At 31.9% G+C, this 72,089-nt stretch overlaps 1 protein-coding gene and 3 long non-coding RNA genes across 4 annotated transcripts in view; 1 reads left to right on the top strand and 3 right to left on the bottom strand.

The window, feature by feature from the left end:
- Nucleotides 1-26,344: 26,344 nt before the first annotated feature.
- Nucleotides 26,345-32,776, bottom strand: LOC137396915 (uncharacterized). Its single transcript, XR_010978656.1, has 3 exons — nt 32,543-32,776; nt 29,837-29,919; nt 26,345-26,976 (listed from the first exon to the last, which is right to left on the bottom strand). It is a non-coding gene; the product is annotated as an uncharacterized lncRNA (long non-coding RNA).
- Nucleotides 32,777-37,189: 4,413 nt separating this feature from the next.
- On the bottom strand, nt 37,190-39,843 carry LOC137396757 (uncharacterized). Its single transcript, XR_010978604.1, has 3 exons — nt 39,790-39,843; nt 39,164-39,249; nt 37,190-37,927 (listed from the first exon to the last, which is right to left on the bottom strand). It is a non-coding gene; the product is annotated as an uncharacterized lncRNA (long non-coding RNA).
- Nucleotides 39,844-53,260: 13,417 nt separating this feature from the next.
- On the bottom strand, nt 53,261-55,634 carry LOC137396583 (uncharacterized). The gene is made up of 3 exons (XR_010978581.1): nt 55,605-55,634; nt 54,667-54,735; nt 53,261-53,851 (listed from the first exon to the last, which is right to left on the bottom strand). It is a non-coding gene; the product is annotated as an uncharacterized lncRNA (long non-coding RNA).
- A 10,908-nt stretch (nt 55,635-66,542) lies between these two features.
- The window catches only part of LOC137396728 (neurofilament medium polypeptide-like), a 9,768-nt gene continuing 4,221 nt past the window's right edge, over nt 66,543-72,089 (top strand). Inside the window, exons 1-2 of the mRNA XM_068083037.1 lie at nt 66,543-66,714; nt 70,423-70,532. Of these exons, the coding sequence (XP_067939138.1) occupies nt 70,483-70,532 (50 nt within the window). The 5' untranslated portion in view covers nt 66,543-66,714; nt 70,423-70,482. The remainder of the gene's footprint in view (nt 66,715-70,422; nt 70,533-72,089) is intronic.

Raw genomic sequence — 72,089 nt, 5'->3', positions numbered from 1 at the left:
GCTCTCTCACCCTTGGGTCAAGGTCCAAGTGCATGTCTTCTTCAACCCGTGAGTCAACACATGATTGTGTATGCATGACAGTTGATATGCACTCCTCGTTGGTTGAGGTTACTTGGGTGAACTGTTCTCTAATTTCATCTACCTCAAGTTCCGATGTGAGGTGCCGCTTGATTATGTTACTCCTCTGAGCTACAAGTTACTTAGCGGTTAGTGGCAATTCAGGGCGCATGTTTATCCACAGCTGCCGCATCCTTCCCATATAGCCCCACTTTTGAGGTTCACTCGTAAAGTAGCACTGCATGAGGTCCATGTTATCAGTCCGAGTCCATTTCATCCGTTTTGAACCAGTAGCCCATTTTTCACTGCCTTGTCCTGGTTCAGCTACAGGCAGCGCGGACCTTGTTTGACCGGGCGACGTCTGAGCCGGCATGGCTTTGGTTATTGCACTCATCATAGAGGTTGTAGACGTTATACAAGCAAGGGTCTTGTCCAAGGACCACCAGAAAAGTGCAGTTGTTTGGGTTTGAACCGAGGACCTAATGATCACGGTCCCGATACCTTACCAACTGCGCTATCTGTCCTGTAGATATATATATATATATATATATATATATAAAACTATGTGTACTAAAAAAACTACAAGTTTAATTACAACATTTTATTACTTAAAGTTTCGTGCGGTAGGCTTGCACTCTTCAGATAAAATGTCAAAGAAAATATTCTACTAGCAGTAAAGCTGTAGAGCGCTTATACAGCTTTACTGCTAGTAGAATATTTTCTTTGACATTTTATCTGAAGAGTGCAAGCCTACCGCACAAAACTTTAAGTAATAAAATGTTTTAATTAAACTTGTAGTTTTTTTAGTACACATAGTTTTATATCAGCTCTGTTTTTACTCTAAACATTGAGCACTCTTTTTACTAATGTGCATCAATATAACTTTTATATATATATATATATATATAATGATCCTACAGCTTGGTCTTGTTGGATTATTCAATGAGCAACATGTGTTCACTTCAATTGGCAAGGCATACTGCATCAAAAATAAAAAATTTATAGTGCAATACATTTAAAACGCAAATATTATGGTTTAGTTGCCGTTTTAAAACTGCAGCACAGATCTCATCAGTATTGCCGCTTACAATTTTGGGAAAACTATTTTTTAAGTTATGCAAGACCAAAACACAATGATTATACATATAGCATTGATAGTTAGCCTATTGTCAAAATTATACTGTTCATTAGCGTCTCCGAGTGGAGTGAGCCTCGTGTCGCAACACTAGTTAGATTGATTACTGGCAATTTACTTACTGGCTCATCATTGCCTCGTTTACGTTTTGCCATCGTTGCCATTGCGGTATGCTTTGCCATCACTAAAAATAAGTTTTGGCAATTTATGATAGAATTTGAGAACTATTTTGTGGCTAGGCAAGCTTTATTGACTACACTGAAGTAGGATAAAAACTCAAAATGAATGAGTTTTGTGCTCATCATTCTGCAAGCTTTACACTATGAAAGAGGATTGAGCAATGCAAAATTCTTTACTGCATGCTCACATAGAGCTATATTAGTAATGCAATGTATGATTACGATTGTTTTGCAACTGAAAAAGAGAAGTTTCTTTCATCAAGATAGTGCTGTCCTAGACAGCACGGGCGCTATCATGAGAAACAATGCAACCAGACAAGGTAGCTAGGTGATCATCAGGTATAAACCATTCAAATATCACTCAATATCAATTGCGACTCTATTTCACATCAGCCTTGGTGACCTAGACTCCTAGAGACACAAAAACTATAGAAGTTTCGACTTGGTTCAGTATGATGCAAGTAGTATGGTTTCAATGCAGTGATTTACAATAAAACTTATTAACCGTCAAATCGTGAAAACTACAACTTATCATTAAAACAAACCTTTGGCTATCTGCATACTGGTATTACGGTACTGTAAAAAAATGTGATAGAATTATCATAATTCAGAGTTTACTAACTTTGCCCGCTGTAAATTCGGCTACGAACTATCGGCTCTTGCTGGCTGGCGGTTTGCCGACACTGAGAAACATACTGCTAAAGAACACAGAACTATTCCAACCATTTGATCAGATCTCCCGTTCAATCACAAACCAGGCAACGCTGACCAGGCAGAGACAGTGTCCTGACCATAGTGACCTGCCTATACTAAACCCAAGTCACACTTTGGCAACAAGCCAATTTATTATTTGAGTAAGAATTGGGGTCACAGATTACATAAACTGACACCGCTGGGCAATAAGTTATGCTTGGAAGTGTGATGCATGCGTGTAATTTTTTACACCTACCGCTTCCTGTTTTATGACGCTCTGGTTAAGTTACATCAACAATGACCAAACCGTGATTCACTGATGCTGGTCTAGCTTGAGCCATAGATTAACCACAGGCATGCTGACTTGGGCAATCAACTTTTTACACAGCCTGCTTCATTTAATTTGTTTGACAAAACTCCAAGCAGGTAATGTTTGAAAAAATAACTAGAGTAACTCGGTAGTCAAATACAGCCATGTCTGCAAGTCTTCAATGTTGTTGAGCTTTAAGCTCACTTTTCTCCATTTAAATACCTTTAAACTGCATATTAGCTTGTAAAAAATGATGTCAGGCACATTATAAACAATATTATGAAATTTAAATACAATTTCAAACAACTCAACTTATGATTAAACAAAACATATGAGCCGGCAAACACAACTGAACTAACACCTTCAGTTCATCCCTTCCTGAATTGTAACTGCCCTTCCTGAATTAGTAATGAAGTTCCGCACAGATGTATAGAACTGTTTGTTGTGGTATACTTCCCTGTTAATACTGTGAAACTCAAAGTTTTTAAAGTTTGAGTAACATATGACATCTAACTAATAAAATATAACGTGAAATATTAATAAAAATTACAGAAAACTAAAGACATGGATAAACAACATTAATCTCGAAAATAAAGCATACATATAGACAGACATCCTTTTTTCACCCCGTTTCAAGGAGAGAGTTAAGTGTACAATAAGTTTTTGTTCTAATCTAGTGATAAAGAAGTTTACACTCTCTAAGAATATAATATGAAATGAATAAGAAAACGGTTGGTAGAAATTTAAATAAAACTGGAGGAGATTGCAAATCGTATTGCAAATAGTGACAACATAAATGCAGCAGTGATTTCATTTAACTTTTCCTGTGTGGAGCAAACTAAAAACATATATTTTTATAAGTAGAAAGATGCTGAAGAGAAGTTAATGTTACTAACGTGAACAATTCAAACAGTTTGTGGTTGTCCATTTGAATATGAATCAGCAGCGATAAGGCATTGCACCTGATTGCAGACTGATTTGCACCTGTGGTTATAACGTTATATTGATGAATTGGCAGCTAGCTGATAATAAACAAGTTAGCCGGAAATAATGTTATAAAATTTCACAATTATTATTAAATTACATTACATGAATAATGCCTAACATGCTATTTAGCGGTGAAGAGACTTTTAATTTATTATTTGGAAACCTCAAAGGAAGAATTATCAATGTCACAAATGTTCAAACTTGAGATATAGCCAATTTAAAGTTTACAAACTTTTTTAGACAGAATCACAGCTTATATCATAGAAACCTTTCAACTAGTGGTCAATAAGGATGTTAATTGTGAATATGATCAACAAATTAGCGGTAGACATAGTTTGGTGTGGCACAACATGACCTTAATTAAACCGACTACATGGACATTGATCGATCTACTTTGGAAATCATTGACAACTCTACGCATTATGCTTTAGTAGGAGATAATGTTACAATGTTATAATATCCTGATTTTAAACGCTATATTGCAGTAAAATATGAGGCTTCTAGCATCTAAATTTCAACTAAACAAAAATGAACAAGTCACAATACTACAACGACAACTTTTTAGACAGTGTCTAAAGAAAACTGCAATATTTGGTTTTGCTTCACATTACACGCTTTTGCACACACTTCTTTTTTGGCTTATCAGTACTCTTGGAATATTTTCCTTCATTCCCACTGCATCTGTTCATTGTATCAAGTTATTAAACCTTTCACTGCCATCCATGTACAACTTTAGCTATAGGCCTACTGCCAGCCACTTTGCCGAAAATCACAGATTTTGCTTCATGAGATGAATACAATTTTTTCAACTTCAACCTCTATCTAGAACATTTTTAATATATGTTTTATTTTGCCAACATGTTAACAAATATTCCTATACAAAAAATTCAATGTATCTATACTTCGTGAATTGCTAATTCTTTTACAACGTCCCAGGCCCGTATTCCCTGGGGCAGCTAGTCGGCTGAGCCGCCCAAACTTTTCAATGATTTTCAGCGGCTAATTACTAAGAATTGCAGTCTAAGTGCATTCTCTTGAAATTTCCAACAACTAGCATCTAACGCTACAGCGCTAGTTGCTAGTAAATTATCGTAAATTAGTTCATTGCTCGCCTCATCACTCTCGCTTCATCACTCTTAGCTCATCGCTCCACTTCATCGCTAGTCTATCGCAACTAGCGACGAGGTGGAGAGGCTCACTAATCTAGTATTAGCTTTGTCTGTCACTAAAGCCTGGTTCCCATGTCGATTGCGAGACTCCGGTGGTAAAGTGTGCAGCAAAACGCTTGCGATGCTAGGCTCTGCGTCGCATGATTCAGTTTACTGCTTCACATCGTTAAACATGATCGCGTAATCGAATAAAATGTTCGCTCGCCATGCCATTTCTATAATGGTGACCTTTACCTGTACAGTGCATTTCGGGAATTTCTTGTCTGCGGCCATTTGCAAAATTTGAACAGCGCTAAACTATTGCGATGCTGCCGGCAACTACCGGCGGTCCTCGGCGGTCCTCGGTGGTACCCGACGGTACTCTGCGCGTGAGTTTCCATTTCACAGCTAATAGCCTGTGGTGCTTTATGCAGTGAGTGAGTGAGCCTTTTCTGCATCAAAGCAAATCAAAACCTTGATGAGGAGTACTATGGGGCAGGCTGTCTAAATAATTTTCTAATATTATACATATACTAGAAATTCCACTGTCATACAGCCCACGACCAAAGTGATATTGGAAAAAAGAAAGGGTACTGATGGTTGAGAAATGCAATATTAGCAGTCAAATAGGATAACTGCAATGGTAGCTGTAATGTACTGGGTGTTATTATATACAACAAATAGTAATAATGAAAGGAAAAGATTATATGTTTATATCTCTCCTCCTGCAAAAACAGAAATGCAATATTGGCCAATATTAGAAGTAAAATGCATTGATATTATTAGAATAACCAATATTATTTATATAGTAATAATAAAAAACCAATGCACAATTTTGTTTACATTTCCAAACGGCATAGCTAACAATATCACGAAGTTGTGATATTTATATAGATTTTTAGAAAATCTGTACTACGTAGTCATTGTCCTGTAGTCATCCAAACTTATAATTAATAATTGCAATAATCTCATTTGAACCGTTAGAAAAAATATCATCGTCATGCCTTTACTTACACTGCGTTAGATTTTTAGAAAGTCTGTACTACGTAGTCATTGTTCTGTAGTCATCCAAACTTATAGTTAATTATTGTAATAATCTCATAAGAAACGATAAAAAATATCATCGTCATTTGCTTGCCTTTACTTATACTGCGTTGGACATCAGTTAGAATGTGAAAGTATTTAAATGTGTTGGCAAATGAAAATGAAAAAATTGAAATCAGCAAAAATGAAACGATTTCTGTACTCCTATGTTAATGGCCAAAACCTTCGGCAATTCGACAATGCTATAGACTGGTGAAAAGTGCACGTTATCTTTTCGTGAAATGCGCAAGACATCGTCATACTTCATCGTTCTGTTATCTGTCCCTCGGCGTTTTAATTTCCGGTCTTAACTTTTATTAAACCAAGCTTTTCAAGTGTTTTGTGGCGATTTTCGTTGAAATTAATCTGTCTATTTGTGTATAATCCGATCAGATGGGTAAGTTTTAAGATATTATCGAAGGTTTACAAAGACTTGGTAACATATTTAAATAGGTTTAAATGTGCTTTGTATCGTTATTATACTTTAACGACTTTACATTCCGATGCTTAAATTTTTTGATGAAATTTCTTGACGAGGGTTCGTCTCATTTTTGATTAATAATTTTCGTAAGTTGTGTGCGCATGCATTTATCATAAAACTCCCACACTTCCGCTCCGCTCGTGTGGTCGTGGGATAAAGATGCTGAAAAAGATACAGAATCAGTTGTGAAAAATTTATGTGATGGACACATTGACAGAACAAGAGCTATTGCAATAAAAAAGTGATAGCTCTTGTTCTGTCAATGTCTCTTACAAAAATCTGTAGTGTCATGAGTTTTATACCGTTAGTTGAAAAAAGGAAAAGCTTTGCCCACCATGAACCATAAACAATATATTTATGTTGATTTTGATGCTTACAACTGATTGAACTTATGCATACTTTGAAGGTTTGTTATGCTTAAAAGGTCTAGTGCTTTGGGCGCTGCCTCAAACTCCGTTGGGGGGTGTACACTCCCCTCCCAAACCCCCAAGTGTTCATAACTAGCTGCCTGATATTTGCAGCCCCAACTTGCAACCAGAGAATACAGGCCTGCAATGTTCCTTCTCTTACCAAGCTATTACTTTCATAACCATCAAAGTCAGTGCTGCTATTTGAATTAATTCTGTAATGACACAAATATGAATCTGAATTGGCTAAAATGTCATCAACATAAGTAATTCTCTGTTGTCTAACTCGGGAGGTACTTACAGAACTTACCCAACAAAATGTTCGTTTTTAAGTTTACAAATCCCAAACAAGTCCTATGTTGCAATTGGCTGAAAGTAATCACGTGACTGGACGATGATCGTTATTGCTTTGTAGCCCTTGGACATTGATCAGTTTTTCAAAGGGCTAGTTTATTTCAAACAATGATATCTCTGGACTTTGATCAGTTTTGCTGAAAGTTTGTCACAGCGACTAAACTTTATGGCCAGAACTATTTGAGGGAAGATAGCCCTAAAATTTTAAGAAAATGTGACATTGATCATTCTTCTGTTGAGGTTTTCATTCATCATAAAAGAACACAACATTAAAAACAGAATTGATGGCAAAGTTCGCAAGAACTAAAATAAATTTAAGATGATAGCTGAACTGGTACAGTAAGCCACTGTTCAATCCGCTTTCAGTTTCGAGTTTTTTATGAGGCGTTTTTGATATGAATACTAAGATCCTTACCATTAATATATGGCAAACATCGGTAAGCATTTCGAATTTAATTTCTGAGCAATTTTTTCTAGGAATGCCAGGAAATTAATTAATGCGTAAATGGTTAACTACTGTATGCTTGTTATCCTTTTAGCTAACACCGTCATGCCATTTGGTCTAATACCATCAATCACTCGTTAAATCTTACTCATTTGCTCCATACTTTCATCACATTCCATCATCATTTACAATACAATCAGTTACTTGTTCAACCTCCTTGTGGTGTCTATTTTTTATTATAAAATGTTAAAGTAACATGAACAAGATTCAGTTTGGCATCAGCTAACAATGTATACAATCGAATCCAGAAGAAGAAGTTGATAGCCTTACTATCAACATTAACCCGATAATACCAGCCATTCTATTGAACAGATAAATAGATAAATATATATATAGATAAATATATATATATATTTATCTATATATATATAGATAAATATATATATATTTATCTATATATATATATATGTATATATATATATATATATATATATATATATATATATATATATATATATATATATATATATAGGGGAGGGTGAGGTGAGTTGAACCTATGTCCAAGTTGAACCACCCCAAGATTTGCCTTCTTCTGGATAGCTTTGATCTAATTTATCGGTCACATGGCTAGCGCAGCGTGATTACATCATTTACTCTGAATAGTCAGACAATACAGACTTGCAAGCTAAGCTAAAAATGTTCATGAGTCAATTTTACTGCCTAAAAGTGATTATGATGGCATAATAGATTTTTAGGTTGGAAGGCAGACATTCAACTTGGCTGCTGGAAATTTTTTACTGGTGGATGTCTATTGCATAGAAAACCGTTATTGGATATTGTTTTTTAATTGAACGCAAAATTTAGCTTTTATTTAATGAGTCATCCTTGTTCTTCCTATGGGGTAAGTTGAACCAGGGCTAATGGGGTAAGTTGAACATATGTTCAACTTACCCCATCAGGGATATTTTCAACTTACCACAGATATTTATTTGGGTATAGGCATGCATTTGCCCTATTTTTGATGCCTCGAAACTACCTATATACGACAAGCAAATCTTGGCAACACAAGCCAAGAAGTGATGGATCTTGCTCTACTTGCAGTTGCTGTGGGAACGTCAGTTAGGAAAGTGGCTTTAGCACATGGCATTGATCAAATTACCCTAACACTGTGCAAACTGTGATCAGCTATTCTAACACAAGGATAGCACACATGGTCTTCAGCAATAAGTTAGAGAAAGACTCGGCCTCTCACACATAGGAGCTGACCAGTTTTTTTACGGCTAAAAATTTAACTTTGGAATTGGCTTATGAATTTGCAATAAAGAATCAGCTAAAAGTACTACCAAGTATCACCAAGGGGAATATTACCTTGCCCGTCATGTCAGATAAAACATTGAACAGAAGAAGAAAAATGAGAAAGTTGGCTTTAATTACTGGCACACTTGTCAAAGAGGCTATTGAGATTGTAAAAAAAAGCAGTCACAGCCTAAGGTCTCTTATGTCAAAAGTTATAAAGAGTGTTAAGCATACTGTAGTTGAAAGTTTTGACACCAACTACGATGTGCCAGAACCTGTGCTATCCGAACACTCTAGTGACAATGCAATCACAGATGAGAAAGTTCAAGCCAATGACGTTCAAGTGGGAACTTTCTTTCTTGTTAAATACAAAAGAAAAAAAAACTGTTCCATGCTGCTCAGATTGAGGCCATATCTGGTCAAAATTATGCTATCGATTTCCTGAAGAGAGTTGGGCACTCCAATCGGTTTATCATGCCCACCACAAAAGATTCTGACACTATTAGAAGTGGCAGAATAGTAAAAGTTCTAAAACCTATTTCAAAGGGCATTACGGGTCCCAACGTTGGTGGTTTCGTCTTTCAAACTGACATTAAAAACAACAATATACGTTAAATTTAACTTATATTGTCATAATTGACTGCAAGATATATTATTCTTATTTAAAACTTTGTTTCTTATAATATTATTACCATATGTTCAACTTACCCCAATAGGTGGTTCAACTTGGAACAGGGTTGGGGGAAGATGAACCGACTAACAACCGTTTTTAAATAACAAACCGTAAACAAACTTTTATGGCTAATCACTTGTAAAGGTGATGCTATATAGCAAACAATCCTATGTTTATATTATTAGAGTTTAGGAAAGCAAATACCAATATGTAGTGAAAAATCTGCATTTTTGTGAAAATGGTGGCAACTTACCCCGCTCTCCCCTATATATATATATATATATATATATATATATATATATATATATATATATATATATATATATATATAAAATTGTTTCCTCACCCCGGATACCCCGTATGGGTGGTAAATTCTGCTCTAACTCGGGTCTCCTACCAGAGACCTGGGAGTTTGAGCACTCGTCTCAAGATCTTAGCTGTTCCCAATAGCGCATGTTTCTGCAACTCACCTGAGTTCATTGTTGTTGGTATTTGGGCAAGCCACATTTTATGCGCCGGTGTTATTGCGCCCAGTGCCCCAATCACTACTGGGATTACGGTTGTTCTTACATTCCAGCATTTTTCAATTTCTTCTCCAAGAGGGAGATATTTTTCTACCTTTTCTTTTTCTTTGCTGGCTATATTGTAGTCATTGGGTACTGCTATATCTATTATAGTAGCCCTCTTGTTCTCCTTGTCTACCACCACTATATCTGGTTGGTTTGCTAGGACATGCTTGTCAGTTTGGATGTAGAAGTCCCAGAGGATCTTAGCGCGGTCATTTTCATTGACCTTACCAGGAGCTTCCCACCAGTGTTGTGGTTTATTAAGGCCATACTCATCACATAGACTTCTATACACAATACCTGCAACATGATTATGCCGCTCAGCGTATGCGTTCCCTGCTAGCTGTCTGCATCCACTGATGATGTGTTGGATGGTCTCAGGTGCATCTTTGCACAGTCTGCATCTAGGATCGTCTCTAGTGTGATAGATTTCCGTTTGGAGTTGCCTTGTTGGGAGCACTTGCTCCTGGGCTGCCATGATTAGCGACTCTGTATTGGCCGTTAGGTTTCCTTTGTTCAGCCACATATATGTCTGGTGAAGATCGCCAACCTTAGATATTTGTTGGTGGTAAGCACCATGAAGAGGTTTCGTATGCCAGTCAATTTCCTCATCATCAGGGCGTAGGTCCGTTGTGAGAGCAGCCGATTGAAATTCAGCTAGCAAATTATTTGAGATGGCCATGGAGGCTGCATATGCTTTGATGCTTCGCTCCTCCTCTTTCACTGTCTGCTGTACACTTTTGAGTCCCCTACCACCATCTTTCCTATCAAGATACAATCTAATAGTATCAGATTTTGGGTGGAGTGCTCCATGCATGGTCAGCAGTTTACGAGTTGCTATATCTGTTTCTTTGATGGCTTCCTCAGTCCACTTTATTATGCCTGCTGGATATCTTATTACTGGCAGTGCGTAGGTATTTATTGCCATGATTTGGTTCTTGGCATTGAGCTGGCTCCGTAAGACCAGCCGAAGGCGTTTTTTGTATTCGGTAATGGCTTTGTGACGTACCTCGGCTTTGTGGTTGATGTTGCTTTGCATAATCCCCAAGTACTTGTACCCTTCTTCTATATTTTTGATAGTACCATTTGGCATTCTTAGGCCATATGTGAGCATAGAATGGCCTTTCTTAAGCATTAGCCTTCCACATTTCTCAATACCGAAGGTCATTCCGATGTCCTTGCTGTATACCTGAGTGAGGTGTATTAGCGAATCAATGTCCCTTTCTTTGTTAGCGTACAGCTTGATGTCATCCATGTAGAAGAGGTGGTTTATCTTGGTGCCACTCTTAAACTGGTACCCATATTGAGTCTCTTCCAGCATATTGCTTAGAGGGTTTAGGCATATGCAGAAGAGCAGCGGTGATAAGGAGTCACCTTGATAGATGCCTCGCTTAATTTGTACACTCGCCAGCTTTTTGCCATTAGCCTCCAGTTCCGTCTTCCATTTGGTCATTGACATCTTGATGAATGCCACAAGAGCAGGGTGAACATTGTACATACTGAGGCACTCAAGTATCCAACTATGGGGAATTGAGTCATAGGCCTTTCTGTAGTCAATCCAAGCCATGGCAAGATTGGTTTGCCTTCTCCTGCTGTCTTGACAGACCGTCCGATCCACCAGTAACTGATGTTTAGCTCCTCGGGTTTTGCGCCCAGTTCCTTTCTGAGCACTGGTCATATAGTGACTAATGTGCTCTTCCAGTTTGTCTGCAACTATTCCTGAGAGCAGTTTCCAAGTGGTGGGCAAGCACGTTATTGGTCGATAGTTTTTGGGAATCGGCCCCTGCTTTGGATCTTTTATCAGAAGCACAGTTCGTCCTTTGGTCAGCCATTCTGGATGGTCACCTTGTTCTATTAGGTACTCCATCTGCTTAGCCATTCTAGTGTGAAGTGATGTCAATTTCTTTAACCAGAAGGCTTGAATCATGTCATGGCCAGGTGCTGCCCAGTTCTTCATACGCTGCACTCTGCACTTGATGTCTTCTTTGCTGATGGTGAGTCTTTGCTGAGCCACAGTGTGTTGATGGTTCTCTTTAAGCCTCTTCAGCCAATTTGCAGTGGTGTTATGAGTGGTCTCTTTCTCCCAGATGTCCTTCCAGAACTTTGAAGTGCTAGATCGGGGAGGCTCAGACATTGGCCTCTGCAGTTCACCTTTGAACTGGGAATACACTCTAGATGGATTATTGATGAACAGTTTGTTCATTCTCTTGTTATCTCGCTCTTTGGTGTACCGCTTCAGTCGTGCCGAGAGTGCTACTAGCCGCTGTTTGGCAGATTCTAGAGCTTCTATTGTGGCTTCCCTTTTTGGACGCTCCAAACTGTGGTTAGATCTCTCACTGAGCCTACTAACTTTCTTGCGCAAGTCCTTGATCTTATTTTGTAGCCTCAGCTGCCAGGATGGAATGGCTTGAAGCCTTGTTGGCATTGGCTTAATATCCATCTCCTCCAAGATGACGGTTGCTGTACTGTAGATTAAGGCATTAGTCTCACTGATTGATCCAGTTGAGATCGACTCCAGTGCCATGTTAATGTCTTCTAACAGCTTCTTAGGTATGGCCTTGCTAATTCTTCGTAGTGGTACCCTGCTTCCATAATCATTAGCAGCTGACATCTTGTTGATGATATTTTCTGCAAGCTCTTTCACCCTTGGGTCAAGGTCCAAGTGCATGTCCTTTTCAGCCCGTGAGCCAACACATATATATGTATATATATATATATATATATATATACATATACATATATATATATATATATGTATATATATATATATATATATATTAGATAAAATATGTTATATAGATAATGTAATATGTTGTATATGTTATATAATATTAACTTATATAATTGTATTTATGTACATGGATATGTAGATACATATTTATAAATAAATATATATGTATATATAATCATGTATACATGTATATATATAAATGTATATATAAATATATTTATATATTAGCATATATATACCTATGTATATACATGTATGTGTATATACATGTATATATACCGTTCCAGGCAGTTATGTATAAAAAGACCTGGCAGTGCTGGCACTTTGTGACTAAGTTCTTGTTATTTTAGCTTCATTAAAAAGAATCTCTCCAGATCATTAGAAATTTTAAGCTCATTCAAGTCATGATGAGATTATATTACATCCCTAAATAGTAAACACACCTAGTGTATTATTCACCTGTTAACATGGTCGGCAACAAATCATTATACACTTGTTTTCGCTAGAAAAAAAATTTGGGTAGCGGTCAAAACCGGTTATACACAGTGTTCTTTTAATCGTGTTTACACAATTGACATGAAGTATGACAAAATTTTAATATTTATTTTTTTCATCTACATGAAAATGGCAGCTACGCAAACTGTTTTAATTTTTTCCCAGCAGTTTTGGTGGTTGTGGAGCAAGAATTTCATGAATTTTGATAGCTTCATTTTTAAAACACTTGAAAGTTTAAAAATTATTTGGTAATAATCACAAGACGTAATAATGGCACAGGCAGCCAGCAAAGAAAATCATCTAGATTTTTTAAAAAATACCACAGAAGTACAGATTTTCGCAAATAAATGCGGTGATCCAAACCGAAAGATCAAGCTAATAGCCCGAGAATGGAGACTGTATAGTCGAATTGTTCCAAACTCATTTGATATTGCAATTGAAGATGACTATACTAACCCAAGGTTACTTCTGGCTGGTGCTGAAACAATAAACCACGAAGTGAAGGCATATATTAACGATGCAATAATTATTGGAAGGGTAAACCAGGAAGTGCTTCATTTATCTAGAGGCAGATCTTTTCCCCTAAACGTTCAAAGAAATAGTGTCAGTACTGGGAGTCAAAACCAAGACTTTGTCAGACTCGAGATGCTACATAACAAGTGCAACGTAGAAGTTAAGGCTGGTTATCTTACTATTAATTTCAAAGATAGCACAACTTTTAAGGAAATTAAATGCTTAATCATAGCATTTTGCATCCAGGAAGTTTTTACGAAGCATATGACTTCTTTTTTTAGACACGGTCACAATTCGCAAGTAGTACAAAGATTCGTTGATGAAGAACGTAATTCTTTTTACAGATCGATGCCAACAAGGTGTGTTCCTCGACGAAAAGGTGATACCGGTCTAAAAAGTGGTAAAAGCTACGTTCTCAAGCAAATAGGAAATCGAACAGATAATCAAAGCTTCTACATACTCTTTGATGAAGAATCGTTTCAGCCAATGTTAGTATTTAGCACACTCCATGAAGCAGAGTCACTAGATTTTAAACTGTACGTGAGTGATGTCTCATTTAAAAACTTGTGCTTTTTTGTAATGAAACATACACTTGGCTTTGTACGTGTTTTCAAGAGACAGTTAGCTTTCTGCAATAACAATAGGCCTCGGAATCGTGAGACCTTTTGGGAACTTGATCTGAGGTGTGGGAAAAGAAGTTTTTTTAGTTATAATTGTGTTCAACCTAAATATGGCTTTTACTTAAACCGATTATCCGATGCTCATATTGATATGTTGAACCAGAAAAAAGACATTATGGAATTTGAAGGCTTTCCCTTGCTTGCATATTCATCTATTCATGAATTTCAATCAACCTTAACTATTAAGAATGACTGTCCAGAATATCTAAACTTCTTTATGATCCTACAACATTTTAAATCCTCAATAATTTATTCGAGTCAGACAGATAATTCAGTATCAAACCTTATAAAAGCCAAATGTAGCTGCTGTTTACCTACTGTAAAACAAGAAGTTCCTTTGCCAACGAATCTTCCTAATATGTTGATTGGGTTAGCTGACTCAGAGTTCCTTCTCATGTGGACCAAGTTATACGACAAGCGCACCGAAATACTTGTGTGTCCGATATACAATCAGAATAAAAGAAATATTCCTTTCCTTTTCTATATAAAAGTAAGTACCGATTCACCCTGGACTAAAGCGGTTTTACGAGATTCATTTGGAACATACATATTTCACTGTATCCGGGATGTTAACATCGACACACGAGAGTCATTTGCAGCTGTATACAATGGCAATGCCAAATACGGAATTGTAACAGACAATAAAATACTCGATGGAAACAATCAACAGATTTTTTCTAAAGTTGCCAGCGGATTAAACAACAACAGTGGTTCTTTTAAACATAGTCTTAGCACTGCCCTCTATTTTCGGCACTGCCATTCTGGACAAAAATTTTTTACTATTGACTTTGTGAACGGTAGAATCAGTGTACATCTTACACAACACAAACGGTTTTCAAGCGATAGTAACTACGCTTTGATGCTTGCTTCTTCTCTCTGGTATACGATGGACCATTTAAGACAATATGGACTGGCAAGTCTATCCACGCCATCATTATCAATATGCCCACAGGATTGTGATATCCCCGCCCCGCATTCTATTTGTAGTGTAACTGATGCTTTGTAATGATTCAAGCAAAAAACAACTAATTTGGATTTTTTCAACATTTTTAAGGAATTAAGAGAATGCAAAAAATAGAAAAAATTCAATCAATTTATTAATAAATGAAATTACAAAAAAAAACAATGAACTTTCAGATTCACAATCAGTTCTAACTGGTTAGAGCTGGTTACAACTAGTTAAGTGTACACTTATACAGACATTGTGTGTTTTAATAATACTGTTAGTCTATCAGTCTAGTATGTTTTTGGAGATAGCTGAGTGAGCTGATAGCTCACCAAGAATAAATATTTCCGTAAAGTTCCTGCGCCTGGTTAACTCGTGGATCTCATATCTGCTGTAAGACTACGGCAGCAATATTGCGCTGCAAAACACTCGTGGCGCCAGGCTTGATGGTTTATGTTCACTTATTACTGAGTAGCTGGTTATCACATGAAAATAGCTGCTCATAACGCTGCTCGCTTTGGAATTGCTGGCCTTCACTTGCACTTTGGCAGCGTTTTGCTTTTCTTGTAAAAGTTGGCCACAGCTGAACTCTTCCGTCGACCGCTGCCATAAGCCCTGCGATCTTGTCGCTGGTGCTTGCAGCGTATGAAGGAATCAAGTTTAATATTTCCTTAAGACGTACTTCGACAGTAGTATTTCAAGCTGATTATCTGATTTTTAAAGGTTAAAGGTTAAGTCTTGTACAGAACAATGTAGATTCCAACCTACAAGCAACGCAAAACAAACAGACTACCAAAGCTCATTATTATCTAGCCTAACAACAAGTAAAGGTTGATATGTTGTTTTCTCAGCAATTATCTATCGGTAGTGTGCGCCATTACCAAAGGCTTCTTTGAGGCAACTAGATTTGTTGACAAATTTACTTCTGCAGAAATTTCTCAATGTATATGTGCGGCATCGATGATGCAATTGGTCATTACACATAACGGTTGACAAATAATCGCTGAGAGAACTAAATCGTTGAGCATTCAGAGCTGCCAATGCAATGTGCACTGCATTGAAAAAAGGTGAATGTCCATAGTGGATTGCTCGATCTCTATATATTTTTTTCATGACAGATTCTTTGGGAGTAATATTTGATTGTTTCATCAATTTCATTAAATATTGCAAACTTTGTAATAATAACAATAATAATACTAATAATGATATTATTGATAATAATAATATATATTACACAGCCGTTTGCCATTTTACTTCTATTATTGCATTTCTTCTATTGCAGGAGAGAGATATAAACATACAGTCAAACATGGATAACTCGACTAGTTTTGTTTTGTCCGTTCCCGCAAAAAAGTTGCTTCAGATAACTCGACCTCAACTTTATTAACTCTGTTTTTTGCCCAACGGATACCGAGACGGTTGTTATCACTTAAGAATATAACCTTATTCTAAGCCATAGATATAAAATTCAACTTTTAGTAGTTCATAGGCTTTGTTATTACCATAATCGACACAACATTTAGTCAACGAATTTTCTAAAGGTTTGGTGAGATTTTATTTTTACCAAACATCCACTTAGCATTGGTTTTTTCGAGGGCAAGGAAAAGCGAGGTAACCTTTGCGTAAACTTCAAGAAAAATCGGCAGAGTTGATCTTGGTTAAAGCGCAAAAAAAAATATATGTTTTCTTCTTAGCATTTCAGCAGCAATCAAGTTTTACCAATTTTAATCTGAAAACGTCCTGGCAGTCACATCACATAAAACAACAAACTAATCTCAAGTGATAGGAAAATCTCTATACTTTCTGATAAGAAATGTTAAAACTTCACATTGGAAGCATTTAATTTGAAACATTCCACAGCCATTCATCCTTATGATTTATATTATAGTTTGTATGTGTACATGTATCTACTGATAAATACATGGACTTGTGAAAGTGCTCTGATAATTTGAACGCTCTGATAACTCGAACACTCTCACTCGGACCCGTCAAGTTTGAGTTATCAATGTTTGACTGTATAATATTTCCCTTTCATTTTTGCAGTTTGCTGTACATAATAACACCCAGTGAATTACAGGTACCGTTGCAGCAACCATTGCAGTTCTCCTATTGCGCTGCAGTGACATTTGACTGCTAATATTGCATTTCTCAACCATCAATACTCTTTCTATTTTGTCATTACCACTTTATTTGTGGGCTGTATGACAGGGGAATTTCTAGTATATTTATTATAATACATATTCAATATATATTATTAATATTAGTATATATATATATGATCACGGTTCCGATACCTTACCAACTGCGCTATCTGTCCTGTAGGAACCTATATATATACATATATATATATATATATATATATATATATATATATATATATATATATATATATATATATATATATATATATATATATATATATATATATATATATATATATATATATATATGAAACTGACAAGCATGTCCTAGCAAACCAACCAGATATAGTGGTGGTAGACTAGGAGAACAAAAGGGCTACTATAATAGATACAGCAGTACCCAATGACTACAATATAGCCAGCTATGAAAAAGAAAAGGTAGAGAAATATCTCCCTCTTGGAGAAGAAATTGAAAAATGCTGGAATGTAAGAACAACTGTAATCCCAGTAGTCATTGGGGCACTGGGCGTAATAACACCGGCGCATAAAATGTGGCTTGCCCAAATACCAACAGCAATCAACTCAGGTGAGTTGTTGCAAAAAAGTGCGCTATTGGGAACAGCTAAGATCTTGAGGCGAGTGCTCAAACTCCCAGGTCTCTGGTAGGAGACCTGAGTTAGAGCAGAATTTACCACCCATACGGGGTATTCGGGGTGAGGAAGCAATTTAATATATATATTTATATATATAAAGAAGATTGCTACTTATAACATAAGTATATATATATATATATATATATATATATATATATATATATATATATATATATATATATATAAATATATATATATATACTTTCAAACCAGTTGCAAACACTGCCAGTTTCATGTAGATAACACAAACTAAAGTTGAAAAATTTGTCATATGATTTTCTCAATTGTAAAATTCTTTTTAAAGAACACCGTGTTTTTGACGGCTTAAAATGTTTTAAGCAAGAACGACTGCATGAGGACTCGTTCTTGCTTGAAAGATGAGCTGCACTGATGAAGCTCCAATAACCAAAGCAGTACTGTCCGTAACATAAGTATATATATATATATATATATAAATATATATATATATATACTTATATGACAAATTTTTCAACTTTAGTTTGTGTTATCTACATGAAACTGGCTGTGTTTGCAACTGGTTTGAAAGTTTTTCACAGCACAGATTTTCACAGTGGTTTGTGTTTGTAAAGTAAAAATTTCATGATTTTATTGGCTTGATTTTTAGGACACCTGAAAAATATTTTTAAAATATTTGTCATTTATGACAAGACCTAATAATGGCGCAGGCAGCCAGCAAAGATAATCATCTAGATTTTTTTAGAAACCGCCACAAAAGTACAGATTTTTGCAAATAATCGCAATGATCAAAATCGAAAGCTCAAGCTAATAGCTCGAGAATGGAGGATGTATTGGCGAAATATTCCAAACTCATTTGATACTGCAATTGAAGATGACTATACTAACCCAAGGTTATTCCTAGCTGGTGCTGAAACAGGAAACCATGAAGTGAAGGCATATATTACGGACTCAATAATTATTGGAAGTGTAAACCAGGAAGTGGTTCATTTATCTAGCAGTAGATCTTTTCCCCTAAATATTCAAAGACATAGTGTACGTAGTGGCGGTCAATACCAAAACTTTTTTAGATTTGACATGTTAGAAAACGCGTGCAACGTAGAAATTAGGCCAGGCTATCTTACTATTAATTTCAAGGATGGCAGAACTTGCAAGAAAATTAAATGCTTAGTTATTGCATTTTGCATCCAACAAATTTTTACGGAACACTGGAAATTTTTTTTCAATTATGATCGCAGATTGCCAGTACAACAAGAAGTCGTTGATGAACAATGTAACTCCTATTACAGATCTCTAGCGACAATTTGTGTTCCTCGACGAAAAGGTGATATCGGTTTAAAAAGTGGTAAAACCTACATTCTAAACCAAATAGGCAATCCAAAAGATACTCACGCCAACTACATACTGTTTGATGAAGAACTGTTTCAACCAATGTTAATATTTGATGCAACTTTTGCAGCAGAGCTAGCAAGTTGGAAAGTGTTTGTGCATGATGTCTCATACCGAAGGTGGTGCCATTTGCAAATTAAGAGTACAGTCACCTGTGTAAATTTTTTCCAGAAAGGGATAGCTTTCTGCAATAACATTAGGTATCGCAATCGTGAAAACTCTTGGACCATTTATCTCAAAAGTGGAGAACAACATTTCTTCAGTTATGATTGTCATCAATCCAAGTAAGGATTTTACTCAAACCGACTATCCGATGCTCACCTTGATAGTTTGAACCAGAAAAAGGACATTATGGAATTTCAAAGCTATCCCTTGCTTGCATATGCATCTATTGATACATTTCAATCAACAATACCTATTAAAAAAAACTGCCCGGAGTATCTGAACTTTTTTATTATCCTACAACAATTTAAATCCACAATATTGTATATAAAGGAGACGGATAAGTCAGTATCAAAAATTTTGCCGGCCAAATGTGACTGTTGTTTACCTACTGTGAAACAAAAACTTCCCTTGCCGGAGAATCCTTGTACTAAATTGATTGAATTAGCTGACTTGGAGATTCTTATCATGGGGACCAAGTTATACGACAACCACAACGAAATACTTGTGTGTCCGATATACAGTCTTAGTAAGAAAGATATTATGTTCCTTTTTTATATAAAAATGAATGCCAATTTACACTGGGCGAAAGCCAACTTACGAGATTCATTTGGAAACTACATATTTCACTGTAAACGGGAAGTCAATGCCCACACGCAAGAGCCATTTGCAACTGTATATAATAGCAATGCTAAATGTGGGTCCATAGCAAACAATAAAATACTTGATGGAAACAATCAACAGATTTTTTCTAAAGTTGCTGGTGGATTAAATAACAACAGTGGTTCTTTCAAAAACCGTGTCACCAATGCTCCCCATTATCAGCACTGCAATTCGAAACAAAAAATTTTTGGTATGGACTTAATGGACGGTAGAATCTGTCTACACATTCCACCACAAAAACAGTTTGTAAGCAGTTATTATTACGCTTTGATGCTTGCGTCTTCTCTCTGGTATATGATGGAGCATTTAAAACAATATGGACTGGAGAGTCTGTGCACTCCATCGTTATCAATATGTCCGCAGAGATGTGATATCTCCTGCCCACATTCTGTTTGCAATGTAACTGATGCTTACTAAAAATTTAATAAAAACACTTAACTAAATTGGATTGTATTGAAAATTTGCATGCAATTAAGACAATGCAAAGAATTGATGAGAATCAATCAATAGAATAATAAATGAAAACTAAAAAACTGACTAAATGTAAAATTCACAACCAGCTCTAACCAGTTCTTACTGGTCAGAGCTGGTTACAACCAGTAAGCTGTACACTTATACAGACATCGTATGTTTTATTAACATTAGTAGTTTAGCAGTCCAGTATATTTTAGAGATTTTTGGGGGTGCTGGTAATTCCCCAAGAATAAACATTTCCGCAAAGTTCCTGCGCCTGGCTAATGCCTGGATCTCATATCAGCTGTGAGACTCCAGCAGCAGTCTTGCACAAGCTCGGTGGTTTATGTTAGTAAGTAGCTGGTTGCTGCATAAAAATAGCTGCTCATAACGCTCATCGCCTCAATGTTGCTGACCTTCACTTGTACAGTGTATTTTGGAAGCGTTTTGCCTGCCTTGCAAAAGTTGGACAGCGCTGAACTTTTGCTTTGTCAGCTACCATAAGCCCTGCAATCTTGTCTCTTGTACTTGAAGCCTATATAACAACTAAGTTTAAGTTTTGTTAAGACTTAGTATTAGAACTTAGAATTAGACAGTAGTATTTTAAGCTGAGGAGCTGAATTTTAAAAGCTTAAATTTTGTACAGAACAATATTTCATCCCAATCTTCAAACACCCCAAAACAAACAGACTACCAAAGTTCATTATTATCTAGGCTAACATTGAGTAACGAATGGTGCATTGCTTTCTCAGCAATTGCATTATTTGTTGATAGTCTGTACCATTACCACAGGCATCATCAAGGCAACAAATGTTCATGGACAAATCTTGCAGCTGCAAAACTTTCTCAATGTGTCTGTGTTGCCATTGGCAACACAGATGTCATTGGTCAGAGTACATTTGGTTGACAAATAAGCACTTAGAGAACAACTTCGTTGAGCATTCATGGCTGGCAATGCAATGGGCACTGCTTCGGAAAAGACTGCTTGGTCTATAATGAATTGCTCAATCTATTGTTTTTCGTGACAGATGCTGAGGAAGTAATGTTCTATTGTGTCTATGGTTTCATTGTGTCTATGGTCATTGGATAATGAGCACTCTATACAATGGTCCTTTTTAAATTAAAAGCCTGATTTAAGTCTCGCAATGTTGATCATTCACGTTGTGTTGATTGGGTGCTTTAGAATGCAACTAAAAGCAATTTTGCTCTGATGTTTGTAAATATATATAAAAATTCTAAAGGCTATTTGAAATCTTTTTTCACAAAACTTTCCTTTCAATAGATTGATTTGACATATTGCAAGACAAATGTTTATTTAGAAGATCGCATAAATATTTTTAATTTACTTACAAAATAAAATATTTCCTGTGTCAAGTAGAGGTAACCTGGTTTTGTTGTAAAATTTCATCTTTATCCAATGTACTAAATAAGTTCTCAGCATCTCACGGGTAATAAAAAGATTTTCGGGACAGAAAATCAACGTTTATTTACCAACTAAAATTTAAATAAATTGTTCATTTCTGTGAGTACTATAGGTTTATGCTGTATATACCTATATTTTTAGCAATTTGAGATGTCTAGGTAACTATATTTTTTCTGCACTTCAATTGTTGATATGATATATTATTTAATTATTGGAAAATTAAAAATTATAAAATTAGAATTTTATAATAGGTATGATATTATAGAATGCATTAAAAAGTTGGACATATTTTTGCAAATATTTTACAAGTTTGTAAACTATAGCTTTATTTCTTTTGCTGTTCCTCCAACTCTTTCAAAACATTAAAAACTATCACCTATATTTTATAAGGTGATAGTTTTTCTTTTTTCATCTTCTAACTTTTGTAAAACTTTTAAAATACTATCACCTTTATTTTTATAGAACTTTAATTTTACGAATTTTGATGAACGGCAAACAATTACTTTAAGTACAGCATCGAATTTAAGATGTTTAATTTATTTTTAAAACTTTAATTTCATAGTTTCGCTAAGTTATTTCCGATTTTAAAAAATCAGTTTGATTCAAGACATTTAAAGAAAAACTTCAAGAATTCTTAGTATTATTATGATTAATATTATTATTATTAATATTATTTGGTAAAACTCTTAGTATTATTTAGTATACTTTAAACATTTTGACCATATAGACTGGAATCTACAATACATGAGTCGTTTGTTGTATCTTCCCTTTACTAATTTTAAACTATAAAGCTTTGAGCAAAATTAAATTATTATTCTTATGCTTTCAAAAAAGCCTGCTCTTTGGTCACAGTCGTTATTACTTGTAGTGCTTTGATTGATTCATCTTAAAGTGCAGACAAGTAACAACATTTTGCTCAATCCTTTTCCTGCTTCAACAGCCACACATCTTATTTGACGCTTCTGACCCTTTTTGAGCAATTCATTTTTTTTATTCAAACCAGAAAGTAGTAGTTCTCTACAAGTTGCAACAAAAAACACTAACAACTAAAAATTAAAACAACCCTTGCATTACAAATAAAACAAAAACCAAAAGAAATAAACGCAATCAAAATGGTAGAATTTTTAAGACAACGAAATAATCATCACCAGCAGATGAACTCTCGTTAAAGCATATTTTTATAAAATAATAAAATCTGTTTTGATTTTCCAAGTCTTCTTAATCGACCATCAAGAAAACATAAAAATGTTAAATAAAGCATAAAACTTATCTTGTTGTATATTGTTTAAATTAAAAACTCATCATTGGTTTTGTTTTTAAAAATTGTTGTGCTAAACTTGTCTCGTTCTCCCTCATTTTTTAATAAAAGATTTGATGTAACAAACTTTTTTTTGAGAACATATCACTTAAATATGTTAGTTAAACAGCTTTTTTCAACAGCTTTAACTGTCAGCAAAGACGTTACTTTAATTTTCTCATTTTAATTCTAATTTTACTTTTAAATTTAGAAATAAACATTATTTTTAATTTTTTGCAAAATGGACTTTTTTGTTAGTAAACATTTTGTAATAGCACAGCACAGTTTTAGGTCAGCAAGCACTGTAACTAAACTGGTTTTGGTTTGTAGAACAATCTTAGAGTTATGCGCACTTGTTCTTGTTTATTTTTGTCAAAGGAAGCTTGTAATTTTAATTTCCTAATTTTAAAATTTAATTGTAATTTCAATGCTAAAAATATGATGTTAAGAATATTAATTATGTAATTTTCTGAAAATATTTTAGAGTTCAAACTTGCATGGATATATGTACATAAATAAAGTTATATATATACATAAATACAAATATTTATATAACGTATATGCATATTCATAAATACAAATATATATACGTATATATATATATATATATATATATATATATATATATATATACGTATATATATTTGTATATATATATATATACAAATATATATATATATTACAAATATAAATATTACATATAAATTAAATTACATACATTAAAATTAAATTACATAAAAATTACATATATAAATACAAATATATATATATACGTATATATATATACGTATATATATATACGTATATATATATATATATATATATATATATATATATATATATATATATATATATATATATATATACTCATGCTACAGACAGTACTGTTTCGGCTATTGAAGCCTCATCAGTGCAGCTCAGAGCTTAGGCAAGGGACACAAATCCCATTACCAATGAGAGTTGATTTCCTGCCATGAAACAACTAGGTTGCCTCACAGACTTTAAGAAAATCAATGCGCTGGCACCAGAGTGCTCAAATCACAAAAGTGATGAGCTTTGCACAAAGGCTAATAGTGCCGCACCTCTCACAGAGTGCTCAACCAAACCAAAGTAAGGGAGCATATACTCATGCTACAGACAGTACTGTTTCGGCTATTGAAGCCTCATCAGTGCAGCTCAGAACTTAGGCAAGGTGTATATAAATATATATATATATATATATATATATATATATATATATATATATATATATATATTTATATATATACATGTTTATATATATATGTATATAAACATATTTATATATATGTATATACATATACATACATATATATGTTTATGTATATATATATATTATATATATATATAAGTATGAAGGAAATTACCATAGAATAAGTATATCTATTATTATAGTATAAGATATTGGCATTAGATAGATATTACTATAGTATAACTGTATAAGTATTATATACATATATATATAAGTATGAAGGATGTTACTATGGAATAATTGTGCACATACTTATAGACCTGTGTATTTTTAATGCCTATAGGTTAAAATAGCACGCTCTTCGCAGTTCACCTAGCACGCTGATAGATAATGATTGCAAAAGATAGTACAGCACAATTTTTTTCTCATCAATTGTTTTAGAAGGATAGACACGGTTATCATTTTAGTACAGATTTAGCCTAGCTCGAGTTACTCAATTTCATTGGATAAAAAACTTGACTAATTATTTTAAAAAATTTGCTATGTAAAAATATTTTATTACTCTGTCAATGCTAGACATTCATCTAGTCATAAGTAAAAATGACCACCTTTTTAGAGGAGCTTTTCTGACATCTTTGATCATGGCATGTTGCCTGGGGATGACAGATGGCAAAAGCGACGCCATACTCAATTTTTAAGAGTTGTCAGCACATGATGTTTTTTCTTTGATGTCATTTTACATAGATTAATGTTTCTCTCAGTCATATAGTTGTGATATGCTTTTAGATAGGTAAAATTTCTAATGTTTAGTTTTAGGAACGCAGAAGCATTAGTCTTTCTTTTTTGATTATACATGTGGACACACTGTGCTATGGTTTCGATCCCTCTTTGTATTTCTTGTGTTTTGGTCTCAATTACCTGCATGCCTTTTTAATAGGTTGGAGTAGCTTTGATTTATACTTCAAACTTAACAAGAAACAATTCAAAATCAAGCAGCAAGTTTTAAAGATACTTTGACTTTACTGTGAGCACTAAATCAAGCATGATGCTGTAAGATTCTGAACAATGTCAATTCACTTTGTTAAAACAATCTTTAAATAGTGCAGACGTTCAGCTGACTCTTCACAAAAAGTAACAGGACACAAGCGCACCTTGAGCACTGTGATCACAATAATGGATATGAAGGAATCTCGTTAAACCAAAGTATGAGTGAAATTTGGATACTTCATGTAATTTGGCTTTTTACTTTTTATCTTGTGACTTCATTTTTTTTATTTTAAAAGCTAATCAATAACCATGACCATTATTATAAGGTTTTTTTCAATAAACCTAACTTTACACTTCATATATATATATATATGAAGTGTAAAACAAACATGTATAAAACAAACATGTGTTAAAAAATCTCTGTGCATTTACCGAAAAATTGCACCTCAAACTGCACCGAAGGAACTATCATACATGTATTAGCAATGTTTTCACAAACATTTCCCTACCCTGCATTTTGCAGCAAGTAAAATAAATCATTAATAATTAATATTAGTAATTGAAATATCAAGGACTTACTTTTTGCTGATCTTTAGAATCAGAGCCAATAGTATATCATGTATTGAGCAGACATTTTATAAAGAGGTGAAATTTATATTTATAAATTATAAAAATAAATTTATAATTTACATTTATGATTTATAAATTATAGATATAAATTATATAAAATTTTAAATAATTTATAAAATTAAATTTACAAAAAGATGAAATATATATACTACAACTGTTTTATTTAATTATTGCTGTTTTATTTGTAATTGACATTTAGCATTAATAGTAAATGTATAATAAATTATGACATCATACATAATAGTATGCCAAACAGTATTTCATTTCTGTATATATTTTAACTTTCTTGTAACACTATGTACAAATCATTATATTGTTTGTCATAACAATAAATGTTCTAAAGGTCAATCATAAATTATTTGATTTGGATTGCATGTTTGAAATAACCACAAAAGTTCACCAATACAGCGTTATGACCTATTATGTATTTAAATAAAAATGCATTTAGTTTTTCCCATCATTTAGGCAATACACATTCACTGCATTCACATTTACCAAGCTTGCACAGCCCAATTTGACATCCTGCTTGTATCCAGCACGCTATCATACATTGAAGGTCCTTTTGGCAGCTTTCCTTGCATACGCATTGTTTACCTGTAGATGTCAGTCTGCATGTGCCAAATGAATGTCCTTGCGCTTTGCATGCAGAGCTGCAGAAGCTATCACTTGTGCAACTCGGGCAGTCTAAACACTGACATCTATTCCCCTTACAGGAGCCATCACCGCAATGTTGAGTTGCTGAGCATTGCTGTTGACAGGCACTGTCTAGACAAACACTTGTAGTCGCTTTTTGTTCTTGAGCAGTCAAAAAACCTAAAAAAATGTCGAACATATTTTGTGACCTCTGCCCAATAAATCTTTCCTATAACAAGAGCTGCCTCTGTTTGCTCAAAGCCACCCTCAGGACATTAAAAAAAATATTGCTCCTGCAGCGTTTGAACTCGTGTATCTTACTTTTGCAACCCGAGTGCGTGACCTAAAGAGCCAGCTTAGCACACTGCAGCAATGCAGAATAATTGTACACATTGTTATTACACATGATGATGATACTTCGTGGCGCAAAGGACTACTAGAATACTACCCTACAGGATAAATTCATTCGCGGAGTTATATTTCGCGAAAATTGTCTTTTCATGCATATTCGCGGATGAATTTATTCGCGATTGAAAACTGCCGCTCTCTAGGAAAAGCTAACTCTATTGTGCCTAGTAATAGTTATTACAACGCATGCGCACACCGAGTATTCCGGTTTATATTTAGCTTACAACTGCGAGGCGATCGCGCTATTCTACGGTAAACAATTTTTGCTGCGTCCAGAGGTTTTCACGAATATTCATCGCTTTGAAGGCCTCTGATAAGCCAACAACTTGTGGTAAGTAATGAGTTTTTACATTTACTAAGTTAGTTGAATTTTACTTTGGTTCTTCTTCGGTAAAACGCAATACTACCATATTTTTTCCATCCCTACTGCTTCATTATTTGTTTTAGTGTGTGAGAGAGATTTTTCATCATACACCGAAGAACAATGATTGCAAGGGTGATAGAAGTCATTCTTAGAAGATCACCAATCATTCAGGGAGGTCTAGAAATTCAGGTTGAAGTGACCGCAGCTACTTACAAGAAGAATATATCTGTTTTTAAAAAAGGAACAAAAACGCCTTTACGAGCACAAATCTTTGGCCAACCGGCAGAACTTTGCAATAGTAAGCCACGAGGAGAGTTCTGATGATAACTTCCTTACCAGCCATGTAGTAGCGAGAGAATCGCCTTCAACACCTACCCAAGAAAGTGACAGCGACAGATCTGCTATTAGTAAAATAACTAGTCAGAAAGCACCTTTACACGCTAGTATTCACATATCAAGAGTACGTTTAATTTTATTGCTAGACAACCGCCATATGGACTAAACTGTTTATATTTACTCCATTCATTGTTTGTAAAATTTTATTTGTATTTGAAATATTTTATTTGTACACTCAAGTTTGTAATAAATTATAATATATCTATACATGAAATAAAATATATAATTTAATCATGTTTGCTACAGCAATATCAAGGAGTTGTTGTCGATGAAGGGGTCTAGGTTGACTGGTTGCCTCTCTGCCAATATTCCTGTCTTGATGAATATTACTACTTGTCTCTAGTTTTCGTAATCGGAGTAGGTTGTTTCATTCTCAATCTGCAGTAAACACAAAAAAAAGAAAAGATATTAACGAGTGCTGAGGAAGTACAAAAACAATAGCTGAAGTATTTGATGAAAGCGATCAGTTTTTAAACAAAAGAATTAACTAATGCAGTTGATTATGGAAAAACGTATCTGCATTGCAAATCGATTACATACCATAATGTCCAGATCAGAATCATGATCGTCCTTGACTTTGGTATTAGAGATTGATGAAGTTGATTCTAATGTAGAAAGACTAGGAGAGCTTTTTTGCTATGCTGAAGCCATGCCGAATAACTTTTAAAAACTTTGAATAATTTTGTAAAGTTTGGCGCAATGGCAATAAAGCTCGAAGCCTGGCGATGATTTTAAAGAAGTTTTGGAACTTGGCTACGTTTATTACTTCTGTCTCAGGGCTATTTTCGCGATGACGCCATTCTGCATATTTTTTGACAACCTCAAATAATTTTGTAAATAAATGTGATGCATTGCCAATGGTGTTAGCTCAAAGCTTAGGCAATGATTTGAAAAATATTTTGGAACTCAACTATGTTGAGTATTTACATTAAAAATTAGGCTAGCGACTAGTTTTCAATTTGATGCAGTAGTTATTCTCTCTTGTGATTTACAATAGAACTAATTATTCACTGAATTTAATAATTCGCGGGATTGACTGTTCGCGAAATCGCGAATTTTTATGGCCAACGAATATTTTCATCCTGTAGGGTAGTATAACTAAAAGTTGTCGTAACGATCTATTTGATATTGTCGTAACCCCACATTTTGCTAAAAATAATTCTTCTAAAACTAGAAATTCCCCTATCATACAGGCCACGATCAAAGTGATATTGAAAAAAGAAAGGGTACTGATGGTTGAGAAATGCAATACTAGCAGTCAAATAGCAATTTTTATGGCCAACGAATATTTTCATCCTGTAGGGTAGTATAACTAAAAGTTGTCGTAACGATCTATTTGATATTGTCGTAACCCCACATTTTGCTAAAAATAATTCTTCTAAAACTAGAAATTCCCCTATCATACAGGCCACGATCAAAGTGATATTGAAAAAAGAAAGGGTACTGATGGTTGAGAAATGCAATACTAGCAGTCAAATAGCACTGCAGTGCAATAGGAGCACTGCAATGGTAGCTGTAATGTACTTGTAACGGGCAAATTACAAGCAATAAACTAAAGGAGATCGTCGCGCAACTGCTTAATTGCTTACAAAAGTCTCGTCAGCAGCGTAGGACTGTCTTTAAGTAAGGGAAACTTTTTTAATTCTCAGTTTCTCATAAAACTATTGAAAAAAAGTAAATTTTGTTGACTTCAGTTTAATGGCAACAAAGAGTTTTGTAGAGCCAATAATAACGATTATATTAATCAATCGTAGAGCAATTTTGCTTACCAAACGTTGCATATGTAAAGCAGTTAGCCTAGAAGACTTTAGCTTTGCCACACTTTGGTTTTATAAGCGTTAGTAAATAAAGGCAGTCACTTAAGGTACTTACTTGTTATTAAAAAGTAGATGAAAACAACAATCCTTATGTATTTGTCTCTGAACTGCATCATAGGCTCTCAATAGTTTCTGCAGCTGCAATTAATGCTAATTGATGTTGATATATTGCTGATATATTCATCAGAAACTCTAACCATGGTTTTAACAAAATTCATCTTTTAAATAGGCACACAGTACTCCGTCAGGGATGTACTGCGAGCGATCATCAGATGCATCAATAAAGCACAGAAAACGAGTATTCGCGCAAGTATTTTCATGAGGATGGCTAATTGGTACCATCATTAGAGTGTTTGTATACCGAACTATAAATGCTGTGAGTTTGAGTCTTGTTGAAAGCCATGTATATTTTACTTCAACATCCTATTCTGATTTTGAACAGACTGGTACACTAGAGTTTTGTGTTCTATAACAGGTCATAAAATGTAGTAACTATAAGTGGAGTTTTTTTTTAATTGGACAAGTTGGTAGAGAAGTGCAGGAGGTAGCATGCTTGGCTCAATAACGTAAAATCAGAGTTTTATCTCTGTGCATGGCATTCTTTGTTTCTCGCGCTTTTTGTGTAGCTGTGAACAGATGGGAGATAGATAGACAATGTTTTAGTGTAGTAAACGTTTTTAAGCAACGATTTTTTAGATCTAAATATTAAAGGGCTAACAATTGCTTGTAAAAACATATTTTTATGCCGAGTTAAAAAAAGTTTACTTAAAGCTGTTTCCATATCACTTGGTGTCTGCGCAGTATTTTCCTTTTATTTCATTTGCCAATTATTTTTTTCTCCAAACTTGAAGAAAATTATTTTGTCATAAAATCAAGTTAATTGACCAAATATATAATAACTGCTGTAATTTTATACCAGAACAAATTACTCTATTCAAGACCTGTACTAGAATAATAAAAAAGGTAAAAATGCAAACTACAGCTTCCAACATGATTGATCTTATGATAATGCTCCAAGCTGTTTAATATTGTATCTAAAAAGCGATTTCAGTTTTCTAACAGAAATACTGAAAACATCAAAAATGGCTTGAAACTAAACTCAAAAAGTTTTCAACAACCATCTACAATTAGGTTCAAAGCCTATCAATAATTTGAAACTTTTGAGTATCATAAACTTTATCAACTTAACAATGTAGCAGCTAGCAGCATCATTCTCTTTTTTCTAGATAGTTAGATCTAGATTTAATTTGCTATTTATTTTATATGAACCTTTGGCATCTGCCGGAGCTTCTGTTATTATTAATAATTTGTAACTGCGAAATGCGTTGATAGGTTTGCATTAGCTTTTGCCAATCATTTAATAAGCGCACATTTTTGATCTTTATTTTTATTGAACTACACGTTATCAATAAATCACTGGCAAAATATTATTTTATGCTTACAGGGACAGCTAAACATATGTTTTTATAAACTAAAGATTATGGTACAATTGAATTTGATTAGCATAAAAACTAGTACTTGTATTAGGTTATCTTTGCAAAATGTCGTTGCAATAGCTCATTTAAAACAAACAATAAATTTATTAAATCACTTTAACCTGAAAATTATATCTTTAAATTTTTAATTAAGGAAAATTTACTTTTTTACTGTTAAACCTTTCAATTTAGTTAAAAGTTTGGTGTTAGCAGTTTCTTGAAAATCTTGCACGATGTTTACTTAGCTTGGTGAAAGCAGAGGCTGTGTCTGTATTTAAAGGCAATCTTTGATCAACAAAAATTATATGATTCAAGCTGGACATGTCTGAGTTCCGTGACAAAAAACATCAATCACTGAACACATTCCCAGATTTTTAGGATTGAACAACTCTGTTACAAACTTTAAAAACATACTTTCTGTATAACCTAAAAATCAACAGTAAAAGCAAAATGTGATTATGAAAAGTAAGCAATTATTTTATGCCTTACAAAACCATCAGAAGTTTGACTTGCAAATGAGTGACCTATGTTACGGCCTTGCAAAAAGAATTAAATATTTTGATCTTTGTGAAATTTTCATTTAATTTAAAGTATCTAATTATTAGATTCTTCATATATAAAAATTAAAATTAACCGCTTATATTTGAAGTCCAAGTCATGTCCTATTAGCATTTTAGTATTTAATGCTATATTTAGTATAGAGCAATTGAAATTTGCAAGCCAACTTTGACATCAGTAAAATATGTATGCTTTCCTAAAGCATATTGTTTGGTATCCCATATCTTTTCATACTTAAGAGACATTTTCAAGATTATCCCAAGGAATACACATATAAGACAATCTAAAGAAATGGTTAAACTATTTATCTTTAAAGGATTGTAAAAAGTTCCATTAATTTATGTCATTAATTTAAGATTTGGTTGTTAATTAAATATTGATTAAATTAAAAAACAGGTTTGATGTGACTGTTTAAAATGTTTTGTAGTTGTATAAAAATTGTTATATAAAATTTATATATTTTATGTAAGTTATAAAAAATGTCTAAGTTACGTTAGTTAGCACTTCTGTAAGTTTACAATTTGTCTGTGATAAATAATGATACTAATGTTTACCAAACAAACCTAAAAAAGTTTTATAATAAAAGAATAGAAGACAGCAAAGGGTTAATGGCAGAGACATCTAACAAAGGAGCAAGTACCTTCACACTAACTAAAGAATATAAACAGTAATAATTGAGTTTACAATATAACTTTGATTAAAGATTTAATACTCCAAATACTACATACCTTTGGCTTTAAAAGAGTGGCTCCGCGTTTAAAATATGGTATTCCAAGTTAGATTTACTAATGATGACTGACTCAAGACTGCTGAATATTGCTCTACGCAAAACGCCGTATTTGCGCTGACTTCGACGTCTCGAAAAAGAAAGTGATTACACTGACAGCTTTTTCTGAGCATCTTGGTATCCGCAAGTACAGATCATTTTGTTTTGATAGAGTGCCTATTGATCACACACAATAGCCCATGCAAAAGCGTTAAAATCGTTTTTATAAAATTTAATTGCTTAAAAAATAAAACATCTCGTCAGGGAAAAGTTTTTTCCCTGCTTTAAGCACTACTAGTTCTTCAAACAAATGCTTTTCAGTAAACGCTTCAAAAGTTAAAAACCTTCTTAGTTCCTACACATGAGTTCATTGAGGTAACTCAAGTGAGATCAATCAAGCTTTATATTGCTCAAAACCTTTGACTTGTATGACTTTCATGTTTTCTTCACTTTAGCAAATTGAGTAGAACAGAGACAATTAGGTTGTTTGATGGTAACAATTTCTGAAGTGATCCTTGAAGGTAAAGAACCAAATGAAAATATTAACACTTGGTCAGCTTTCTAACTTTAATACATCGTTTTATAATTTCTTTACTTTTATGTTCTTCTAAAACTGCAGCAACAGATATTAACATGTTTGTTTTTGTTTAAAGGTGGCTTTAGAGCATTTTAATATTTAGCCTATTTATATTCATGTTTCATTTTTTCCTATTTTTTGATGTTAGAGGGACAAACAAAAAGCAATTTTGGAAACAACAAAAAAATTACCATGCTGTGTGTGATCTAACGAAATCACTGTTTAATCAAAACATAAACTTAAAACTTCAATAACAGAATTCAATGGTTAGTCATTGCAGAAATGCAAAAATAAATGGTTTTCTGGCTGCCATTGATTGGCTGCCTTTACTTAAAAACTTTTCTCCATACAGTTTTCACACTGCTACCCAACAAGGTAGATAGTTTCAGCAGGTTCTACAAACAGTGAAGAAGCATGCAGGGTGGTTATAAACTCCATATTAACTTTTGAGTATCGGTTATAATAGAATTGCGCTGATTCCATCTTGAAGAGTGCGCTAACAAATAATTCGTTTACACAAATAAAAAACCTTAAAAGTTCATTCATAACAACCAGCTACTCTTAAAAGTTTACGGTTTAAAACCTACTAGAGCAGCTTCTGATTACATGAATAAAAAATTCAATTGAATAATTCTTAAATAATTTTATTTTGTTAACAAATGATTTTAGTATAGATATAGAGTGGCAATTGCTTTGAGTCAATATTTTTTGAGTTGCAAATCATTCTTGCTATTTGTCTGACTCTGAAATGTTGATGTATTTGACAGAACTTACTGAAAAATATTATTGAAACCTCATTTTGTAATGGTATCTGCTGTTGTCAATGCAACAAAAATGTGTATCATCAATAAACCTTTAAAATGAGGTATCCTATAACCAATTACAAAAAAACTGAGTTCATGAAATACCTTGAATGTGAACTTGCACAAAACTTTACCAGGCTTCATCAAAAAGTGTCAAAACTTGTTTCTTACTTGTGACTGTTTTTGAGGTTTAAGGTGATTAGACAGACCAGATGTTTCTAGATTAATACTAACACAATGTGATAGCGGTTAATGACGCAGCTAAAATAGTGAGCTCAGCTGCAAAAGAGTGTTTATAGTTGCAAAGGGAACAACGGAATTTTGCAATGTTGCAACTTGAACGCAATACCAACTCTTGTAAAGGTATTGTGCCACCCTTACTTTCCTCCACCAGTACAAGACTCGGTGCATGAGTTTATACATGTATTGCTGCTTCGTTCATAAGATTACACGAATAGTAAAACACATGCAATAAACAGGCCTAGAACAGCTCTGCTCTCTACCGCAAATTTTCAGACTTACATAGCGGGAAGGCCGCACCTCTTGTTCTACTTGGCTGGGTTTGACCCGGCTCTGCCGGCTTTGCCTTGGCTCTACTCAGCTCGGCTCGGCTCGGCTTGGCTCTGACTGGCTAAACCCTCACCTTGTTACGGTATTCTGCCTGACTGAGCACAGCCTGGCTCGGCTTAGCTCAGCTTTAGGCTCAGCTCTCAGTGGGTCACATTCCACAACACTATTAACTATAGTAATGATAGCAACTGGTGATGTCATTTAGCGCGTATATTTCTTCTGAGAATTTTAACACCTGCTAATTTTTGTCAATTTCAATCTTGAAACATATTGTCAACTAAATCACCTCAAACATAAAAGCATGTGCAAAAGATAGAAACATAACAATTCCTTCTGATAAAATTGTGATAAGATTTTGAGCAACTAAAAATGCTGCAGTTTACATTTAGATAAATGTAAATGTGCTGATTAAAATCTACTAGCTTCACTGATTTTTTCATATCAACTGTCAAAAGAGTATCTGTCAATAGAAAATCACGCAATATTAATTGGTGTACAAGAGAGACCATTTCTTGTAAACAGCAACCACATAAAAGAGATTGTAATAAAAACACATCTGTGATAGTAATATCTTCTCATTGCAAGGCTTATTTTTGTTAAATTGTTCATTCAAAACATTTGCCAAGTTTTTTTCTAAAGTCCATCAAACAATTAAGAGAAGCAGGCGGCAGCTAAAATCTTACTCATCAATAAATTTGGTTCATAAACAAAGTTTAAATCAAATGGAAGTGCAAGTTATCGTCATATTCCCATGTACATGGTTTATAATTGTGTTTCATCGCATTTAAACGATAAAAGATTTTGTGCTTTTGTTTGTATCTCTAAACTGTATTCAATCTTTAAGTTTTATTTTTATGCTTCAATTTTAATTATTTTCATTTCATCGGCATGCCTTTAGCATAATCTAAAAAACTTTGATACTAAAAAAACAATTTTTTTTGTTAAAAGTAATTACCATTGTCCTATGACTAGGAAAATTTTGTCAGTCTGAATTGAGTCGATAATATTGAGTCCATCAAATGATAAATTTACCTAATTATTATATAAACCCAATTCAATTAAAATATTTTTAAGTAGAATAATAATATGGATAATAATAATAGTAATAATAATAATAAAATTAAGACCAGACCTGATACTAATAAACAAAGAAACCAAACAGTGTCAGGTCATAGACATAGCAATACCTGGAGACACAAGGGAAGTACAGAAGGAAAATAAGAAGATTGGTGAATATAAAGAGCTGGGGTTTGAGATAAACAGACTTTGGAAAGTGAAGACCAAAGTGATACCAATAGTAATTGGTGCACTCGGAACAATATCAATGAGTCATATAACATACCTGGCCGAGGTAGTAAACATGTCTTTTGAGACTATGCAGAAGACAGCCATCTTATGAACAGCTCACATATTGAGGAAGGTCCTCTCTTAGTAGAATTGAGGAAAATCTTGGATCCTTTGGCCTTTTGTTAAGACCCAGACTCAACACGGACTAAAACCAGTCACCTAACACCACACGGTTGTGAAGAAAAACTTTTACAATAATAATAATAGGAACAATAGTAATAATCTTAAATAATTATTACATGAATAAAGTGGCAGCTGTATTTCGCTGTCAGCTCAAATCTAATATTAATTTTTTGTCAATCTTTCAGTGAATGAAAATTAACTTAGTCATTTCAATACTGAAATGTTACCATTTGTATATTTAGAGAGCATCGAAGAAGTTGCAAGAGATGACCCAGTTTCGGTTTTTCTAGCAAAGCCCAAAGTAGACTATTGCAGCTCAACACTATTGTAGAAATGACCATGAGAAGTGTCAAAACAAAGGGTGCTGTATGTGCCGGCAAAATGCCAAAGATTTGCAGTGCTGGGTGCCATATCTGTTGGCAAAGCCATAGTCCAAAGATAGTTGTGCTTTTGACATTGAAATAACATAGTTTCAATGATGATACTGTTAGGTATGTCTGTTTAAAATAATAGAACTCGTGAATTGGTAATTTTAAAGAAAAAAATAGGTATTTAATTATTTAGCATTCACTTGTGTGCACAGGCAGGTTAATTTATAATTTATACTGCCAAAAATACATGTAGGTTCATTTTTTGTTTTCCATTTGAATTTGTTTATTTAAAATTTTGTACAAAGTCCCTAAGTTTTTGGATAGCTTGAGCAATGTTTTATTGTGATTTTTGAGTCTGGCAGTTACATGGTTAAAAGTCCGTACGGTTGTCAAGAATTTGATAATAATATTAATTGGCAATCATGCATCCAGTGAAAATTTAAACAACTACAAAAACCCAGTTTGTGCAAACAAACGTTTTAGAATTTTGTTTACTTCAATCAAAGATGGTGATATATGTATATTTTGTTTTTGCACTTAGCAAAGCTTTGTTATGGTTCACTAAACTTGTGGCAATTTTTCAATAGTCTCTAGGGAAAATGATCATCCTGCAATATAAGCAATTGTTTATTTCATGTTGCTAACATCAGGTTTTTCGTTGCATCTTTTTTGCTCTGAGTTCTCATTATGCTAAAGAGAGGGAAGACATTCAGGATGTTAACAATAACAACTTTCACATCTAATTTACTTAAATATTTTAGGAAGTTTGTTTTGATACCTGCAGTTTTTTTGAACTTGTTAAAGATTTGTTTACCAAATCTTGTGATAAAATATTTATTATCAATTATATATAACGTATAATATTTCAAAACACACTAGTACTAAGAAAAGTACAGGCTTTGCGAAAAATAGCTTGCAACATCGAAATATTTCTTGAGCTCAAAGGGCTCCAAAAAAACCATTAGTGAAGCAATGAGAGATTCATCGCTATGTTTTTCAATTCTCTAGCTCTGTTTGCTTCAATTATGAATTGAACAAGAAAAGGTCTGGCAAGCAAGAAAGTCCAATAAACACTGAGTAAATGCATAGCATTTAGATATCCTAATAATACTGAAATGTGGTTATTTCATGTATTATATCAGCGTAATAATGTGTAAATAACAGCAATATTGATTTGGATAGACAATATTGTTGGACCAATGTCTCCAGATCCACTTCTGTTCATTATAAGCAGCTGTGGCATTTACATTGTCCACTGTGGCAGGTGCCGAACTTACACTCGGCTCGGTATCGGCAAATGTATGAACAGAAGATATCAGATTGGCACTCCTTAACGCATACGCAGTGCTTCATGCAGGTGTTCTCAGGACAAACACCAGCTGCAAAGCCCTGATCGCGACATATCGCTCCACACTTCTCACTTTCACAGGGTGGGCATCCTTGGCAGTCACATCTCCATTGGTTGCAAGTTCCGTTGCTGCATCCATATGTATCTTTGCATTTAGTGGCACAATCGTTGTTTGTACACTGAGTATCTATGAAGTTCATAGACATGCCTGCAAGTATTAAAAATAGCGTGTAATCACATTTAATGTTTAGTGTAAAAAAATTGTAAGGAATGTAATAAATATGAAGTTAAATAGGTTTAATTCTAAGTATATTAACTTACTACTATCAAAAAATAATCCATGTACAATAAATAAATAAAAATAATAATAAACAATTAGGCATGGAAAGAAATTAAGTTTAATGGCAAATTTTGAAACGATCAAATAGTTAATAATTTTTTTGTCACTTTCAATCATTTAGATTGGTATTTCTGCAGGTATCACTTAAATATGCAATGAATGGTTAATTAAATTAGCATCTCAGTAGAATTATATTTAAAAAATCTTTTCAATTTTTTAAAGTTGATTAAAATAAACAGATGGACCAAGAATATTATTAAAATCTAGAATGACTCAAAAACGTGATTGCTAACTATCAATACTTGAAAAGCTTAGTTGACTATAACAAAATTCAGAGCGACATTTGATGGATGGAAAAAAGTTGTATTTCTCTTCACCAGGTTTTTGTTTATAATACTATATCAATCTATTTTTAAAGCTAGAATTATTGTATAATAGAAATTATATGAGGAGGTCCTCTTTAACAAAAATATTTTTAAAGCATATTACATACAATCATTTGATGCATTTTGGTGAAAATCTGAATGAAACCTTTTTTAATCTTCTTTGGTCTTTTTATTTATTTATTTATATTGATTAATAATTTATTTTTAATTATTTATATTTATAATTTATATATATATATTTATTTATTTAAAGTCTTTCCTTGCTGCAGATGCAGCAAGGAAAGACTATTCTGCATTTTTTTGCCACTGTGTTTGTTATATTTATGTTGTTAGATGGTTAGTGAGTCATCAATTTACTGAACCATATTGCATGCAGCATATAAAGCTATTTAATCAGCTATATGGCTAGCTAACAAACTACAACAATGCAGCTCCATATATGCTAACAGTGTTCTACTCACATGTACATATTAAAGAACATACATGGTAACTATTTATACTCACATTTACAGCATGAAGATTATTTTTGATAACTAAATAATACTTACGTGTACAGATTAAATAACATACATGGTAACTATCTTACATGCACAGATTAAATAAAATACATGGTAACTATTTTATACTTTCATGTACAGCATAAAGAACATGTATTGTAACTAATTACTATTTATGTGTACATAATAAATAACATATATGGTAAATAGTTTATACTTACATGCACAGATTAAAGACAAACTACAGACAAGAGTTATACTCAGGCCTGACTTCATCATTTTGTCTTGATCTGTTTTTAGCCTACAACTGAAATTTTACCAAATTAATATTACAGATAAATACATATATTATAACTTTATTGCAATCTTGTTATAAACATTTCAAGCTATTATCGATTTTCATATAATGAATAATTTGAATATTCTTTTAATAATCAATCATGTTACTCCTTTTTATCCGAGGTTCGACAGTCTGAAGAAATGTAACTCAGCTGTTCAGCTGTTCAGCTGCTCAAATATTTTAACTGTTCAAATAAATTGTGATTTAAATAGAATCATAGATGTCATTTACAATCTATTATAAAATATATGAATATCTATTTTTAGGAAAACCTGTTTCACGGTTTTGTACAAATAAACGGAACAATTGAGGGCATGTAATTAAAATAAATGAAGAAAATCATCAAATATTTTTAACACCTGTAAAAGCTCCTCATACATTTATTTATATCAATTATTTATTAGTTAACTAAATGCACTCTTTAACCTTGAAGGTATCTAGTTAATGAGTTCTGAATAACACTTGATTACTTTTTTTTAATTTTGTATTTGATATAAATGTCCTTACCAGATCAGTCTGACAACCCAGATGTACAAGTAAATTATTTTTCCTTTGTTTGTTGATTTATAGTTGGCACAACTGGTTGGTGCCAACAGTGGTCAATAAAGCAGCTGATTGATTCATTTGATGGTTGATATCCAATCAAATAGATCATTGATCAATATCATTTTTTTTAAATTGCACTATGGTAGATAGCCTGTTAAACTGTTTGCTTTTACATTGTTATTTTCATATGTTAATTTGCTTGATAACAACATGCCAGTAGAAACTTCCAGTTTAAACAACTAAATATACTACATATTAATTTATGACTGTAATTTGTGGTTATTTTGAGAGCAAATAGTCGATTTTGATAAAACACTGTGACTGTGATAAAACACAGACAATGTAGGTAGTAAAACAAATGAATGCTATAGTGGCCAAGCAAAAAATAACCAAAAAAGTGTCTAGTCTAGAAACTGTATTTCAAGATTGAACCATCTTGAAATGTTAACTTGAAACATACATGTAGCTCATGATTTCTATTAAATTTATGCTAACATAATAACAATTTTTATTGAGAAATAGTCGGCAGTTTTTAGGTAATCATACTACATATTCCTATTTTTCCTCAACTGACTGATAAAAAACTATTTTGCAATCATAATCACACCTACATAGTCATTTTATAGTTTCAAAATGTTTAAAATATCTACAGTCTTCTACCTGACTCTTTAACTACGCAATTATAAAAAAATTATAAAGATATAGACTATAGAAATACATGAACAAATTTAGAAATATTGCAAAATATCTTATCAGCTGTTATTCTGAAAACAAATAGTCTTCTGGGATTTTGTTTTGTTAAAGGTATGAAGGAAATGTTCCACAAATATTCTCATTTGGTATTAAATATTGAGCAATCTATTATTATTGTATTTTTATTCTTTCTGTTACACACTACATTTCAGAAAAACAATTTTATTCAAAAATTTGCATCTCATAGACAATTGGCTTTGGTATATGTTTAAAAAATGTCATATCGGTTATCTTTCTTACTTACGAGAAACAGTCGCAATGCTTTAGCTGCAGTAACAAAATAATTTGATAGTTTTTCTAAAATGAATTCCACACGCATTATTTCCAAACAATACCCCCTTGCATAAACATTGGCTGCAGAATTATTTTTCAGAAGGCATCCAACATTGCATTATCAAATTGACAAAAAGAACCAGTTAAGGAAGGATGGCCTTCCCATTGCCACCAGCAGCTTTCCTAGAAATGAAACGTTAAACGGTTGTTCACTGGTCAGGTGCCCTCATCACTTTTTCCTATGTTTAACTTCTATTAGTACTTGCACAAAAAAGAGAAAATGTTACAATATATTCAACTTATTGTCAAATACAAGCCACCAGATGCAACCTGGTTGTGTTGTAAGCTCAGTACTTACCAACATTTTACCGAACTTGAAAGGAAGTATTTGCGTTTCGCGTTTAACTCAAGAAACCAAATAAATCCTGGTCATTAGAAGCTGTCTCACATCATCTGACAAATGAAGCTTTAATGGATGAGTTAATCGAGGTAATAGAATGCATGATTACTTAGAACATAGATAGATTGTGTAAGACCAGCGCATCATTAAAGAATATACCTGTACTGTAGTGTTCGGAATGTGAACAGCGTACTGTATAAAATGAAAATTTTATGAGTGTTGAGGCTTACCTTTGGTGAGGTGTGTTATTAGCACTTAGCTACTTTTAACAGATACAGTAAGGTGCGCTGACTCAGCCACAAGGTCAGCACAACTTAGTCCAGCCACAAAGTTTTTAGAAGGCTAACATAATCTTGAGTAAACTATTTGCCTAGCCTCATGATGCTTGTTTGGTTATATTAAGGGTACTCTCCAGGCCCTTACGAGCACCACCATTATCATATTTCTTCAGCGGAAAAAGCTTAGGATATACTGTAACTTTTTCTACTCTAAATTATTTACTCTGGATAACTTATCAGTTCCAATGGTTGTGTACCTCTTTGTAAAAATCTTGTAGTTCAACAGAAGCCCTGTTTGTGCTTATCGATTCATAAATAAAATCTTTGAAAAGGGTGCTGAAGATTGATGAGGTATAAGTTAGTCAGGTGAGTTAGATAAAACTGCCAGTAATCGACAACTTATAGCTTTGGTTAAACCTACAGTTGAGCAAAGCTATTATTAGTTGTCTACTCCGTTCTGTTGCTGTAGAGTCTTTTTTGCTGAGTTGTCTCCTCTCATTGTTGCTGTTTTCTGCTTTTAGTTTTATTTACTGTAGATGGCTCTGGGCAGTGACCTTGATAATTAGTAAAAAACTGGCATTCACATATTTTCGCTGCACATGAAATAATTTTCCATCTTTATCCGTATAACATAAATATGTTACTACCATTAGAACTTGTGTTCTCCTTTACCCACTGTTTTCATATTGCTAACATTTGACCATACACAACTTGTGCATTGCCATCGTGGCTAAAATCGCTGTGAACTCGTGTATCAATAATCTCTGTTCATGTACAGTATCTAAATGTACGGTCAAGGTATAAAAGTTAAGGCTGTATTCTTCATAGGCCGTAACAAAAGAATTGCTGTGTATTTCCTTAGGCTGGCTTCCAGTTTCTTTTGACACTATACCTACTTCTTATCATGAAGTAGTTATTTAGTGAGCGCTTTACCAAATCTTCATTTTAGTACAAAGTTAAATTGCATTAATAGATATAAAATTAGAATTAAATACTTATTGGATAGGCAGGCTTTCTTTTCTGCACCTTGGATTGCTGCCTCCTTGAGTCCATCAGCCTCAATGCATCATATTTTACCAATGTTTCTCTTTGGACTTATTTCTAAATTTTGCCAACGTTCACATTATGGCTGCCAGTTTATGGCATTTAACACACAATTTTCTCTGTCACAGCACTTGTTTGTGGCAGAAGCAGCAAGGCCACCAAGGAGAGCCAACCATAAATAATACACTCCCCAAACACAGAGACAACCAGATGTTTTCCAACTAAGCAAGAAAAGAACTAATGAAACTAACACAAAGATTTGTAGAGCGACGCTTGTCTATAGACATGAAAATAGCTGCTTTCTTGTTTTACACTTTTTTCATGCTATGTTATTATTTTTATACAAGTATATCTCTCTTTAAGCTAGGACCCCTTGGGACTGCAACCATTGAGAGCTGGTGACATTAAATGAAATGCCAAGATTTCAAATTGGGCCAAGTTGCAGACTGACCAGAATATAAGGTTCTCTACACCTTAATCTTATTTATTTTACTTTTTGTTAAGAACTCGCATTCATTTTCATGTTCAAGTGTTTTATCCGTTAAAACAGAGTACTGCTGGATAAACAAAACAAAGTAACAAGATATAGTTTTTGTGGTGTTGAAATCTTTATTTTGAAAAATACACATTGTTAAAATGTACCAAAGGTAGTTTGTTTGACTTACATCAGTTTTGTGTCTCAAACAAAAAATAAGTATCAGCACTAGAATGAAAAATACAACATAGAATAAAACAGTAAAACAATTGGTTAATTATCAAAAAGCAGCGGTAGTCACTGTACAACTATTCAAAAAAATAGTTATTGCAGATAATATAAATATCTACATGTATATAATATAAAACATACAGAACCAAAAAAATTTTCTACCAGATTTAGCAATTTTTATAATGAAAACAATTGAACTGAACAATCTAAAAATGTTCATTTTGATACCTTAATAAGTATATCATTAATTAATTATTTTTCATTTATCAGTTTACAAATATACAGTTTCACAATAATACTTTTTACTACTAAAACCATTTCTGGAGCAATGTATATGCTTCAAAAGTGTTTTCATAACTTAATGTTTATACCATTATATTTGTGAATATTGTATAAATATTAGCCTACAATTATTATTTATTCAAAGAGAATATTGTTTTAACAAAATAAGTTTCAATATGTTGTTAGAATTAAAATAATAAAAGCACTAACTACTATATATAAAGGTTTTATGTTAAACAGACTCAAATGCAGTAACACTTATTGAGTTGTTACCGTTCCCATAGATGATGTTTCTGTATTCTTAGAAAGAATTACTGCCTCTTCCAGAGCTGCTTTAAGATGGCTCTGGTTTCTGATTGATTTAGCCAGTATTAGTCTTGAACAATCAACACAGTGGCAGCCAGCACGAGTACAGAAACCTGTTATACATTTCCTTTCACCTTCACAGAAGCTTCTGCAGAATTGAATATAGCATCTTCGCTCTTGGCTTCTCTCTCTTGCAGCTGAAACCCAGTTAGATTGCAAGTAAATTGGAATAAACAACAATATTGCTTCTTATTAATCTTGAAAATTGCAAGTTGACACATATTTTTAGAAAAGGAACTTTGACAAAATCTCATCAAAAATTATCAGTATATTTGTTTCATTTACAATTAATTTTGACTAATGATGTGATCTGACTACGTGGATGTTTCAAGATAAAAATCTATGAAACTTGCTTGCAGTTCAAATGCTTAGAAGAAAGTTCACGATGACTTGACTAATTGTTATCGCTGCAATAGCTGACATCAGGTGTGGCATTTATATTGCAGCTTTACATGTCTCTATTCTATTGGTCTCTCTGCGACTCATAACCACTTTTGCATGATCTGAGCATTTTTATTGCAATTAAGTTTTGTTGATTTAAACTTAAACATTTTGGCAGTCACACCATCTCAAACATCTAAAAAAATAGCAAGTAATAAAAGAAAGTCAATACATTCTCATAAAATCAATTAAAGATTTGTCAAGTTAATTTATAACGAGATGGAAACTTAAAAACAACTTGTTTGCAAAATGACACCTAATCAGTATCTAGTTTATTTGTTTAAAAAAATAGATTTTAAAAATCATTATTCTCAATTTAAATTCAAACTTGCTGCCAATACATAATTTTAATAAAAACTATTAGTAGTTGTTAAGCTTTGATGCTTGTCAGTTTTTAGTTGACTTTCAGTTACCTTTTATAAGTTATTTATAAATTCAGATTTATTAGTTAGAAATCTAAATTCCAGACCAAACTTAATGCAGAATTTGAAATATTTATGTAAACATTGTGCAACACAAAAGTTATATAGTTTATTTTTGTTAATAAAAAAAACAAGGGTATGGTTATTGTAGTGTTCAAATCTGTATATTGAGACCACACACATTGTTTAAAGATTTTTGAATGTGAAGTTTTTTTAACTTACTTATTACATCATGTTAATGAGAAGTATACTATTTCTAGCACTTAATATGTGGAATCTGAATAAATGCCACCAATCTTTCTATTTTTAACTGTTATAGTTGGTGAATGAGAAGTAACTTATGTATTTTTGATTAAATATCTTTTATAGTTCTTTTGATATGAAATCAGTTTTTTTATTTGTTTAAGAAAACTGACAGATTCCTTATCACTAAAAGGTAACTTTTGAATCATTACTACATGGTCAGAAATGATAAATTCCAGAATGAATGTCATTTTTTTATGTTTGTGTTACAATAACAGTTGTATTAAATGTACCAACTTTCCCGCAATTACAAAATTCTGTACAGACAATTAACGAGGCAGCTAATGCTTTGGCCATTTTGAGCTCCATTTGTTATGCCAACCATGAAATTCAGCTTATTAGACTGGCTCTCTTACCATCTGAGCTAGCCAGCTATGTCAGCTACTGTTGGTCTTCCAAAATCTCACAACAGTTGCATTAATAGCTATTCTCTGTTTGTTGTGCAAAAAAGCAAACACGTGAATGGATGGATAGACAGACAGGTGAGTAAGCTCTGATGCGGGTAGGCAAAAAACAGATGGAAGGACAGAAAAACAGACAATCAACCAGCTAGTCAGTAGGTCAGATAGACAACGACCAATAATAACGCAGCAGATGTGTATGAATTATATAGTACATTTGTAAACATACTATATAGTATATGATATGAAACATACATTTTAAATTGTACAGGATCTATTTTATATAGTAAAGTGTTTAATTAAAGTGGTTATAGTATGTGGTATGTGATATATATCTCTCATTCATGTAGTTAATAGCCTATAGCATATAGTATGTAGTATAAAACGTTTTGTATTGAGAGTATACATGTATATGAATACCTCGAATTGTAATGAGATTTATGTAGATATGAATGAAAAAACGTTTAAAATGACAAACCCATCTCTGCTATTTTTAAGCCTTATTCTAACTGTAAAAAACATATTTTGTTCAACTGACAAAAATTATTAAACAAGGCCTTTAGTATCTTATTGTAATAGTGCAATGTTTAAATTGGATAAACGTTTCATTTTATCAAAAACGTTGACCACAATGTAATTAAATGTGAGAAAATTGAAAATTTTGGTCTTTTAATCTTGGGTAACATTACTTTGGCTTTTTTCATTCAAGGCTCATCATTGACTAGATGCCCCAGGAATTGATAGCATCGACTGATCAACGCAGATACAAGGGTTAAAAGCTTGAAGCTGTCAAACTTTCTTGATATTGTGCCGAGCATCTATAACAGCTTGTACAAGGTGAACCGTTTCGGTGATAGTAATTCAGTGTCGTGGAGAACATGAACTATTCATTTCCGTTTCTGATAGTTGCAGTGAGATTAGTATTTAAATAGAGCTTGCAAAAACCAATAGGTTTCTTAGCAAAAAGTTGGAAATAAAAATGAAAACACTACATCACAGAGTATTTGCTGATGCGGACGCAGATGAGTTTGTGGTCGTGTGAACATTGTTAGCCTTGACACTATCTAAATTATTGCGGCATCAATGTCAAAATACAGCGATATAGTGTAAACATACCTTTAGAGTTAAAAAACATCAAACATTGTGTTTCAGCAAATAAACTATTTTAGTAAAAGGGAAAATAAAGTTTTGCTGAGTAGACATGTTGTAACAATCTCTGTTCAACTCTATGTTTTACTAGACCTGTACGATTGGTCTTCCACGTCTATTCGGTTATAAACCTCAACTTCATTCTAACACCGTTTATAACCGACACATATGATGACTCATCACAGAGTCAAACGATGTCCCAATTGCTTGCGGTTAACATGAACCAAAGCCACCTAAACATCCTCATTTCATGAACCTTAACTTCAAATTTTTGTTATGAAATATAAATAGCTTTCGAGAATGGATGTGATATCTACATTTATGTAAAACAAAGATTAAAAAAACTTTTCAAGACAAAATAGTGTAAATTTTTATGGAAGATTCTGTGTATCTGGTCCAAGCACGCAGGCACAGTTTTTATGATATGGAAACGGAAACCGCACCGAAAAAATCGTACCTCAAACTCGCACTTGTTAACCGAAGTTTTCGGTTTTTCCGATGTCAGAAAATAAAAGATTTGACTTGATTTAATAGAAACTAACCACAACCACCGGATCAAACCAAAACATTGTGCAGGTTTACTGTTTACCAGATAAATCACATAAAAACTGTTGTAGTTTCTAAATGGTACACTATTTGAAGCAGCCAAAAGTACTTACCTATCACAGTGAAGGCAGTCAGTATGGCCACCAATATTGCAGCAACTGCCATTGTATTTGGGTGTCTTTTTCTTCTATCACATGGCAGCATGTAAAATTTCAAAATATTATTGATCTGCAGTAGAAATGATAACAAAACTTATCGATTATCTGTGGCAACTTGGCTATTATTTTGAATTTTCACCAAACATAATACTGAAAATAGTATTCGATTTTTGTATGACCTATTTGGCTGCAGGTGTTTTTTAGCTAGGTCAGATTTTATTTGAATTATTTTCTAGCATAAACAAAAGGTAATTTAATATTTTCCAAAAACTTTGGAATCCAAAAAAATGAATAACTTGTACCTATCCTATGGATACGCATGCCATTACATCCATCAAGATATACAGTATATATGTAAACGTAATTTAGTTATTTGGCTAGATTTAAAATTTTAAAATGTGTTGGAAATGTGAAATATGTTTATTTTTACTATCAATGTACATGTGCATGTAGATAGGGTTGTGCAATGGTAGGTCCCAAAATCATTTTTTGTATTTTCAAGTGATGTAATATTTATTCAATTGCAAGTATGAAAATAACTAAGTAGTTTTCATCAAAAAACTTAATGCCAATAAAATAATTCACATGGTAATTTTTTAATTGAAGCAATAGAAAAAGGTAGAAACTTTTATTAATGCAGAGTTAGATTTACAGTTCAATTTTATTGAAATTCAGAAAAAAATTATTTCAAAAACTTTTCTGAAAAGTTTAATGAACTAAAGCAATGTTAAAGATACATTTCACACAGCAGCCAATCACGTGTACTTGCATAATTTCTTTATAACAATCAAATATCATGACTTTGGAAAGGCATAGTTGCTATCAATAACATTTAATCATCTTGATACACTTCATTAGGAAGTTCTTCAAGATAAGATAAACAATTACTCACCTTCTCTTTCAAATGACAACACTAGCGCAGGAGTTACTTTTTTATTGAGTGTTCTTTTAAAAACAATCAATCAATTGTCTAAATAGCTTGGCAGTGACTAAAGGCTTCCAATGAAGTATGTAATAGATTATAACTAGATTAACGTACTGGAAACTGGATGTTAACGACTACATATTGTTCATTGTTTATGAAAAGATAAACTTGTAGTACTCTAACTTTAAAAAAATTTTGACTTTAAAAAATTTTTGACATTTAACTTGCATAACTTTTTTATTTTAACATATGTTTAATATATAACTTATTTTAATGTGTTTTTTATTTTAATATGTTGAACATATATTTTAATAAATTTTCAGCTCAGATTCACATTTTTTGTTTACTCTTTATGCAATTTCACATTATATTTTCACTTGCTTAGCCCTTTTAATTATGCAAAGCTAAAAATTTGGCAGTTCTAGTATTTGAGATTTGCAGAAAAAAGAAATATTTCATATGACAGTGTTTTAGTAGAAATTATTTAAACATTTGCACAGAGTTTTAAAGATTGTTAGAAACAAAGCAAAATGCTACAAAAATTTTAAATGATTAGCTTATTCGATTACTTATACAATTAGTTTTAAATTATAGAAAATAAAACTCAGCACTGAGATCTTAAATGGTTTATCTTAAGCGCTGCCAAATAAAGGTTTTTTCTTTATGACTTCTATTTGACTATCATTTGTAGAAAACACTACACATGGTATCTTTGAAGTAATGACGCAACTCTTTAGCCATGGGCTTTATTACAGACCAACTGTTGGCAGTAGTGCGCGTACATCTAGTGAGCTATCTTATACATCATAAAGTTGAACAGCTGTTGCAAGATGCTTTAGTTGAGATAGTACCTGGCTAAATAATTCTAATAACAAAGTTTTCATTTTTTATTTGAGCTAAAGTTGAGTTGAGAAAATTTGAAAAAGATGTTTAATTATGTTAGTACTCTCGTTATAATTTATGTTCCTGATAAGACTTTGATGTTAGCAAAAAAAAGATTATCTCTAAAAGAAAAGAAATTTTACGATGCAAGCCTTCAACTATGATGTAAAGCAGCTACAATTTAGCAAAACATGTATTTGTGAGTAGTAATACTATATTATAAACTTTTTTATTGTGATCAGTTTCTAATATTATCAGGATTTTTATAATTACTATTATTATCATGATTGTTAGTATTACTATTACTACCACGATTATTATTATTATTACTATTATTATCATTAGTATTACTATTATTATCATGACTAGTAGTATTCCTATTATTATCATGGTTATTAGTATTACTCTTATTATCATGATTATTAGTATTACTATTATTACCATGATTATTAGCATTGCTATTATTATCATGATTATTAGTATTACTATTATTACCATGATTATTAGTATTACTATTATTACCATGATTATTAGCATTACTATTATTATCATGGTTATTACTATTATTATTATTATCATGATTATTAGTATTACTATTATTATCATGGTTATTAGTATTACTATTATTATCATGATTATTAGTATTACTATTATTATTATGATTATTAGTATTATTATTATGATTATTAGTATTACTATTATTATCATGATTATTAGTATTACTATTATTATTATGATTATTATTATTACTATTATTATCATGATTATTATTACTTTTATTATCATGATTATTAGTATTACTATTATTATCATGATTATTAGTATTACTATTATTATCATGATTATTATTACTTTTATTATCATGATTATTAGTATTACTATTATTATCATGATTATTAGTATTACTATTATTATCATGATTATTAGTATTACTATTATTATTATGATTATTATTATTACTATTATTATCATGATTATTATTACTTTTATTATCATGATTATTAGTATTACTATTATTATCATGATTATTAGTATTACTATTATTATTATGATTATTATTATTACTATTATTATCATGATTATTATTACTTTTATTATCATGATTATTAGTATTACTATTATTATCATGATTATTAGTATTACTATTATTATCATGATTATTAGTATTACTATTATTATGATTATTATTATTACTATTATTATCATGATTATTATTACTTTTATTATCATGATTATTAGTATTACTATTATTATCATGATTATTAGTATTACTATTATTATTATGATTATTATTATTACTATTATTATCATGATTATTATTACTTTTATTATCATGATTATTAGTATTACTATTATTATCATGATTATTAGTATTACTATTATTATCATGATTATTAGTATTACTATTATTATTATGATTATTATTATTACTATTATTATCATGATTATTATTACTTTTATTATCATGATTATTAGTATTACTATTATTATCATGATTAGTATTACTATTATTATCATGATTATTAGTATTACTATTATTATCATGATTATTACTATTACTATTATTATCATGATTATTAGTACCCTAGGACACTTATGTATTTGCGGCATCTAACTTTCGCATTTTCGCGGCAACATCCTCTCACGAAAACTTCATGAGCGAAACTAAACAATCATAACGAACAAGCAAAAACGGGAAATTAAATGGCTTTGTTCATTGATATTCACAATAAAATTGACATATTGGAAATGCAAGCAAGTTTGGTGTGTGGTTGTCTCATTGGGCAATTTTTGTTAAACTCATAATAGCTAATACACCGACTGAGCGGCATGGCAAAACAAATTAAGATAATAAGTTTTTTTTGGAAAAACCTAGACAATTTAGGAAGATGATGATATTAGTTTAGTCATTGAATTTGTAACTGATGAAGATGACAGTCTGGTAGGGAAAGTCATAAAATTGAATAATAATTATTGTGGTGATGAATTTTATTACCAACCAAAAGCAACAACACCCGGAGCCATGGCCATGGCCACCGCGTGCTATAAATACTTGAATTCTAATATTGGTACCACATAGGTCACTGTGGCAGGGACCTTGACGTCATTGATAGTCCAGGAAACAAATGGAAGCAAGCAATCAAATTGCATTATTGATCTCGCCTACACATTTCTACCTGCGGATCACAAATAAAAACTACCGTACTTTTCGGACTATTAGCCGCTACTTTTTCTGATGATTTGAGCCATGCGGCTTATATAAGAGTGCGGCTAATCTGTGGCTTTTTCTTTCACTACTAGGGCGCACTAACGGGAATCTCCAATTAGTGCACTTCTAGCGATGAAAGAAAATACGAAACAATGCCTCACGGTACTGTCCCGTTAGGCACTAAGTTAAAAAGCATCAGACAATACGAAACTGTGTCGTTCTGCACTGTTCCGTTTTAAACGGCAAAGTTGCTGCCATGTTAAAAAGCACAGTCCTAGTTCTGCGGCATATACCAAGGTGCAGTTTATGTATTGTTTTATTATCGTTTATTGGAAAATAAAGCAGATGCAGCTTATATAGTAGTGTGTTTTATAGTCCGAAAAGTACGGTAGTCCCAAATTGAAAATTTTTTCATATCAGTGAAATGAACCTGAGGAATCTAATGATGTCTGTTCCACTGCATTTATTTTCACATCACTATATTTTCGCACCCATCAGAGCTGCGAAATTAAGTTGCAGCAAAATTTTACTCTGTGTGCTACTCACGAAACTAAATACTAGCAAAATATAAGTGTCCTAGGGTATTACTATTATTATCATGATTATTAGTATTACTATTATTATCATGATTATTAATATTACTATTACTATCATGATTACTAGTATTACTAATACTATCATGGTTATTACTATTATTACTATTATTATCATGATTATTAGTATTACTATTATTATCATGATTATTAATATTTCTATTATTATCATGAATATTAGTATTACTATTATTATCATGATTATTAGTATTAGTATTATTATCATGATTATTACTATTATTATCAGGATTATTAGTATTACTATTATTATCATGATTATTAGTATTACTATTATTAACATGGTTATAAGTATTACTATTATAATCATGATTATTAGTATTACTATTATTATCATGATTATTAGTATTACTATTATTATCATAATTATTAGTATTACTATTATTATCATGATTGTTAGTATTCCTTTTATTATTATGATTAGTAGTATTACTATTCTTATCATGATTATTAGCATTACTATTATTATCATGACGATTAGTATTACTATTTTTATCATGATTATTAGTATTACAATTGTTATCATGCTTATTAGTATTACTATTATTTTCATGATTATTAGTATTACTATTATTATCATGATTATTAGTATTACTATTATTATCATGATTAGTATGTAGTATTACTATCATATCATCGCAAGTGGTGCCACAATTAGAATCACAAATAACAGTTTAATAATACTGTTTTAAGTATATGATACATTGATAAATGATCACCATTCTCTGGTATTTTTTTATTTCAGTAGTAACCTCGATTACTAAAAATTTACCCTGTCTTTGAACAAGGGTAGCAGAGTTAAACAAGAGAAAACAAGTCTCTAATTGTTCATTTTATTAGATGATGGTTTGATGAAAAGTAAATTGTGTTAACTTTCACTTGCCAACTGAAGTTCGCAAGCTGATGAACAAACATTTGGCTCAGCTCAACTGTTAAGGAAGTAGGCAGTAAAAGAGTGCTCACAATATCTTAGAGAAATCAAGGAAGGCAGCTCTTGCAGCTTGATCAGAACAGTTGTGCAGGGTATGTTCTTGTTCAAGTAATCTTGGTTACTTTGGCGCATTTTGAAAGCATATTCTTTTGTTTTGTGTTGGCAGACAACTTTTTACAATGTAAACCCACAGTTTTAACTTTATTATGATTTTATCATTTATAGAAATCAAAATTTATTTTTTTAGTTAGGAAAATCTTTTAAAGCTGATAATTAGTGAATTCTTCAAAGGCCAATATAGCCTTGTTTTGAACAACTGAATTTGAGACTAAAAAATATTGTGGTTACAATGTAGCAATGACTTCAACAAAATATATTTGTGTTATATTCAGCGTGCTATAAAAACTTAGAAATTGATTTTCATTTTCATAACTGTAAAAGTTGAGGCACCTTGCAAGCATTACAAGAAGCAACATTGTAACATGTTACAAAATCATGAGATGCAAGCTGGAATGTAACATGTATGTGGTTGCCTTCTATGTTATCTCATCAATAAGTGAAGATATGTACTGTAGAGATATCTCAAAATGTAAAATCAATCACAAGCAATTGTGACAAGCACACTGTGAGTCTAAACATGTTCCATACTGACATCCGAGATGTCTACAAACATGACAACAGTAATGGTCTTCTTTACAGTTTTTAAAACACACACAATCCTTTGTGGTGCCAATTTTGGGTCCTTTTCCATAAGCAAATCCCTTTTTCTGGCAGACTAAATTACAGTCCGTCTCGTCACCTAATGATGGGCAGTTTGCACACTCGCATCTCCATTCATTGCAAGTGCCATTTCCGCAGCTGTATATATTCATGCAATCTGTTTCACAGGCATCTTCTGTGCAGATTTGTGTTTGATTGTGTCTTCCAAAGCATATACCAAAGCCTAAAAATCAGTTAGCATATAAAATAAAATTAAAGGTTTCATTTCAACCTAACAATGTGTAGCAATTGAAATACAAATAATGATTTTGATAAAATAGCTTTTCATGAATACAAAAAAAACATTAGAAAAGGAACTATTACACTTATATTAATAACAACTACAATAACTATAATAATGGTTGCAGCAATATGTTGCTAAGCTTTTTCTAAAGTTTAAGTGTGCTAAATCTTTTAAATACAGTTCAAAACATTTGTGTTCCGAAAAATAGGTTGGAATATTGTTCATGCTTCAAAATCACACAGCATGTGATATAATTTGTTTTCAAAGTTTTACAATATGCCGTAACATTTAGCAATATACATATTTTGAGCAAAATCAACTGGCTTATAATCTTTTGTTAAATTGAGTTTTAAAACATGTGTTATTTTGTCAACATATATGATTCAAATATATTATTGTATTATTATATATTATATTATTATATTCCAAATATGATTATTGCTTGAAAAGCATAAAGCAACTTGCATGCAACACTTTACTATTTATGTAAAGTCAAATTAGCTTGTTTAAATATGGTTTAAACAATTAAAATAGAAAAGAATTTTTTTCGGCGTCAACTACAACTCTAAAACAAAATTGCTTATATTATAAGTTAGTATGTAACCGTATGCGTTTGAAACACTCAAATTATTTTTACAGTCTATATTTTATAACAACCGTTGATAGAGTTTAAGGTGTTTCATAGTATTACATGAATTATTAGCCAACGAAGGTGTGAGTTGGTTAAAATTGTTTCTATTAGAAGATTCACTTACAGACTGCTGAAAGACAGATCGCAAGAGACAGGCTTGTAATTTTGAAGTTCATTTTCTTTGATTTCAGTTCTAAAAGCATTTGGTATATATGACTTCAGCTTACTGAAGTAAAGTCTGTTGAGCTAAACAGAACGAATATATAGATCGACGCAGTCTGATTCTATTGAGACAGTTTTGTAGCATGAATAAGGAACTTTAGTTTTATGATCCTATTTCATTCGATTCATGGACTCATATCGACTCATCAATGGAGTGACCACTGATTTCTCTTCTCATATGGGTTAGTTTAGCAGCTCGACAAAGGTACCAACACTGTAAACAACACTTTATGTATAACCTTACCAATATAGCTTTCCGATGATGTCGCTATGGGAAAGCCTTTGATGACAGAGAAAATGTAGTGTTCAGTAAGGTAGTTATAATACAGTTTAGGCATATACTTATATGTTTGAGTTATCCTTTTGTGATGGTCACATGACTAAGATTATTGACCTCCTATCAAAGAATTTTCATTATCTGCACTTAGTTGAAGAATTGAAAAATAAATCTAATATGAATTAAACTTACATCTTGAACTGTATTTTATTAAGAATGAGTAGGTTTTACAGAATTGGTCTGAGCTTGAAAACAAGAAACCATAGTTCTGGCTTGACCATTAAGTTTTGAAAAGCACAAACTTTTTTGGGACACATTGAAATTTGTGATTTCCTTAATTTTTGTTATAGGGATGTCAATATTTTGAAGTTTTTTTCAGTGTAACAAAAATAAGTTGTTGAAGCAAATTAAGAAAGTTCTTATTTTATACTAAGCAGTTACCCTAATATAATTTACCTCGACTCTAAAGACAATCATTTCAAATAAGAAAATATTTATATACATTTAATAACCAACTTTCAAGTATTATACGGCTAAGTTAATACATGTATCATTCAACTTACCTTTTTGCCAAAACAAAAGCTGGAGGAATGGTAGTCAATTTATAGTAGTTGTTTTATAGTTTTGTATTATATGACTTTTCGATATTATAAAGTGTAATTGATGAAGCATCCAATCACTTTAATGAAAGTTGTCCAAAAATAATTCGGCCTCAAAGGAACAAAGGTAATGATTCAGCAATTAAAATTTACTTATGTTACAATTATTTAGCAATTGAAGTGATTAAACTGCTGCCAGATATTTGAACAAAAGCCATATGAGTGAATGTGCAATGGCGTAACTTTGAAAATCTCTCACCTACGTTTAGAGCAACAGTTATGGTTATAAGAATACTGCAGATTTTTGGTTGTGCAAACAAAGAAAATAGAATCAACTTTATAGTGAACTAGTACTTTACCAGCTTGTGGAAGACTTTCAGGTGTGATAGTAAATCACATAGAACAACTATATGTATGACTGTTCTAAAATGTGGAAATGTGGAAATGTGGAAATTTGGTTGATTATCGGTGCTGTTAGAGTTTCTGGCTGGTAATCTGTCACATGTTTAACTCTTGTATAAAACAATATTTTATTCAAATTTCTAACTTTGGCTTTGAACAGACAGACAGAAGAGGCTCTCATAATAGTAAAGGTTTATGTTTTAATGTCATTTAGTCATATTTTATATTATATTTATTTATATTATATTTATATAATCCAAAACTTAACGAGCTTAATAAAAAGATTGCTGAACACTTAGGGAATAGTGCATCGTGCTAATCTAGACAGCCTTCATCTCAGTATACTAGCAGTTGTGTTAACTTTGCGTACAAAGATTTTTATCAATAAGGTAAATGTCATACTGACGAAAGCAAATAAAACAGTACCATGATTTACTGTTTTCAATTTATAGTAACTCCTACATGAATGCCTGACAATGCACACATAATAAATAAAATTTTCAATAAAAAATCAACACTAATTTACCATCTAGCATATTTCTTCTGATATATTAATATTACGGGCTCGTAAAGATCAAATAATGTCAAATAGGCGGTCAGATAGTGGTTGCGTTCAATAAGATCGTGGCTCTTTATTTTTCAATTTATTTTTCATGGTGGTGGTCAAATAGAGATAGCATTCAAATAAAGGAGATGTGGCATTAAAGTAGAGGTTTTACAGTAGATTAGTTTATTTTGCTATAATTACATGTACTAACGATAGTACAGCAAGTGTTGGCAATTGCCCAATAAAGTTTTCCATTATGGTATTGATGTATAGTTTGATTTTTTGTTGAGAACTTGCATTTTAATCATTTTTGATGATTTTGCTTTTCTATTTGACAAAATGGAAACACAGGATAGTATCCTGCATCACTGAGCTCTTATTGCATCATGATTGCTATAATTTCTTAAATTTAAAAATTTTATTATCAAAAATTAATATTTATACTAAAAAGTGGCATCAGCAATTAAACTGTGCATAAAGGTTTTAGCAGTAAATGATCTACAAAAAACTTAAATTTACCAACAATTACAAGCATATTATAAGAACATTTTAATATGTTGCGTGTCAATAAAATCATTGTTGAATTTGACAACAGCTTGAGGAATCTGCTAACTTATTTAAATAACATAAGCAAATATTTGAATACTTTTTATCAAATTTTAACTTGTTGTTTGCTTCTAGTTAAATGTAAAAGATTCACTGAACTATTTATAATAATTTAATTATATTTTTATATGCTCAGCATATTACATAATCTTTACTGTAACCATTTTAACTGTGTTAAAGTTTGCTTTAATTGAAGTTGTAAGTACCAAAATACTCTATCAAATTTAGTAACAACAATAAAATAACTGTTTTTTCCAATCTACAGCAGTTCTATAGTACAAAATTATTTTCATTTAAATAAGTTCAATTTTTGAACTAGGTAAACATAGTGCTGACAACTTGCAAAATGTGACAAGTCGTTGTTGCATACAAACAAAAATTGGTGCAGATGTTGTTCGTACACATGTAAAAATAGTTTATCCTACTAATAGTAAAAAAATTAACACCTTTTAATCAATCAGAATAACCTATCTTAATTTACACTCTGATCTATTGTAATCTATTAGAGATTATGATTTAGTCTATTATTAACTGTATCATAAGTATTTACCTGTTATAGTATTATGGTTCTGCCTTAATTCAGATGTTTCAAAACTTAGCTAAGTAAATAAAAAATCAGCGAACCCTGCAAATTCGAAAAATTTTAACAAATCGTATAAAGCTATGATTGGTTTCTGCAACCGTAAGAGTAGCATTAGGCAATGTGTTTAAATACTGCGTTACCCTAAACACTTCATCTGTCGAGTCAGAGAAACATGTTTGTCTAGCTACAATACAACAAAGGACGAACACTGTAATGTAAAAAATTATTAATTAACAGTGAAACCATCTCATACCTGAATATTTTTTTATTGCAGCATTTTTTTGATTATTCTTTTCAACAATCACCTCTGAAGTATTTATTAACTGACAGCTTGCTTAGCATCTATTTTAAGTTGATCTCTTGCGCTTTTATTTTTCTTACTTATTCTTACTCATTCTTCTTATTCTATTCTATACTTCTGAGCAAACCAATAAGAAAGGCTATAGATCATAATGGAGTAGGCAATCTTTTTAAAGAATCATGTATTTCCATTGTAGACAAGTGCTATAACTAAAACTTTCTGTCGTTTAATATGCAGAGGCAGCTAGTAAAACAGGTAAAAAAAAGAGTCATTAACTTTTTGTGTGTATTTCACCATTTAAGGCAGTTGTGACCGTAGACAGAATTTCAAAATTTGTGTTCAACAAAGTTTGGCAAATTGAGGTCCAAGATTATTTGCTATACTTGTTTGTTTGTTGAATTTTAGCTCTTGTTAGCTCTGTTTTATAAAGCAAAGAGTTTCGACTAGCCTTTCGTGCAGTCCTCTTTTTTTCTCATCTGTTCTGCAAAGTTTTTTGAAAATTCAACATAGTATTCCACAATCTGTCTGTACAATGAGAACTTGTATGTGTGTGAACATAATTTAGATGGTCTATGGATATGTTTAAGTTTATATAAAAGTTTAATATCCTAAAAGATTATATCTAAGTTCATTTTCACCCTTTGTATTGCATGTAAATATTTTTATAAAGCTTAACCATTTTTCAGCATGGGTGTAAATTTTAACAAAAAGGTTACACTGTTTTTAGGACAATAAGTCATGAGCGCATCTATTTTGGATACTTGATTTTTTGATCAGATGGGTGTTTAAAAGCTTCTTAAAAAGAACAAGTTCAGGTTTCAAAACTAAATATTTTAGCAACCCAGCAAAAGATAGGGAGCATATGCCTGTCCAGTTTTTCAAACTCGGCTGAAAAATGTGAAAACACATTTTATTCAGGCAGACTAACAGACAGTCTCGCAATGCCGAAAGGGAGTTTCAAAATATATAAAACATAAAATACTTCATATACATTGTACTTTGAATCCGTGTATATACAAAATACAAGCGCATTTGCAATATTCAATATGTATATTTTTGAGTACAAGGTAGATATTTGGGCATGTTTTTATGTAAAACATAAATGCACATATATATTTACACTAGCTGTACAACCCGGCGTTGCCCAGGCAATAAAGAGGCTTTTTGACAGAAAATGTATTTGTATTTAACATATAACAAAGTTTTTCATTCTAAACTTTTAAAACACTATCATGAGAAAAGTTTTTTTGTGTAATTGAAGTAAATTAAGAGAGAAAATAAAAACAACTGTAAAAGTTTCAAACTCTGTCAAACAGCTTTTAAACTTCATATCATGAAGGAAATGTTTTGGTCAAACAAATATAAAAAAATAAAACAGCTATAAAATGGTTTAGCTGTAAATGTGAACTAATTAGCAAGTAATAGCTAAATTAAGTGGGTTTTGCTACGATTACAATAAAAATAATTCAGTAATGATACAATTAATACAAACTGAGAAAACAAAATAAAAATCTTAATATTTTGAATCAATAATAACAATTCTCGCATAGAAGTGTGTGTGTATAAAAAAATCACTGTTTCACCAGAAGCTATTTGTCAATACTTTGAATACACTGATACTGGTACCTCTCATTCCCAGTATAAAGGTAAAATGAGATATTGCACTGTCTTTTTCTGATCGAACGGAGAAATAATTTCGAAGCTCCTTCCAAGAAGAAAATACAATAGTTCGCGTTATAAGAATTGACCGTGAACCCAAATATAGTAATTGAACCTTGCAAAAAATATTTCTTAACAGGGAAATTGTGATTCGTGATCGCATCAGTAAAATAATCAGTGCGCGCTATAACCGGAATGACAAACATACTTTGAGAAATATATAAATGTAGATTAGCGGTGTTTTCCGGTGTTGCCCGGGCATTAAAAATTAGCTCATGAACAATAAAAAATAATGAGTTGGCTGCCGCTTGCTAGTAGCCTGGGATGTTGCCAATGGAAGATTTGGGTATGCTTACTAATGAAAGATATTTATCTTGTGATGTTACGCAATCACCCTGCCTAGTACGCAAAGCCGTTGGGTATTTGCTCCAACATAGCAACATATACCGGCTATCTTCGAAATCGGTCTCTGTGGCCTAACTGGTACGCTCCAAGATCAAATCTTATTTTGTGTAAATTATTTATTCCAAGATTTAAAGAGCTATAGCTAGAGGACACACATACACACACATATACACAAACTTTGAGAAGTATATATATAGATACACAATATAAATGTATATTTCTATGTACTGGTACAATATAAATATTCAGAAATATTGATATGTGCAGGATAAACGTGTGTGTATACATTTATGCAGACCATAAATATACAAGTATATTTACATGTACAATATTAATATACCCTAGGACACTTTTGTATTCGCGGCATCTAACTTTCACGTTTTCGCGTTGTCATCCTCTCGCGAAAGTTTCATGTGCGAAACTAAACTATCATGACAAACGCGCGAAAAAGCGAAACTAAATAGCTTTGTTCATTGATACTGTAGAATAGAATTTTATAACGACATTTATTTTAACGACCACTATAGCATCGTTAAAATATAAACCAACAAAATAATTTGACTGTCAAAATTTATTACGCTATTATTTTGCAATTAATTATGATTATTTTCCCATTAAGAATGATTTATAATGATGGGAATTTGATGTCAATGCACACGGATTAGTAGCGTTATTGTTTGCTGGGGACATCAATCAATGCAGTGAGCACCGTGTGTTGAAAGAAAATAAGACTCACTGACACTCGCAGTACTACACAAGCAGCATGGCTCTGGAAAGGTTTGGAGTCACCACTGACACCTCTTCAATAACTTGTAATTTTTTGAGATTTGTTTTGTTTTAAGTGATGTGACTGGCGAGACAGCTTTTTAAATTAAAATAGGCAAAACATGACCGCAGTTAAAACGTTCAGAAAAAAGACATTTTTTTTCTTTTGAGCGTTTTAACAAAGATCAATTTTGCGGATTTTATTGTAAGTTTATTCGGAGGCTTTTACGCTTTCGATGGGACATGGCCAAGCGGGTGTTTGATAAAACTTAATCTTTTGCAAACCTTTATAAAAGTCGTTAACAAAAATATTTTGCCTCTGATGATGATAACAATGATGCCTAAGAACTACTAGAAGTTGATGTTTGTCTCTATGGCTTGGAATGAAGTGATATTCTACAGCGATAAAAACCGCGTCCATGGCTGTTGGGCAAATAACTTTTCGAATAAATGATGTTGAGGTCGAGTTATCTGAAGGAATTTATCATTGCATTGGAACTGACCAAACAAATCCGTTTGAGTTGACCTTGTGTTTGAGATGAAATGTTACATTTTATCTGAGGGCGAGTTATCCAAGTTGGACTGTACTTACCGTAAAAAATCCCCAAAAAGTTGGGGCGGCTCAGCCGGCCAGCTGTCCCAGTAAAAACGGGCCTGTTGATAGTCCAAGAAACAAATGGCAGCAAGCGATCAAATTGCATTTTCGACCTCGCCCGCACCATTCTACCTGCGGTTCACAAATACAAACTAGTCGCAAATTGAAAAAAAATTTTATTGGTGAACTGAACCTGAGGAATCTAATTATGTTTGTTCCACTGCATTTATTTTCACATCACTATATTTTCGCACCCATCAGAGCTGCGAAATTAAGTTGCTTCGAAATTTTACTCTCTGAGCTACTCACGAAACTAAATACTAGCGAAATATAAGTGTCCTAGGGTATATATATATATATATTTAAATATACAATATAAATTTGCATGCATGTTTCTAAGCTCAATATGGATATACATGTATACTTTGAATAAAATTATTAAGTGGTTATATTACAAGTGATTCTTTTGTATACTAAATATTAAATAAATCTACGGAAGTGCAGTAGAATGTTTTAATTTACAGACAGGGAAATTTTTCAATGTCTATCAGTTTAAATGCAGAAGCTTGGTGTACTTAGCACTTAGCACTACTAAGGATAGCACTACTCCTCATAAAGAATGTCAGCAAAAGCATCTGGTCTTGAATTTTCCTTTGCGCTCCAACTTAATATGAAGCTTGAGTACAATCAATGCAATAATATTGTGCATTATAAATATACAAGTATATTTTCAGTCAAAATAAATGTACATGTATATTTCCATGAACAATATAAATATATATATATGTTTTGGTTAAAATTGTTAAGTGTTTTGTAGAGTAAATTAAATGCAAATTGTACATCAAATACATCTATAGAAGTGCAGTAGAAGGTTTCGATTTACAAACAAAGAAGTTACCCAAAGTCTAAGCGCTAAGTGCCAAGTCACAGATTGGTAGTTTATGCCTCATTAAAGGATGTGTGCAAAAGCATCTGTCTTAATTTTTTCCTGCGCTCCAACATATTACGAAGTTTGAGTACCATTAATGCGTTGTACTACTGCATGAAAGGTTTCTTCGCCAGCTCCTTTGCCTAGAATTCCTACTAGACATATTGGCTATGTCTTTCTTCCATGGAGATCTCACAATGAGCGAAGCCATTGGTCAATACTAGGACCAACTAAAGCAGCTTCGTTCGAATTATGTCAACTACCCAAGTGTTGCCAGTTATTACAGAGACACACTGTACCACCACTGTGAATTTTACTGCTACAATGTAGAACTATTACATCTATTTAATGACACTTACTTGTACTTTTATCAATATCAGGTGGCAAATCAATGTTTCATGACCTACTTTTTGCTCCTTTTAAAATGTGGTCGCCATGAACCAGGAGCAAAAATACATGGGTATTTTTCAAATTTCAGATTTTTTTAGGACAGCTGGTCAGTAGCTTCAATAGGTTTTTGTAACATTTTTTTCTAAATCATTAAAATGAATTTTATTTCCTATTTTATTTAATAAAATACATGTTATTAAATAAATGCATGCATAAATGTTTCTATTTCTGTTTATATTTCTTATCATTTTATACACTTATTTGTTTGAAGGAATTATGTTGCCTAAAAATTCTTTATGTTGATTCAATATTTGCTTATTTGCAGATTATGCTATTAAATTTTTGGTATTTTCAAGTTTTTGTCAAACAACACTTTAAATAAACTTCATGACTTTTAGTGCAATTTGGTTATTGATTTTGATAAACTCTGATCAAATATTTTCAAGTACTACATCACAATTTTTGATACACGCCGCTGCATAAAGTTTCCATTTTAAACTAATTAACTAGGTAGTCCTTAAGTTTTGCAAAGAATGTCACTGCTGAGTTTTTATAATTTACGGTATATTCTTCTAATTTTTGGTCTGGTTTCTTTGTTATGGAAACATTAGAAGTCTCCAATAACTCTCAAATAGCTACAGACCTTTTCTACTATTACAGGTACAACTCTAACCAATATTAAAATGATTGGTAATACTAGTGTATTATATAATAATAATAATATATTAATAATATATTATATATATTTAGATGTATTGCAATGCCTGTGTTTAGTATTTTATTATATATAAATATATACGGCATATCTTAATTGAGAAATATTTTCAACCTTGTTGTATTCTCACATCTTCAGCAAATATAATTTACAAATATGTTAAAAATTTTGATTTGTTTTATTTTGAGAGCATATGAGCATGAGTTGTATTCTCACATTTGTCAAATTTACAAATATGGTAAAAAGTGTCATTTTAAAAAATAATAATCAGAAATACATGTATCATAATTTTATCTTTAGTTTTTGGCTATTACATAGTTTTTTGCAGAAACAACTGACTGAAGTTTGTACAGAATTACTATTCTATTTGTTTTCATGTAACTCCAGTACAAAGTTGAAATGAGTTTATAACTTTTTTCAATCTACAAAAATGATTTACATTCAGTATATGTGGTTCTGTGTTGTAAAACGCTTAAATAAATATAAAGCCAACATTAAAAAGATTCTACACAAAAATATGAAATTTCTCCCGTTTTTTGCTTGAAGATAAAAGTTGAGATTGCTGCTCAGCATATGTGCATCCCATCATGCATCAGTCACTGCTTGTAGTACTTTGCGCAAGTGTGTTTGTTATTGATCAATTATATGCGCCATTGCAAACACTTTGTATTGCAATTCAGACAGATTGTCTAGCGGCAGACCAGACAGAGTCATGCTGAAGACCACAGTTATTTATAATGTTTTTTAAGCATTATATGGGAGTATATGTAATATATTATATTAGTACTACAATTTATTAAAATGTAAATTTTAATAAATAAACTGTAATGTTTTACTTGACAATATTTGATCGGAGTTTATCAAAATCTATAACCAAATTGCACTAAAACGCCATCAAGTTGATTAAAGATTTGTGTGACCAAAAGATAAATAACTAAAAATTTGATAACATAATCTGCAAATAAGCAAATATTTTATCAGCATAAAGAATTTTAGGCAACATCATTCCTTTAAACAAATAAGTGTATAAATTGATAAAAAATATAAACATGATCAGAAATAGATACATTTATGCATGCATTTATTTAATAAGATCTATTTCATTAAAATAATAAATAAAAATCATTTTAATAATATAGAAAAACATACTACAAAACCTTATTGAAGCTACTGACCAGTTGTCTTAAAAAACAAAAACTGGAAAAATACACATGTAATTTTGCTCCTAATCCATGGCAAACACATGTTAAAAGGAGCAAAAAGTAAGTCATGAAACATTAGTATGCTACCTGATGCTGGTATTTTAATAAATTTTACATTGATATGTTAAAGATATCAAAAATAATATGAATACGTATGTATAAATAAAATCTCACTGTAATTCAATCAACACTGAGTCTTTTAAAAAAGTGTTAACATTAATGTATATACAACGAAAGGCAATATCTATATCTGCCATAATAACGGTCATTGATCCACATGTATTTAGACAATATATTATGCTGTACCGTTGCCTACTCTTTGAGCCACCACCAAATAAAATTTCATTTTCCTAAATAAAAAATACATAAAATAAAAATTATTTACAAAAAATATTTAAAATTGTTTATAATTTCATAGTCTTAGCATATATGAAAAATTTAGGTCATTATATTTTGGCTATAATAGTTAATTTTTTTCTGTAGCTGGATAGCCTTTCTTCTAGGGACACCGAGTACACTGACACCAGTGTTACAGTACTCATCTGCATGTATATATTACATGTATATGAACACCAATGTGCTTAATATATTAGTACAACGCTTTTAAATTATTAGTTTAGATTTATACATACTTATATGAACTATATTATTCTAGTGTTATGATATTATTAATGTAGTTTTATATGTAATTATATTTATTTAATTATCATATTATTATGATGTTATTAATATTATCTTATGTAAGAATATGTACTTTATTACTGCTGTATTTTTATTCTGGTAATATATAATATTATAATATAATACCATAATAAAAATACAGCAATAATTAAATACATATCCTTACATATAAGATAGCTTTGATAACACCATAATACTATGATAATAAAATAAATATAATTACATATAAAAAAAGATTATTAACATCATAAAACTAGAATAATATAGTACATATAAATGTGTATAAATCTTATACACTATATGTATAAGATATACACATTATTAATTTATACACGATATGTATAAACTAATAATGTAATAGCGCTGTGCTAATATATTACACACCATGTTATTAATATACATGTAGTGTCATAACTATTGCACAGTGCATACAGTCACATAAAAAGATATTTTAATAACATATTAGTAACATAATGATATAATTTGTGCACTTACAGATCTTACTATAGTAATAATATCATAGTGATTTAGTAATACCATACATATTACGACGAATACAATCAGAGTAATAACATAATGATATAATTAATATTTTTTATATAATAATTTACTAATGATAATGACACAATGTAATCTTTATAATTACATACCGGATCATTTTAATAAATTGTAGTACTATTATAATATATTACATATACTTCCATATAATACTTAGAAAAGCATCATAAATAACTGTGGTCTTCAGCATGACTCTGTCTGGTCTGTCGCTAGACAATCTGTCTGAATTGCAATACAAAGTGTTTGCAATGGCGCATATAATTGATCAATAACAAACACCCTTAAAAAATGCTTAGCTGATGAAGAGAAAATTTAGGAGCTGCACTGATGGTTAACATGTTTTCAACCGACAACCAATCAAACACAAAATGCATAGAAAACATTCTGCTTCAGTACACAAGTTTTGTTTTTGCAGCTCATAACTAAATACTTTTTCTACTTTTTTGATTAATGCAAATGCAGTAAGTACCACTCAATTAATAAACCTGGAAAATTCATGCTCCTGCATTAATTTTATTTCAACTTCAGTTCCACTTCATTTCACCTGAAGTCTCTATCTGCTCATATAGATGGTAGGTAGTTACCTACATGAGTATTTCAATAGCGCCAACTCTACTTGTTGGTAAACAAAAAAAGGTTTCACTTTGAAACCCTTTCTTCTCAGAGAAATATCGATAGAATATTAGCAATGGGAATGAAGTTAAGCATCTTCTCTGTACTGCTTATGCTTGTATTATGTAAGTATACATCAGTTTTACCTTGATCCCTGGAGATTTGGTGTTTTACTTTTCACTATTTTTGTTACTTGGTACTATTATGGTTACTTGATTTTTAGCCAATATGTCGTGAGATTGTCTGGGTACAATTGAAAATTATCATTTAATGATCTGTTTTCAGATTTCATCTGTATTATTGTTAGTTGTTGAACTTCAATTTACTTTTCACGCATTTTGCTTGCGGGGTTGCGTTTAATTAGTGTAGTTGTTTGGAGCCTTACTTTACAAAACTGAATGTCAAAAGTTCTCACCCCATCCCCTCGCCAAGCAATTCTCCAAAATTAGTCAAATGTTTTTGGCGCTTTGGAAAGTGGCTGATTAGCACAGGTGGCTAAAATGACATTTTAATAAACTGGCTAATTAAGCAAAACGTTGGTTGCCTTATCGATTGCATTTTCAGAAAAATGTTATTGCATGAAGGTTAGTACATAAGTGCTCTATCTTGGTACTATGACATTTTCTTTTTAAGGGCTTGTGTTTTCAACTCCTGTATTCACCGGGGTTTTGCTTCAAAAATACAAGTTTATAATTTGTGGACAGTTGTCTTTGTTTTTATTTTTATCAGTACTTTAGCAGAACGGTTTATTAGTTCATCAGATGCTGAATAGACTATAACAAGTGTAATGTAACAGATTGGTTCGGTGAGATTATTTACAATTACGAAAAGACACATGCATCTCTCCAGTCAGCCTGTGTTAGTGTTTTTGATCATTATCAAATCAAAAGTTAAACGTCAAGGTTACTAAATTCTTTAAAACGTCAATTTTTTGATGAGTCAAGAGTCAATTGAAAACTTTCGATATTTCAAACACATAATTTTTTGTAGGTTTTTTATGTTTTAGTGAACTCCTTTGTTTAGTAAATACCATTATTTTTACATCTTATATAAAATTTTTGTTCAACTATATTTTCACTTGTTTCACCATCTTTTGAAGTTAATCAGTAGTTTTTAGGACCTATTTTGTCTTTGGTGTAAGATGCAATATTTTTAGTATATTCATTTCAAAATTTAATTGTGTTTCAATAACAGAAACAGTATATGCACATTCTTCTATTAGGTTTGGCTACAAGCAGGCTGTTGTCAGTTCACCAAAAAATAATAATTTTGGATTAATTCTAAAAACAAACTAGATTAATTCAAATACTAATAGCTAAAAGGTTCCATCTGAAACGATTCATAGTTTTTAACATTTTGCTGGAACTTTTGTTAAAAATTTTGTTTTCAAAGTTTTTATTGTTAAAAAACCGGTGAGTGCATGCATCAAAATTTGTAACACATTTCAAGTTTAAAATAGACCTGTGAAAATCTTTGTAGATTTTATCAGAAATTTTTAGCATCTTTTTATTGTTTTCAATTGTTTTTTGATGTTTGAAGTGATCTCACTGCTATGTTTCAAGATTAAAATTGACAAAAGTTGATTGAGGTTAATACAATCAGAAAAAATGCAAGCAAAATGACGTCACTAGTTGTTATTGCTGATATAGTTGCCATCGGCTAATATGTTCACGTTGCAGAAATAACCGATTGTATTATGTCTGTCACTGTGCGGCTATAGACAACATAACTGCAATTTTGTTTATTCTGAGTATTTTAATTTTCAATTAGTATCTTAATTGTGATCAATTTTTGTGAACTTTAATCTTAAAATATATTGGTCATAAAATTTGAAAAACATTTGCAACTAATAAAAAAGACTAACACTGATGTTTTCTGATGAATTTTACTAAACTTTTGTGTGAGGTCATTTGTAAACTTAAAGTTTGAGAAAAAATTAAGGTATTTATAATCTAGCATAAAAGTATTTTCAAATTGTTGAACAACTGCAACTATTGATACTTAAAAAGTTTTGAGATTGCTTTTAAATTTTCTACAGATCGATTTTCAAACCAGTAAAAACTGCTTATGTATTTTTCTAGTCAATGTTTTACTCACCTTTCAAAATCTGCGTAGGACAACTTACTACCAATTTTTTAACACCTGAAAAAATTTGTGTTGCTGGAATGTACTATTTTGAGACAAAACTAAATAAAGGTTAAAGTTGATACTAGTTGATTTTTATAACTCTATAAGTTAGCTAGCACTTTGTATATTTGCTGACCAATAAAATAGGTAAAGAATTTATAAAGCAAGCATTTTTGTTGTACTTTTTGAAAGGAGTAAATTATTTTAGATTTAGTCAGTCATTGCTGAAAATTTTTCTGGGAAGTTTCTGAGCAACTTTCATAGCCACTTGTTTATAGTTCCTCTTTTTTTATCAGTTTTATAACAGTCACTCTAGGCATTTTCACTCTAAAATATGCACTAAAACTTTGTTTGCTACAATTAAAAGTTTAGTACACAATACACATCGTTTTGCCAAGCAATGAATGTGATTAAAATTTGTTTTATAAATATGGTTGACTTTTATTTCATAGTAACAGATACATGTAACAGAAGCAAAAGCCTTCCAACAGTGGAAAAAATGGTATATTTTAGCTAACTATTGCATTTCATCCTGACACCCTGGCATCCAGGCTGTCAGGGCAGTCAAAGATGCTACCACTAGGCCAATCTGACACTCTGGGTGCTAGGGTGCTATGGTTGTAGCATATTTGACTGTCAACCATGTGGTGTTGGTGGTTCGTCCTGCTTTATGTCAATCTGACCAAAAGCTTTTAGCAAGCTTTCAATTCTAAATTGCTGGGTATTTCAAATCTAGACCATAACTTGGACACCTCTTGTACCCCACTGACAACGTGGGTACATTAAAGATCCAGCTCTGTTCATTGCACATTGAGCAAGTGAAATGGCTACCTGGCTCTGTCAGACTGGATGTGTTGCACTGGCATCCTTTCAGGTTGTTCTGACAGTTTCAGAAGTGGTAGAAAGTAAGAACAGGGTCACTTTTACTCTACCAAACAGCTGGACCCAAGCATGCTTTGAAAAGATGCAAATCTTTATTTTGATTAACAGCCAAAATAAAAACAATTCAAGTTAGCCTCACAATATTATAAAAATGTTTGCTGCTCTAATATTTGTCTTTTAATAATGTTTGTATGAATTTACTTCTTTAAAATGTTTTCAAACCCAATCCGCTGTGCATTGGACAACAGCTAGCTATCCATAATAAGCATTACAGTTTTATAAAGTTTACAGAATTTAACAGGTACAAACCTTCGGCTTTCAGAGAACTTAACGTTTTCTTAAAATATTTGAATAATGATGCTTATGTCTGTAGGTTCGTGTTCAGTTGAGCAGTTAAAAGTTCTTATTAACTGTAGCACAGTGAATTATGTTATTTTCTTTGCTAAAGCTTTAAACTGCTAAATTGCCCACGCTGTCTGCAAATTGCTTGATGAAGTTATGTCATATACAAGTATAAGATCTTGACAACACGATCGTGTATTAACAACTTTCACCTATTAATAGGCTGCTAGCAAATGTAAACTGGCATATGACAATTTACAGTGAAAAACTAGCATTTACTAATGAGCAACTTGCACTTGTTAATTAGCAATTAACAACCCTTAACTGCAATAAACCCTTAATTTTTGTATTGCCAATTGCTAATTGCTTGTAAATTGCTAATTGTTTGTTAATTAGCAACTAACAAGCAATTATCAATTGGCAATACAAAAATTACAATTAGCAAATAAATCCTCATCTCATTCTCGGTATTAATGTTTCAGATTTGACGCTCTCAGAAGCGAAATGCGACACCCGAGCTTGTACAAGTTTGTGCGAGCGTTATGGATGTATATATAGCAAATGTGACGTGCAAGGAGACTGTGTCTGCGAGGTATGTCTCAAATGCATAAGTGACAAGCAATGCACTATAAAGTGCAAAGCTAAGGGGTATGGTTCCGGCAAATGTCCGATTTCCAGGTCAAGAAGCACATGCGAATGTTTTGATACCCTTCCGACAGATCATGAATAGTTCAACAAAAGCTATTATTTAAGGTTGTTCATTAGCTGTCAGAAATATTAGTAAAGTTAGTGTTTTTGGGCAATAAATACTTGATATTTAAAAGTATCTGCATCATTGAATTGACAATTTTATGAATTTGAATGAGCATTTATATTTTTCTTACATATCGTTATGGTCATATCACCAAGATATCATTATGCTGCCATTTCTTATGTTAATTTCCAATTCTCTGTTGATTATAGAATTGAAATTTTATGCTTTATTGCATCATTAATAGTGCTTCACATATTTCAAGTTTTATTTTTATCCTATAGTTCAGCAGCAAACTGATTTTAACAAATGTATTTACCCTGCTACTTCCCTAACATACATGTAAGTACTCTAGCATTCAGCTGGCTTCTTGTGTATATTGAGTTGGTCTATATATTTGATACAAAATTAAGTTATGTTTATTACTTACATGTAAATAAAAATATGAAAAAAGGGTAATACAAGTAGTATTAATAGTTTTAATGCAAAATAAAACACAAATATACCTAAAAAATACAAAATCACGTTATGTTTATTATTTACATGTAAATACAATTATAAAAACAATGGTGATACAAAAAATATTAAAACTTAGATCTTGCAAAACAAGCACAATTATAACCAACTGAAACTTTTATGTTAAACTTAAATTTGTAATTAAAAATCTTAGTTTCTGTAATGCTTCAAATAACTTGAACATTTGAAATTAGTCTTTTTTAAACAGTGTTTTGATCTTGGATTTTTCTTTTTCTAATTGCAGTCTGTGTTAAATAATCTGTTTGAATATCTATAAATTTATTTGATAAGCAAATTTGTAAATTGGTGAAATGCTTTTCCATTTTTAGTTGTCTTTTTTAAACAAATACTATTTCCTTGGTAACCAACTAAAATGATTACAATATAAGTTGTGCACCTCATATCTGCCTTATTAAATACTTTAAAATAGATTTGAGATCTCTTAAAAATTTTTAACTGCCTTTTGGTAATTGAACTAGGCGCAATTCTTTTTCAAAAAGCGTTATGAAAGAATGAATTTTTTTATTCAAAGTTTTTAGAATCGTTTGCCTTTTTTTAAACCAAGGAAGTCATCATTTAGTTAGGCTAGGCAGTGCCATGCTTAACCATTCATCACAGAGACACAAAAGCTTTATACACTTAGACTCAAAACCATCATCATGTACCCATAGAGAAAAAAACTACCTGTATTCATGAAGGCGAAATCATTATCTACACATAGACACAATGACAACATACAGCATATGAACAGAAACAAAAACAACATACAAACATAAACACAACAACATTTACTCATAGACACAAATAGAACATATGCATGTACATATAAATCTAAAGGCAACAAGGCATCTAAAGGCATTCTATAAACAAAGTCAACTTTTG

Source organism: Watersipora subatra, chromosome 5 (assembly GCF_963576615.1).
Source record: "Watersipora subatra chromosome 5, tzWatSuba1.1, whole genome shotgun sequence".
NCBI lineage: Eukaryota > Metazoa > Bryozoa > Gymnolaemata > Cheilostomatida > Watersiporidae > Watersipora > Watersipora subatra.
The sequence above is the reverse complement of the archived record's forward strand: the minus strand, read 5'-3'. Positions and strand labels throughout refer to the sequence as shown.